The sequence below is a fragment of the Pagrus pagrus genome (genome assembly GCF_965226575.1).
Source record: "Pagrus pagrus genome assembly, chromosome: 1".
In the NCBI taxonomy this organism is placed as follows: Eukaryota; Metazoa; Chordata; class Actinopteri; order Spariformes; family Sparidae; genus Pagrus; species Pagrus pagrus.
Window position 1 is genome coordinate 19,866,011 of NC_140185.1, and position 72,089 is coordinate 19,938,099.

At 39.5% G+C, this 72,089-nt stretch overlaps 4 protein-coding genes across 6 annotated transcripts; 2 read left to right on the top strand and 2 right to left on the bottom strand.

The window, feature by feature from the left end:
* Window positions 1-7,071: 7,071 nt before the first annotated feature.
* Window positions 7,072-12,408, bottom strand: nsun3 (NOP2/Sun RNA methyltransferase 3). 2 transcript variants are annotated; one of them, XM_084347957.1, is made up of 6 exons: window positions 12,145-12,408; window positions 10,926-11,029; window positions 10,337-10,839; window positions 9,731-9,885; window positions 8,369-8,490; window positions 7,072-7,907 (listed from the first exon to the last, which is right to left on the bottom strand). In XM_084347957.1, the coding sequence occupies exons 1-6, from the start codon at window positions 12,316-12,318 to the stop codon at window positions 7,583-7,585; spliced, it is 1,383 nt and encodes a 460-aa protein (XP_084204083.1). In that variant the 5' UTR covers window positions 12,319-12,408; the 3' UTR covers window positions 7,072-7,582. The 2 variants fall into 2 exon arrangements, with proteins under 2 accessions (XP_084204083.1, XP_084204082.1); XM_084347956.1 differs by having other exon boundaries at window positions 10,926-11,044.
* Window positions 12,409-13,417: 1,009 nt separating this feature from the next.
* LOC311259018 (ATP synthase F(0) complex subunit C3, mitochondrial-like) lies at window positions 13,418-17,487 on the bottom strand. Of its 2 annotated transcripts, none has more exons than XM_084355808.1 (5): window positions 17,383-17,487; window positions 16,992-17,091; window positions 15,452-15,523; window positions 14,332-14,531; window positions 13,418-13,801 (listed from the first exon to the last, which is right to left on the bottom strand). In XM_084355808.1, the coding sequence occupies exons 2-5, from the start codon at window positions 17,028-17,030 to the stop codon at window positions 13,687-13,689; spliced, it is 426 nt and encodes a 141-aa protein (XP_084211934.1). In that variant the 5' UTR covers window positions 17,031-17,091; window positions 17,383-17,487; the 3' UTR covers window positions 13,418-13,686. The 2 variants fall into 2 exon arrangements, with proteins under 2 accessions (XP_084211934.1, XP_084211935.1); XM_084355809.1 differs by lacking the exon at window positions 17,383-17,487 and adding an exon at window positions 17,230-17,372.
* Window positions 17,488-21,292: 3,805 nt separating this feature from the next.
* rrad (Ras-related associated with diabetes) lies at window positions 21,293-24,274 on the top strand. Its single transcript, XM_084355942.1, has 5 exons — window positions 21,293-21,378; window positions 21,637-22,027; window positions 22,660-22,733; window positions 22,847-23,051; window positions 23,314-24,274. Exons 2-5 carry the CDS (start codon window positions 21,655-21,657, stop codon window positions 23,589-23,591), a joined length of 930 nt encoding a protein of 309 aa, XP_084212068.1. The 5' UTR covers window positions 21,293-21,378; window positions 21,637-21,654; the 3' UTR covers window positions 23,592-24,274.
* A 1,000-nt stretch (window positions 24,275-25,274) lies between these two features.
* On the top strand, window positions 25,275-56,415 carry cdh16 (cadherin 16, KSP-cadherin; the record flags this gene model as incomplete). Its single annotated transcript, XM_084372784.1, has 16 exons — window positions 25,275-25,319; window positions 28,538-28,672; window positions 28,801-28,930; window positions 29,323-29,481; window positions 31,683-31,879; window positions 37,482-37,607; window positions 39,675-39,825; window positions 40,489-40,701; window positions 41,681-41,757; window positions 45,344-45,535; window positions 50,482-50,723; window positions 50,821-50,951; window positions 51,294-51,533; window positions 53,761-53,877; window positions 54,555-54,671; window positions 54,909-56,415. The coding sequence occupies 16 exons, from the start codon at window positions 25,275-25,277 to the stop codon at window positions 55,007-55,009; spliced, it is 2,373 nt and encodes a 790-aa protein (XP_084228910.1). The 3' UTR covers window positions 55,010-56,415.
* Window positions 56,416-72,089: the final 15,674 nt, after the last annotated feature.

Consider the following 72,089-nt stretch of genomic DNA (forward strand, 5'->3'; position numbering starts at 1 on the left):
ATTATAGCGTGTGGTGTGGGGAAATGATGTCTCAGTAGACCTCCTGCAAAAGGCAGAGCAAGAGTTAAGACATTAATAGGCAGAGAAAAGCTTTACAGCATCACTGTCTACCTCTGTGCTAGGACTGGCAAGATCAAAGGCTGACTCTGAGAGGGAGAGAGGAGAGGAGAGGAGAGGAGAGGAGAGGAGAAGAGAGGAGAGGAGAGGAGGGGAGAGAAAGACAGCCAGATATACAGACACAGAGGAAGGGAGAGAAAAGTCATCCAGCGACAAGGAGACAGAGAGAATAGCAAGTTCTGAAAGCACAGAAGGGACAGGGAGGCAGGTAAAGAAAAAATCGACAGGGAGGATAAATAGAAGACATTTCCCTTCTGCCACCTGCCTTACTGCTGACTTCAGATTATGCGCTGCATTGGCCTCGGTGTCACCTTCTGTATGCTTTGTGAAACCCTTGAAACAAGGCAGCCGATGAACTTGTCTGGTCAGCACCCTGACTACTGAGTCATGCTAATTGGAAATAAGCCTGCAGTGAACATGTTTTCATCGAGAAATGACGCAGCAATGACTCATTTTTTAAACACATTGTTGGCTCGATTGAGGGTGATGTTACTCAGTTCCCTGCTTCGGTCCAAACAGAAATGTCTCAAAAGGTTTTGATAGATAACCATGGACTTTACTTCTGGCACCACCTGAAGGTTCACATTTGAGGTTTTAAGTGAAATGTCTTGTCAACTATGGGATGAACCCCTACGATCCATACTTGAATATCTCAACAGCTATAAGTAGATTCCCCACAGGATGAATTGTAAAAACTCTGGTGATAATATCTCTTTAAATCTAGCGTCACCACCAGGTCGACATTTCAATTTAGCCTGACTTCTGTCCATAAGAATACCAACAAACATGTTTTACCTTGGTTTCTGTCAAAGCGGTACTGTCAAAGCGGTACTGGTATCCATCCCAGTGTCAGACAGAATAGGGTAGTGAAAGCGAGGCTTATAGGGCACCAATGGATGTTGTCATTTTTCTATAGCCATTATACTCTGCAGTCAATATTTACTTCACAAACTTGTCTAATTGCACTTTAACTCAATGCACCATCGTGTGAGAGTGCAGCTTCATAGAACTGTCTGAAGCAAAATGTTTACATCTTTTTATAAGAAAGGACATGTAACGATCTTTGTCACTGTGATACCTCAAACTTGCAGCAGAATCAGTTTATAACTGTAGCACAGGCAGTCATTGTAATTTCATTAGTGCCAGATTTCAAAGGCAATCTGCCCGAGTTTTATCAAACACAGAAATAAATGGTGTGAAAAATGTGAGAGGAGTGAGCGCATCCTACAACACTTCACAGCTGCACACATTCCACTACGACCAGGTGAATATGAATTATAAATACGTTACGTGTAAGTGCTTGTGTGCTTACATAAAATGTGATGAATAGACTATTGAACATCCAATCTAAGCATTTTAAAGGTAGGCTCCAGGAGGGCTCCATTATTTCTGACTAACCTTAAACCACTCTGCGAATATGCTCTTAATTTGAGGAAGTGACATTTATTTGATCCTTTGAAAAACATCCCCCAGTAATGTTTTTATGAACTTTTAAACTTAAAGTATTGGTATGAAATCTATCAGTTTTAATCAGCCCCTTCATACCTCTCCCCCCTGACTTCCTTTCCCCTTTTTTCCCTTTGGGTGAATAATCTATTATTCATGCTTTTCCTTCACTCGGGGAGTGTCCACTTCAACAAGGTTTGAAGTCGAGAAGTTTAACAGAAGTGAAGTAAAAATTGAGATGAGGCAACTCAATCTGGGTGCACCTTTTCTGGATGGACATTTTATTCTTGGGCACGTGTACTGCAGGGATCCATGCAGGGGTCAAGTGAGTGTTAACACAGGGCTCCAGAGAGATTCTTCTGACGTGAACTGCAGCTATGGAGCCGGTTAACATGAGATAGATCAGAATGGGACAGAGAGGGTTTAATCGTCACAGGTAAAGAAGTAAGCACTTAACATTTAGCACATTTTATTTAGAAATTAAATCGTCTTTTGTTGTGGGTTTCAAATAAGGCTGCATTAGTTTGGCAGAGCTAATTTAAAGTCTTTGAGTCAGTGTCAAGTCTCTCAAGTCTGAATGCTGACAATTGTTTTTCTTTTATATCTGGGACCAATTATGGGACGTTATGCAATTTTTATCCCGCTGAAATCATCTACTCATGAACTCATACAATCCTCCAATTACATCACCTAAAATCGAATATTTTGAAGTCTGTTGAACATGAAAAGATTTTTTTTTGTCTTCTGAGTTGCAACACAAAGTGACACCTTTGCTTGAGTAACAACAATTGTTCAGGGAGTCAAGTATCCCAGAAGTCAATTGCAAGTCAAATCTCAAAGCCTACTTTCTTTACTTTTTAATTTTATTATAAAAGCCTGTCTGAAGTCCAATTGTGCATCTTTGCAGGTCTGTCATTCGTCCTTGTCTATCAGAATTTATTTGGATTGAATACTCTTGTGTGTCATTTTCTTTGTTGAATAAATAAACAATTTTATAAGATTGAATACTGTCTGTTGTGTGTACTGTCTGGCTGATTTTCCCTGAGGATAACAAAGTCGAAGTCTTTATTCTGTAAGCCTTACAAACACAAATGCAGTATATTTCACATAGGATAGTGGTGATAAATTAAGGACTCATTTATCAACTGTAAAATCTACAAAACAGCAGGAGTCGGTACCTCAAATATTTGCAATCATTATTATTTTATGTAATTCTGCCGTACACATTTTAGATCATCCTTACTTTTGAAGTTCACCATTCTGCCTCTGTGGCCACATACAGGGGTCACAAGTGGAAATGACTGAACCACTGCTGGAATAGTTACAATTTAGGATGCAAGTAGTCTAAACGCACATCCTGAATTGGCATAATTCATGGCCAGTTATACTGATCTGCTGTTCCAATTTGCATTTAATTTGTGGGAAAATGATGACTTGCAATGTAAAACTGAACCGGTAGTTCTCTCTCAAATTCAATTTCTCTGCAAGACTGTAGTTTTATATCTCCCGATCAATTCTGTCTTTTCCTCAAAGGATGAATGAGTGTCCGGGCCTGGGTAATATGTCCTGCCTTCAGTCTGTTAAGCCTGTACTTTGTCCTCTGGTGCAGCTGTTATGGATGTCTCTTTCCCTGCAGCTGCCGAGGCTCACAGAGGTCCACGGGAGGAACAACAACACCTCTCTTCTTGATATAGCTCATCAAGGGCCACACCAGTTAGTCTTGAAGTGCTCTTGATTTTCTTTCCTTTTCCACGAGTCCCTTTTGAATTAAAACTGTAGACAAGTTTTGTAGAAGTGGTAAACTTGTCTACAGTTTTATCCGAGTTCCGCTGCCTTCTAAGACACCTGTCACAACAACAACAACAACAAAAGAACACCTTGCTTTTACTTCTCTACGCTCTCGACTTTCTTTTGCATTAAGGAGTTTGTTTGCAGACAAACAGCAGATGAAAGGATAGAGATATCTGTGTTCCTCTCCTTTACCTTGAGGTACCCTCTCACATTCAGCCCTGTCCCACTCATTTTCCTCTGGCGTTGTCTGTCTGCGTTGACATTGATGGTACCTGATGTCGCCCCCGGCCGTGAAAAAAAAAAAAACACATGAGAGGAAACTTTGTTCTCAAGTAAAACCCCTCATTTCCTTCTGTTTTTTAGCGCATTTTGGTTGCATAAAAACCTACAATTAAGTTGTTCTGTCTTTCTCTGAAGTGTCACATCTGGTGGTTTCACTGCTGCTAGTTCATCATGTACCCATCTTGCCAGAAGAGGCAAAATGATGACTTGAGCATCTTTTTTTAGGCTAGCATCCCAGGTGTACGGTAGTCGGTATGCCCAGTCCTAATCTGTTATGTGGTTCTCCCTCTAAGGGATCCTTGACTGCCAACTTCAGGTTTTCTTGTTCATTCGTTGCAGGAGTGTGTTCTGTAGCATTATTCACAAAATTCATATTTTTGTGTGCACATTGACAGTTAGACTTGACCTCTATAAGGATTTATACTTTGCAGACTTTCCCCCCCTCAGAGATTAGCTGTGTAACAATCAATCAACAGCAGCAGTCCTGGTCACTCACTTCCACTGATGGAATATTGACAAATGATGACGTTTGAAATGAATGATGGATGCCCCAAACGGTATTAAATCTATAGACCCACTTGTTAACTGTCCGGCACAGTCAGTGTCAAACGCTTCGAGTCAGGCATTTTTCACAAGAGGGGAAATATCAGATTGACAGCGTGGTTGAATCTGATCGGATTCTAGCAGCACAAATAATGAAGAAGCTTTTCCAAGTCATAAGTGCTGTATTGTAGGCAACTGGACATATTTCAGTTTCTTGAAGATGTTTCACCTCTCACCAAAGAGGCTTCTTCAGTCCTAACTGGAGTGCAGTTGCAGGCTTTTAAACTCTGTGTGGGAGTGTCCTTACAGAGTCGTTAAGGACGAGTGTGAGCTCTGAGTTAGGGCTAGGGAGGGCTGACTTTCTGGTGATGTTCTGTAGCAAATCCATTCAATGGTGGCCTGTGGGCCGAATATGGCCCATTAAAAACCTCATTCTGGCCTTTTGGTCATTTTGCTTGGAGGCTAATTAGCCCAATTAATTAGTTACATCTGTTGGTAAAATGCTTTAATTTCATGAAAAAAGTTTCAACCAAAGCAGTTTAAAGTGGTAATATATACAAATTTGAGTGAAAAACATTCAAAAAGTAACTAAAATCATACAGACAGAATATGAAAAAATAACAGTTTTGACATTATGCCTTCAATTTATTGTGTTGTGGAGAAGTTAGCATGCTAACCAGCTAGCCCTACTACATCCCAGTTTAAAGCTCCTGTGCTAGCGGTGTAAAAACAAACACATCTGGTTCCCAACTTCCCAGTGCGGACCGCTAACTGCACGGCTAACTGAGCTAACTAGCTAACAGCAGCTACAGTTAGCGATTACTCTGGTGCTCCTTATTTGTATGGATTTGACTGGTGGCCAATTCTTACATATTGCATCTTTAAGCAGAGGGAATCAAACTGACACCCTTCTTAGATTAAAGATGAAAATAGTACATTCTTTTTTTCCCCCTGTATGTTTCTTTTTCAATTGTAAACTAATAAAAACAAAGCAGACAAAGAAAGGTGAATAGTTTTAATTTAACACATCTAAATTCTGAGTATGCAGGTCAGACATGGGGAATGTAAATGTCCAGCCTCTTAAATAGACCTGTTCGACAGTATCTTGCACATGAATATATCATAATGAGTTTTTACTCAAAAATTAACCCAGAAACATTACAAATTCAGTTAGTCGCTAAATGTGTCTGTCTGAGCTCGAGCACTGTGGGTTTGCAAACAGCTGCATGCTGCTGGGAACAAGGTTAATGAGAGCAGTGAGACTGAACCATGGAGAACATTTAACGGCTGTGAGCGAAGCACTGAAGCCTACACACGCTGCTAAATGGCTTTCAGTGTGACTGACATACATAGCCGCAGATAACTGTGGCTCTCTTGATGTGTTTACATCACTTTCTACACCACTGAAACCCTAAAGTACATATAAAATAAAGGGTTCTGAGAAGTAAGGATCAAATTCATGCGAACATGTCCAAACACAGAGTGATGGAGCTAAACGTTACCAGACTGAAAAAATGTCATTTTGGCTTAACAGAGCTCAGGCCAGATTAGCCTGCTTAGCTGTGGTTTCCTCCGGCATTCAGGACCATCCTATGCTCCGTATTTCTTTCTCATTCCATCCACTGTTCGACAATTCCTCCTCTATTTCCCCCTCTCCTCCTCCTTTATTGTCAATGACTGGAGTTTTAATGATTACATCTGGCGGTGGCACAAATTAATTCCTGCCTCTCTGGCAAAAAGCTGTTCCCCACCTGATTATGCAAAGCAGGCCTACATTCTCTCCCTTTGAAGTGGAGGAAAAGCTGCTTAGAGATTCTCCCCTTGAGGAAACACTGCAATATGGGGGAACATCAACAAACCAGAGTTCACACAAAGGTCAGGAACATGGTTAACCCCAATGAAGCCCCACTTCATCTACACATCTCGCCACTTTCAAGTTGATGATGCGGTGGCATAATGATGCACTCGTATCAGAGGCCGAAGCTACTTTTTCAAAGACACGCAGAAGTGGAGCGAAACTAGGACGGCCAATAAAAATAGCCATATAAATGCACCCGATAATGCTTGTGTCTATGGCAGAGTAGCTGGACGAAACAGGTGCAAGGCTCTTGTTTCTTTCCTATTTCCGCAATCATGTCCTTGACAGTGTCTGGCTCAGAACCACCAGCCGCATACATTTTGGAGGGATGATATAAGGGTTTCAACCATAACTGCCATCGCAACAGCCTACTTTGTCTGTCTGTTATGTTCAAAAAGGTCAAATTTATGTGAATACTTGTGTGTTATTGTCTACAGTTCCTTTTAAAACACCTCCGGCTTCTGCTCTGAGCAATCACAGCCTGATGAAAAGCTACAATGAAATAGTCGACTTTTCACTCAAGCATGACACAAGAACAGTCCACAAAGGTAATGAGCCACTAGAAGAGACGATACTGCCTTCTCAATCACACTGAAGAGGTGCTGTGATGACAGATGTTAAGACTGAGACTTACAGCACGACTTCATGAGGAAAAAAGAGAAGCGGTGTGTTAATTATATCGTCACTGCTCTTACTGGTTATTAAACTAATCTCTCAGATACCTGCCTCCTGTTGAGTGTGCCATGTCTGCAAACAATTTCACTAGTGTTATGGCACATTACATACATAGGCCAATAAACATAAATCCTGGGTGCTCAGATAGAGGCTTTTAAAAATTCAGTAATGGCTTAAGTCAAGAGGTCATCCAAATTTAATGAGTGCAACCTGATTTACTGGCCTCAGGCCCGGAAGATGGAGATTCTGAATGTGAGCGCCTGTGGTGCTAAGTCTTATGTCATCTCACTCTCTAACTACCTCTCAGAGTATTTAGAAAGGAAAACTTGCACAAACTGAAATAAAGCTCTCACCATAAGCACATTTTGTATGTATTTTTAATTGTACGTTCTCATAGAATATTGCTGTCTTATAGTATTATCAATTTTATTATACAACATGGACACAGTTTTATTCATGTGCAGCATGTAAAGGAATCAGTTGATACGATCTAATTGTTCATCTGCAGTGTCAGTAGTTTCCATAATTGTCATAAAAACATAAATAATACAATAAATTAAAAGAGGTTGCAGAAGTAAAAGAAAGCAATTAAACCTGTAATTACTGAGCAACAGAAAAAAGTTATGAACACAACATTGATATATTAGCAGCTTTTAAGTTGAAATAGTACATTCGCCAGTCGGGTCATCCCCTGCTGGCCATTAGAACGACTGCAGGTTTAAGAAACATCCGCAACCTCCCCACTTTTCAGATTGGCCAGTGATGTGAGTTTCTTCGGATACTAAAAAAGGTAACTAAAGTCTTCCCCAAAAAAATGTGAATGTTTAGCCATTTCTTTCCTCATATCTTTTCAGCACAGGAGGATACACGTTATTTCCTCCTTCTAATCCGGGACAAAAACATGGGTCCCCAGGTCTTGCCTGCTTGAGGAACCACTAAAATGCCGAGTGGGTGTCGGTAAGACACGTTGCCATTCTGTGACTTGTGAAGTGTCTGTCCTCTGTGACCAGGGTGAGCAGGACTAAATGCAAAGTATTTTGATAAAGGAACAGCAATCTCTTCCCACAGGTCTTCAGGTTCAGCCTCAGGACAGTCATTCAGCACCGTCTCAACCACAGTGTAGTTCTCGGAGCTGGACAATGTGCAAGTGGAATAGACCACGACGCCCCCCGGACGGACTGCTGACAGTGCAGACCTGTGTGGAGGAGACAAATATTGCACTCCATGATGAGGGCCTTAAATTACCCCTTCAAACACTGCTGCAAAGCTGGATAATCATTGCTACCCCACTAAATTATTTGTTATTTATTGCAATTCGACCACATAGTATACAGACTCCATGGAGCTCTTTGTTGTTTTGAAAATTAATTTATTCAATTAAAGAGCTGATTGCCAGACTTTTTTTTATTCCTGACAAATTACACTAATTGCCTGACAGTGTGTAATGTAATTCCACCTTATAGTACTGTTTGTAATTGAATATTAATTAAAGTCCTTTTTGATTTAGTGTTTACATTATTTTATGTGTCATTTAAAACACTTGGAAATATTTTATAATCCCCCCATGTGAACCAAAACAATGGTATTATTTTGTGAGGAATGATTTAAAAGTTTGGAGACACTGCAGACATTTCTTCATGTCGGGACACGGCTTACCTAAGCAGCTGAGCCTGGAGCGCAGGCAGCCTGGCCCTTTCTTGTAGTCTCTGTTCCCCCTGCTGGCTGCTGCAAGAATACAACCAGCTCCTGTCATTAGAACATGGAGCATCGACTAAAACCTGCAACAGAGAGGGCAAGACAGCCGAGTCAGTACAAGTATTTATATATAATATATAAGATTTTGTTCTTTATGCAACGATAACTGCCTGGAGGATGAATATCATGTTTTGTTTGAGTGTAAAAACAAAAGCATTGTTGATAACAGAAAGAAATATTTGCCAAAATACTAATCATCTGTTCATGTTTAAACTTATACTGTTATTGCAGACTGATAAACCAAAGGTCGTATGTAAACTAGGTGCAAATCTGAATCCGTATCAGAAAATGTCATGTCATGACAATTCTGTCAAACCTAAGTGCAATTCACAATATTCATCAAAAAATATTCTTATTGTGTTAGTCTTTAGTATTTTTTAGTAGTATTTACAGACATTCGATTTACTTGTGTTTGGTTGGGATACAATGTGCAAGCTGTGTCTTCAGCCGTGGTGACAGGCTTAGACAGGCTTTGCAATAATTTGCATGAAACTGTACATCAGTGAGCCAGACAGCTTTTTCAAGGCATTCATGCGAGGATATTCACTATTTTCTCGATTCACGACTATCCCAATATTGAAAAGTCACAACGATGAATCTTTTTAACGAGATACACAATAAAATCTTTTATTGTCCTTAGTAAACGCAGTGATGGACAGCAGTGGTTGAAGAAGTAGAGCAAACATGAAGTGACAACATTTAAATAGTTACTGAAGATAAAAGCAGATGAAAAGACAAGCTGGAGGTCTGTAACATAACCAAAGTACATGCTATATATTCCATATAGCAAAAGTCAAAAGACACATAATAGTTAGCACAGAAAATTAAAGAAACAATGACAGAGTCTGAACCTTAACACATCAGCTGAGAATCTTCCCACAAATCAGTCCTCTATGTAGATTTTACAAAGCCATATCATTGCCCAGACACAGCTTGAACCTGCGCAGTCCGTTTGCACTTCTGTATTACCTCTCCGTCTGTTCACACTGTTTTACTCTAAACACTTTCACTCTATGCCTTCCCTTTTTTTTGCTCCCTTATCAGTCACTTTGATTCCTCCCAGCCATTTCTCTGTCGCTTCTTGGCTCCTATTTTGAATAAACGGTTTTCTCTTTTCTTCGGGGCTTATTAGCTTTTGTTCAAAGGCTTGCTCTTCTCATTCATTTCTAAACATGGCCTTGAAAAAGAAGTGTGACACCTCAATTTGTTGAGACACTGCGGTAAAATTCATACACATACTGCAACAGACACGACTCTCCACACCTTGTCATACGTCCCTGCCTCACTTTGCCCAAAAGACCGTCCGTCCTGCGGAGACACAATCACTCTGCTGTTTAGTGAGTGAGGCAGAAAGGACTCCAGGGTTTTGGCTAGCCAGTCCCGTCTGTGAGCGTCTGGTTCATTACAGCAGAGAAGCGCTGGAAAACAACACAGGGCAGCATTACTAACAACCAGTATTCAATGCATATAGGCTATTCAGAGCAGACTGAAATATTCCTTAGATTCAGCAGCAACTTACATGCAAAGTATGCTTCTAATATTAATAACAAGATGCATTTTGTGAAAAGCTAGAATTTAGTCATTTATTTGGGATAATTTCAAATGAAGTATAGCCATTAATATTTATCAGCTTTAATGATTGATAAATAAACGTCAATATCAAAATGTGCAAAATTCCAACATTTCACATTTTATTGCAAATGTATAACATAACTATAAGTATGTATAACTATAAGTTTTTTTAAGCCTCCCTCTATCATCTATTGCCTTGTTTTAAAACCACACAATATCCACGATCGTACACCTCTTTGCATGATATAAATAAATCATAAAAAAGTTTGAAAAGTCAATTTAAAGAACTTGTTTTACCTGGGTTGGCACCCTGCATTATGGCTAAGGCTTTGCCCCCAGGAGCAGAGCAAAGATCCAAAACTTTCTCCCCATCTCTGACTTGCAGAGCCAGCACTGGAAGCAGGGAGGCTGCATTCAGGAGGTAGTACTGCTTCAGCTGGCCAGGCCTGTGGGCCTGAGAGGGAAACCGCAGAGGATGCGGGTGGATGTAGCATTGTAATGAAGGATGGGGTAAACTGAGTGAAGGCTCTGATTCAAGAGCCTGACCAAGTGCATGAGAGGTGGTGTCAGGTTGGAGATCGGAGTCATTACGGGGGCACTCGGACAAAGAGTCTTTTCCTTTTTGCCGTTTAGAATTTGAGACTGTTGAGCGGACACTACAAGCCAACGTGGACACATCTGATCGTGGCAGCAATGTTGAAAAGCCCTGTGACTGAAGAGTCTGTGTGATTTCTGTCACAGCGCTGAAGCGGTTGAGCATGACCCCATACTGCCAAGAGGGAGGGTCCAGGAGCACAGCTCTGCAGGGGAAAAGCAATCCCAATAAAATGAGGGTACAACCGCTCTTCATGTGTGAGCTGCATGAATTATTTCAGACACAATTTACCTTGCAGACGGCCACAAGTCTCCAAGTTCCCGACTGTACTGCTGGTCGAATCGATCCAGTACTGGTTGACATGAAGATCTTCCTTTTGTGTGCCTTTTAGTAACCTGTGAGGGAACAGTCTGTGGTAAAAATGTCATACTGTAAATCCTAGGGACGCATGATATTATGCGGCATGCTTTAAGTAACGTCTGACAACACTTTGGTTAGTTTTACAGGTGCATTTGCTGATTCAAATCTGCAAGTCCTATTCATGTAAAAAAAAAAAATGGACCTAAATATAAAAGGTAAACATCAGGCTGAATATTGACCTATTGACTTAAGTGTCACCTGCTGAATATTAAGATGTACATCCTAGTTTAAGGTGGACTTTCCCTTAAAGTTTCAGAACTCAGGCTGAAAAGCCGGCTGTCTGGTGTCTTGTACACTCACTACCCCTGGTGGATATGGAGTGTAAAATCCATCCTGTTAGGAATGACTGTTGATGTTGAAATTTTTAACTGTGATTTTGTTGTTCTGTTCTGTACATGTGACATCTACTGCATGTCTGTCCGTCCTGGGAGAGGGATCCCTCCTCTGTGGCTCTTCCTGAGGTTTCTTCCATCTTCTCTCCGCCCTGTCCTCTCAAATCGAGGAGGATGTTGTCCACTGTACAGATTGTAAAGCCCACCGGGCAATGTGATTGTGATTTTGGGCAATATAAATAAAATTCATTTGATTTTGATTTGGTAGATTTGGCTATAGAGCTTAAATGGCTGGATGTAAATGGTACCTCCATAAACCAATTCAGATTAAATGACCTACTAAGATGGTAAAATAGCTGTATTATACTATCCAAATTCTTCTTTATCAATTCAGCAAATACAATTGGAGTCAAAAACAAGTAAGTTAACCCTTAAATAACCCTAACACCCCATCTAGTGGGCAAATAAGTAGCTGCTTTGCCCCCCTGACGAGAAAAAAGGCCAAAATGGTATGTACTTATGAGGTTTTATCGAGCTAATATTCAACCCAAACAGTGAGTGCTAAGGTTCGTCTGAGAAAGCAATGACATACTGTTGAAAAGTGGAGGATTAACTACAGTAAACCACTAAACTAGATGTGGACTGTGTCATTTGACAGGAGGAGTGGCTGATAATAAAACCTGTCAACCGCTTTCGAAACCAGAATAAGACAATATACAAGCAACGCTTCCCTCCAGCAGCATCCCGTACTTGTTTACCTGCTTCCCGGAGGATCTACTTTGCTCGTTGAGTTGTAAAACATCCTCGGGTCCAGTGTGACAGTTACACGACCACAACCGCCACAGAGGAGTCGGCGCCAGCTTCTTAGTTTTAAAACAAACTATTCCCCACGTCAGACTGCGGCACTGATGTACCAACATGTATTTAGACATTTAGTTCTCTGTTTTAACGGATAACCTACATGTCCGAATATATATTTATATTATAACTGTTGAGTTTTACTAGCATGAAGCTAAGGGACGTGTACGTTTCTCAAATCCGTCCCCCCTGAACTCTGACCGTGTGCCTTTAGTTCCACTTGACAAACGGCTGATATTTTTTTTAATTTATTTTTTATAGCAGCGTTAATATTTAGATATTATTAATTTTTATTTTTATTTTAGATTTAATGGTTAATATACTATTCCCTGTACATTGAGAGCAAAATTAACCGGAGTCAAATTCCTTGTTTGTGTACACATACTTGGCCAATAAAGCTGATTCTGAAGCTTACATAAATTAAAAAAGGTTTAGTTAAACTGTAAAAACACATTTATGTAACTTAATGCTTAATAAAAATATAATTGTATAATAAAATGCATGGATAAAGGAATAATTATGTAGTTTAATGCTACTCAACATAAATTTAAAAAATCACAAATGAGACATTAAATATATGAATGTTAAATTAATTTATGTATTATATAAATGTTTACATATTAAGTTGTATATTTAATTTGTATATTGATTGATTGATTTATTTTTTCTATTTATAATTTATTTATATACTTTAATTTTGAGTGTAACTTGCTGCCAGAACATAAATGTCACTTTCATTAACCATTTCACTATTCAATTATATATTTATTCAACATTTAATTGTTTAATTATGTTTTTAAAGAATAAAATTCTTTATTCTTTAATTATTAGAAACTTGCTTACAATCCGGGTTTTGACCTAATTGCGGAGTAATTGACACATTGCTGTGGTCAGTAAAAACTGTCTAATTCTAATCCAGCGTTAGATTAGCTGGGATTTTGACACAGTCAAATGAACAAAATTTTTGACAAGAATTTTGGGTATACTTGAGCTGTCATGCAATAAATTAACTGGGACTTCTAAACCTAAATTTTTCTATATTTTGCCTAGTGTTATAATCATTTCAAGAGAAACACACTGTGCCACTGACTTATTGAAACAAACAAATCAAGACGCAGAAAAAACCCAAATGTAGAGGACCCCATCAGCATTTACAAACACAAAGACACAAGATGAATTTCACATTTTACTTCTGTAATTGGTTGCATGTTTGTTAACAAAAACATTTGATTAAATATACAATATAACCGCAAAACCATTTAAAATGATTTCTGCTTGCCAGAGTTTCATACATCAGCGAGTTCACAATCTTCTAAGAAACACCAATGAACAAGAACGAGCACCACGCTAAGCTGAAATCGTTGTACCATTCAAGGGCATCTCAAACTGCTAATTCCTGTTAACAAAGTGATGTGTCCCTTTACAGCAGGTGCCTAACTGGTTTACATGGCAAACAGAATAAGGAATGCAACCATCAAACAGAAGAGACCCATAGCTTCAGACAGAGCGAAGCCCAGGATGGCGTAAGAGAACAGCTGCTGCTTCAGAGAGGGGTTCCTGTTGAGAAAACAAGAGGCAGCTGAGACAGGTTGGAGGTACCAAGTGTTCAAAGTATAACTGCCAGACATTTCAGTGAGCAAACAACCACATTATCTGTCAAGGTTCCCACTTTTACGGACTTCATATATGTATCAAATAACTATTAATAACTTGAAGACATAAGACAGCACTTGACAATGTTGAATAATTCTCTCTCTCTATATATATATTAAAACCCAAATATATCATTCCTTTGACTTAAAACTTCAATTAAATGCATTTATTGACCATGAAAACATTTGGAATCTAGTATGCCTCTGTTAGTTATTATTCAGTTATTACTATTACAATACAAAAAAACAACCATCTAATGAAGAAGAGCCACTAAAAGCCAATTAGTTATACATCCTGCAAAAACCAGTCTGTCCAACTAATAAAACAGAAATTAATTGTAAGATTTTTCTGACAGTTCTGATCGTCACATGCAACATTCACTCCTTGGAGGATATTGACAAACATCCTAAAATGACTAGATGTGTTTAATTTACCTGGCATATCCAATAATGAGACTACCGAACACTGTTCCAATTCCAGCACCAGATCCAGCCACTCCCACAGTGGCGGCTCCAGCTCCGATAAACTTAGCAGCGGTGTCGATGTCACGGCTAACAGCGCTGGTCTGGAACGCCCGCACTGCCACCTGCTGCTGGGAGGCTGCGATACTCTGTGGTGCCAGGAGGGAAGCAGTCTGAAATACAATAATTAAACAAGGTTAGTACAAAACCAAACAGTACAGGATCACAAAGTGCACTAAACATTGTTTTCTGCTATATAAAGAATTTAAGAAGATTTCTGTCTCAAACTTATAGTAATATCCTGTATTCTATGTAAAGCACAAGGTGGTCCAATCACCTATTTTGGTTTACAGTCAGTTTGCACAAGCTTATTATAAAATATCAGCAGGAGTTTGCAAGAGCTTCTACTCAATGTCAGTTACCTCACTAGCTGTTGGGGTTTCATCTTCACACATGCAGGTCAGGCCTGCTCTATGCAACTATCTGGAATACTTAATAAACCTGCACTTGATTAAGGTTCTTAAAAAACTCTCCAAAAAGAGAGCATTAGTGCAGGTTTAAAGGAAACTTCACATACTGACGCAGAAAAGGCCCTGCAGTGGTGATGTGGAGCTAATGTTAGCCACAAAGAACAGATGTGAGACAAGCTGAAGTATATTGTTGATGCAAATGTCAGCATTGCCTCTGCTCACAATTTACAACCATCCACTGGCACTCTTCAGTAGGAAACTTTTAATGTAAAGCATGCTACATTTAACTTCTATTCCTATCCAATCACCCCACCAGTTTGTTTTTGTACTTGCTGGAGATTGTGGAATTTAGTAACTTTGTTGGTTAGCTGCATTCAACAATTTTAGCCTTGTTTCTTCAGTACTGTATAATCTATGGGTAGAATAACATCAATAAATTGATGCTAAATGACCCTGCATTAAAATGTATTGGTATTATTTGTCTAGTCACTGTGTATGTGAGAAACAAGGGGCAGAGAAAAACAGAGTGGATTAATGGATCTCTGGTAGCTTCAGAGTGCTATCCTCTGTGAACACTCAAGGTCGATAAATCAGTTATACGCATCAGTCAGATGGATACTTACATCTGCTTTCCTGGCATCTGAGACTACTGCTGCAGAGAGTGGTCTGTACAGAGCCCGAGATCCAGCACGGACCTGTATCAAAAAGGAAAGACAGTTAGTGAGACAGTCGAGCTCTGATACGATGGTTTACCACTATTTTACACTGAAATCTGTCTGTCTTTATATTTGCTTATCATCAAATCATCAACCCTGCTCAAGACTGCTGAAAGCATGAGGTTTCAACAAACAATGGCATTTGACTTGGTGTTAATATGCTAAACTTTTAGCTAACACACCAATACTGATAGTGTATATTGCTTACTCCACCAACTAACTCCACAAATTTTACACATTAAACCTGCTTTTACAGGTCTTGGAGTACCACTGCAAGTGTGAATAAAGTGGCGTGAGGTTAAAGCTGGGCAATATATGGATATATTTCTTTATTTTGATATTAAACGGTATACCATCTTAGATTTTGGATATTGTACCGTGATATGGCATAAGTGTTGTTCTGGTTTTAGAGGTTGTAATACAGTAAAGTGTTGTTATTTTTTTAACTAACCATACTGTTCTACTTCTTCTAATACTTGCCTTAACCCACTTGGTCATTATATTCTCATGAATGACGATTTTATCAAAAATGTCATTATGTTAATATTTGTCAAAGTACCAATATCATACCTACAATATTGTCACAATATTATTATCAAGGTATTTCGTCAAAAATACTTTTGTGATTCAATTTGATTTTGCCGGCCTAGCATTTATGAAGTGCTTCTGAGGTTTTAAAATATTGTGTATCCTTACATACCCACATATAAAGAAATGTCTTGATCTTATTCTAAGGCCATATAGCACAGCCCTCTGTAAAGCCTTTCGTGGCTCTAGAGGAAGCTGCATGTAATCTGATAAATTGCCTCCAGTGATGTACTCAGTGATTAAATTGTGTTGTGGGTTGCCAGGTTTGAAAACACAGTCCACTGGTGTAAACTTTACGCTTCTAAAACACTGTTGGACTCATTTTGGGGAGTTTGAAAACAAATTTTCTAATTCTATCCAACCTTTTTAAACACAACCCTCTTCCCTTTTAAAACCTTGTGGCTTCATTGCCCACAATGCAACTTAAACCCTGAGTAACATCTCTGGAGGCAATTCATCAGATTACATAGAGCTTTATACATAAAGCCTTTCACACATGCAGTACACAGTTTAATGTGGAAATTTGTGGAGTTACCCTTTAAATATGGCTGCTTCACTGTGATATCATACGATTTAAAATTAGATATTTTGATCTTTAAGGGGTATAAACTGTTTTACATGGTGATAAAATGGTTAGGCTGAGTTTTGCCCTGATAATGTTCAAAGCCAGGACGTCCTTGCAGGTGTGAACAGAGGCTGACTTTGGCAGAGGGTCAAAGACAGCTACACAGCCCAGTGCCTGTGTTAGCATGCTAGCTGTTCGTCCTGAACACAGACTGGCAGCTCTTTTGCAAACTATCACTCAGCTCACTGTCAAAACACATGTAACTGTCACCTCCATTCATTCATGCAGACTCACCAGAGAGGGCGTGGAGACGAACTTAGCACAGGCATACATTACGAAGGGACGTGGTGGTCAGGTCAACCAAAGGAGCTGGTGTGGATTTGGTGTGTACCGTCTGGAGAAAAGCATACATGAAACACAACAATAAACAAAAACAGTTAGCTGACTGTGTTACTAGTTGGCTGAATAAGAAAGTACAGAGTGTGCAAAGTTAAGTGGACACACACAAGTAAGGTCAAGATTAGCTACACACCGAACAATGTCGCTAAAACAAGCTAGCTGGAAAAGAAAAGGAGCTGTGCGGCGCTGTGGTCAACAGAGCTACAAAGATACAGAGTTACACAGAAGCGTAACAGTTATATATTTGATTCAGAGGCAGTTTGTGACAGAGGAGGTTAGCTCTCACCGGTTTGTAGTAGAGGTCGAAGACGCGAGGAGTAAGCGCATGCGCAGTGTCACGTTAAAGGGTTGACTTCCGGTGTCCTGATGGGGGAGCTACGTTTGCTACCAGCTGGTGGACCTTCATGCTACAGTCAGGACAGTATGTTCAAATGTTACTGTACACAAAAAGCTGCATGTTATTAACAACCCTCTACAGACAGTTTGGACAAAATGCTTGTAATGCTTACAACCTCATAGCTATAAATTAATCCACCACACTACTACAAATGAAAAAAATCACCAATTTATTTGTCTTTCAGAATCAGCAGCCTGAGTTATTAGCAATATTTAACTATATATTTATTTAAACTTTGTTAAATGACCAAATTTTTATCTAAGTCTATAGGCACTCAAGTCGTACTTGAGTTAAAGTAAATTGTCATGTAAAAATAGTGCTTAATGTATCTGTTATTAAATGTACTTAAGTATCAAACATATTTTTGTCAATAAATGTAGCCTTAAGTAAAAGATGTAGATATATTTACATACAGTGATGGATTGTAACTAAGTACAATTTTAAGGTACTTGTACTTCAACTCCACTACATTTTGGAGGCAAGTATTGTACTTTTTACTCACGACATTAAGAATCGTTACTAGTTACTTTTTAGATTACATACTGCATCAGAGACAAATGAGTGCATGTTTAAATTTGTTTTATGGATAATCAGATAAAAAAAAACACTGATTCCAATAATCAGAAAAATGCTGAATATCGGATCTGATAATTGGATCGACATAGTATAGTATAGTATATAGTATACAATATACTACGTTCATTTTTCCCCTGGAAAATTACTTTTGATACTTAAGTACATTCAATATCAGATATTTTAAGTCTTTTACCCAAGTGCTATTTGTATGAGTGACTTTCACTTTTCCCAAAGTAATATTTTAACACGATATCCTTACTTCTACTCAAGTATGACTTTTGGCCACTTTATACAACACTTTTTACAAATCTACTGTATAGTTTGGGTCAACTGATCGTCAGCCTGACTATTCAGCATTTTTTCTGATTGCCAGAATCAATGGGTTTCTTTTTATCTAATTGCTGATAAAACTTGGTGGAGTAAAAGTACAATATTTGCCTTCAAAATGTAGTGGAGTGGAAGTATAAAGTAGCAGAAAATGGAAATACTAATATAAAGTAAAAGTACCTCATAAATACACTTGAGTAAATAATATCATGATAAACTTTATTTATACCGCACCTTTAAAAACAGTTTACAAATTGCTTTGACAGACAAGCAAAATTAGGAAACTCAGGAAGACAAACGCTCCACAGTCAAGCCAAACAAGGAAGCCTAGACTGATTCCTCATTTGACCAGGGTGATAATCAGCTGATATTATTACAGATCTATTGTCATTGGTGTATATATCGGCCATTAAGTAATATGAAATTGTAGTACAGAAATGCCAAACTAGGTAATTAAGAGACAGTGGTCCCTTGACCTAGTTTCAGAGAGCACTGACAAGTTGATTTATCATCTGCAAAATGTCTCACTTGTATCTTGGTCACAATAAAAAAAATTTAAAAATCTGAGACATCTATCTCAAGATTGTTGTTTATGTTTTGTTTTTAATGTTAGTAAAAAATTATATACCTTTATATCATCATGAGATATTTTTAAACTCCTAAACATCTATTTAACTATCGTCCTCAAAAACCCAGTACTGGTCACATAATAATCTACAGTATATCCACTACATCGTATTTATCATGTTCATTAGGTAATTTCCCTTGAGGAATCAGTTACACTCTTGAATCTAACTGAATGTGAACATTATCAGCTGTAAAGGGGCTTAGCTATCACATTCTGGTTATTTCAAGTAAGGTAGAAGGGCTGTGTATGTACCTCTCAGATGTTTTATATATCATTGTACATGAAACTTGGCCCACATTAGATAGATACCTGTCTACACCAGGGCCCGGCAGTTCTTCTCCTGCTTCTTCCACTATCAGCTCGTCTTTCTGACATCCAATGAGAATGTTGTCTTGGCACCAGTTCTCAGGTGAGTCACTTCAGAGATCATCAGGCCCACCACCACTGTGTCATCGGCAAACTTGATGATGGTGGTCAAGTCACATGTAGCCACACAGTCATACAGTGGGGACATAAGCTATTTTTCCTTGTCACAGAAAATACCCTTTAAAGATTTATGATCTGTGGGGAAATCAAGTGATGTTTGGCCAGAATATGATCTAATGGTTGGCTGGATGTGTGTGATCACATTTGTCATACAGTGTGTAATATAATATTTACAAAGGTATTACTACAAGCTGTGCTGAGAGGGAGAGAGAGCAAAAGTCCCCACACTCCTTATGTGAATCTATAATGGGACTCCAGGAAGAAACAGCATGTGGAAGCTTTTCAAATACTGGATAAAAATTTAATTACACAGAAGTCAGAGATATGACCGTGGGATATATCTGCTATATATTTGCTGAGTTCATGTAGGCTGAATCTGACAGCAAATGTTCCTCATCTCTAAACACAAAGAAACCTATTTTTAAAAAAATCTGATTTTCACTTGATCAACATTTGCACCAAAAACTAGAACAAAAGAAACATTAAGTGAACTATGAGTTGTTGATTTGTGAGGAAAAAAGGGTAAATTTGAATTGTGATAAGCAGATTTAGAAAATGAATCTATCAAATGTCCTGATAATTATATGTCATAATATATATTTTTGTTATTTTATTGTTAATCTATTCATCTTTTCCCACACAGGGATGAAGCACAGGATGCATTAATATGTTAGACAGGTACAGTACAGGCAGAGTTCAAAAGGTTCAACTGTAATGTGAGATGTGGAGCCACAAGGGGGCAGCAACACATCACCCAGAGTCTCTGAGATAAACTGGAGAATGAAATTGTGCCTGAGCAGCACATCGTGATGTAGGTTAACTACATTGTGCGAGAAAAATGTGTCAAATATGCAAGAATTAACATAAAATCACACGCTGGAGTGAAACAAAGGAAACTAAAGTGAGTGCCTCTGAGCTCCATCAGGGCAGCATAACGACATATTAACGTGTTTCACAGCCTACACGTTTAAATTAATTTTGCACTATTCAAATCATGGATCAGAAACAGCAAACATGATGTGTGGAGGTCAGGCTTGTCAGCTGCGAAGAATTACAACTGCACATGCAAGAAATTCTGGTTTGGTGGCAGCAGGCTTTTCATCTTTCAGACAGTGAGGAGGCGGGTGGGAGGCGAGGGATGCATGAGGAATGAATGTCACCGTGTGTAGAATTTTTATGTGCTCATTTTCAGCATTCTCACTGCCAGATTTACACTTTCTTCGGCATAATTGCACAAAAATGATCAATAACATCAATAACAAATACCCTTGTCTATTATCCAGACTCCAGCTCCCTTACATTAAAATAGCACTCTCATGTTGGTGCATAACTGCAGCCTCCACCTTGCCATGAAGCTAAAAAAAGCAAACTGATGAGCAATTGAACCGAGACAAGCGATCACATTTCCATAAAAGCATCCATCTGAGCGATGCATTGCGCCCTAATACCCCTTAACATCTTGCATCATGTGGATATCATTTTACTATCTCTAAATTTATCTTCCTAAATGAATATTAAATATTTATGTCCCTCCGGGCAGCTTTGAGTGGGCTTCCCCTCTTCAAGGATTCATCCCTGGCCGCCCCCTCAGAGGTAAGCTCTCCATTTGGCGAGGCGGAAGGGAGATTCCTCAGCTCTTCCAGTCATAAGCCCCCTCCTCTGTATGATGTTACCGTTACGCACCACTATAATAAGCGGCGACGTGATGTTCTGGGGCGAATCCCTGCCGACGTCACTCCCGGTCTCATATAAATAGGCTGAGCAGCGACTGTCAACCAGACTCAAGCAAAACCGCGTTTTCGGCTCCAACAACTCTTCACACCAAGGTTTATTGGATTACCTCCGTTGGATTTAATCGCCAGCACCGAGTAAGTGTCTTTAATACTGTTTGGAAATGTTTGGCTTTAGTTTTATGTGCGTCTTTTTGAGCAGTTGTTGGACAAACATGTGTTCAGGATGAGATTTCAGAAAGTGAGCAGATGTTTAAACTTCACAGCATGACGTTAAAATATATCATTATCTTCCACTGCATCCGTAGACCAGATTTTTTAAACCTGTACTTGTAAAGCCTTTTGAATTGTGAGTGAATGAGAGCGCACATTTACGCATGTCACATCTACCCACAGCTCCTCGGTACAAGCACAATGACTCTGAACAAGGGTGACAAATTGCGGAACATGGACAAGAGAAGAGGAAGCATGCCTTTCCCCATGAATCTGCCCAACCTACACCGGAGAAGCATGCCCGTGGACGACCGGGACCTGCGCGCCACGATGCCCCAGACGGGACAAACCGACGAGCTCTCCAACCTCCTGCGCTGCACGTCCTACTCCCCGAGCGAGCAGCACCGAGGCAGCTGCGCGTCCGACTCCTCCGACTCCGTCATCTCCACCGGCAGCGAAGCCGAGTCCCAGGTGTACAAGGTGGTTCTCCTCGGGGAGCACGGAGTCGGCAAGTCCAGCCTGGCGCGCGTCTTTGGGGGAGTTGAGGATGCTGGTCACGACTGCGATGAAGCAGGTGAGTGGTGATGCTGGGGATGAGTCATCGAGCCGACCCACCCCCCCTTACACACACATTCAAGATGTCCATTGTCTGAGAAGATACATGTGATAATTAGGACTGTCAGGGGTTAATTTAATTCATTTAATTTAGTCCAAACAATACACATTACATTAATATCACCATGCTTGGAGATACAAGATTCAATGAATGAATTATGAAGCATCAACACTTTTGGACAAGAAACTCAAGCATGACAACACATTTAAGAATAATGAAAATGTGGATTTTTAAAATAAACTCTATAAATTCAGAATTACGTTTTGCTGTGAGGAAAGTCAAAAAGTTTAGCTGATAGAAAAGAGATAAAAAACAGGGTTTTTATTTCTGTACGCAGGGCTGTAGATGCATTGATTATTGCTATTTCCATCTGCAGCGAGGCACCAGCTCTGCCCTCAGTAGTACAGCTGTCAGACAATATAAAAGGCCAGTGATGGCTTGATCACAGGCTGTGATCAACTTTCTGCTTCAAAAGGGAAAAAAAGTGCTAAAACCAGTGTGAAGAAAAGCAAGAACACACACTGACAACAAACACGACTGCTCCTTTCTGTCAGCTTGTAACACGATATCTCTTTTTTCTCTCCCCTCAGGAAACACTTATGACAGATCTATCGTGGTGGACGAAGAAGAGGCATCCATCTTGTTGTATGACATCTGGGAACAGGTGAGTTATATATTATTTACGTTTTGCCCATTTGCATTGATTCATGGATGTTACATTAAGATGGGATCAGCCGTGTATGATGCTAATCTTGGTTTCTGTTTCTTCTCCTGAAGGATAACAGCCAGTGGCTAAAGGAGCAGTGCATGAGGATGGGAGACGCCTACATCATTGTGTATTCAGTGACAGACAAATCAAGCTTCGAGAAGGCGTCAGAGCTGCGGATTCAGCTGCGCCGAGCCAGACAGTCAGAGAACATTCCCATAATCCTTGTGGGCAACAAGAGCGACCTGGTGCGGTCCAGAGAGGTGTCTGTAGATGGTAAGTCAGTTAGATTAACTCACTTTTTGAACCTAAAATGTCATATTCATCATTCAAATCATGACCAAATTTGCCAGAACTGATTGAGCTTAGCTGTCATTGGTGAGGTCAGGCCACATTTCTCACTCAACTGCTCTGGTTCAGGCACTACCACAAACTAAAGCTACCTGCCAGAGTGTTAAAACTACCATCACTTGAGCTTCTACCTTAATGTCTTCTTAATGTACTAAATGTCCTCTCTCCTCCTGTTCCTTCATCGCAGAGGGAAGTGCCTGCGCAGTGGTCTTCGACTGCAAGTTCATCGAGACGTCCGCGTCCCTTCACCACAACGTGCAGGACCTCTTCGAAGGCATTGTCAGACAGATCCGCCTGAGGAAAGACAGCAAGGAGGAGAACGCACGACGCATGGCCAACTGCAGGCGTAGGGAGAGCATCGGCAAGAAGGCCAAACGGTTCCTGGGCCGCATGGTCGCACGCAAGAACAAGAAGATGGCTTTCAGGCAGAAGTCAAAGTCCTGCCACGACCTCACTGTTCTCTGAGGAGGACCAGATGGGACAGACGGACATTTTTTTCTTTGGCCTCTGAAGACCAGATGCTGTGTGTGTTTTAACACTAACCCTAAAGGACTAATAGAGCTGTACAGAAATATATTTTTATTTTTTAGACACCAACCAAAAGCAAAGAAGGGACTTGAATAATGAAAATGATATCATTATCACGATATTGGTGATAACCTGCATGAAGCTTTGCAAACATTTATTCTGTTTCATTTTCTTTTTTTTTTTTGTTTGCCTTAAACATGTTGCTGTCATAATATGATCAGTATGTATGAAAAATCCACAAAGGCTTGTTGTGTATTGAGTTGCAAAGATTGCCTTGTTGTTGGGTTAATGTGATGCTCCTTTACTGGAGGGGACTGATGTATATATTGAATGATGCTAAATGCAACATACATCTCATTATCCTAAAAGATACAGGATCACAGTTCTAGGTCATCTGGACTCACATTTACTTGAAACGTGGTACGCAGGTTCGTGCTTCGGCCAAGTTACTGAGGACAAAGAAAAGAGAAAACTTCTGTTATTCTATGTTGTTTCATGACATTGAATTCAGGTTGTGAATGTATGAGTAAAGCAATAAGTTATATTATTCTTGTGAACTTTGACATCATTTGGAAATTCTTTGTTTACGTTGATTTCCTTTTTTTAAATAAAATACAAAAGTCAAATCAGAAAATCCTCTCTGTCTTTCTCTCTAAAGCGTTCAGGTGAATGCAAGTAGATGTTTTATTTACATCCTCATGAATATTCACGCGATCGTATCGGTGGAGTGGAACCTCGCTGGCCATTGGTTTTAACAGGAAGGAAACAAGGTAGTTAAGCATGTTTATCTGAAGGTGTTAACCATTAATCCACCAGAGGAGTACAAGTACGCAATTTTTCCACCCAATTTAAACTCCTCTCACGGCTCTCAGAGGGAGCACACACACCATTTGGCCAAGGTAAGACACAAAACGTTCTTTGAAATGGTTTTGCTAGTTGACTCATGGCGCTCTTTTTCATCTTTTATAATAGGCGTCAAAGGTAATTGCTGAGTAACAGTTTATCCAAAGTTTGTTTTTGTGGTTTAGAGGCTTACATTGGTTTTAAGGAGTTTATTATGTTACTGATTTGGGTTTGACCAAAAAGCAGCTGCATCTTAAAGATACTTGACAAACGTTAAAGGAGCACTATGTAGCTTTGGGGAAGAAGTTTGCATTTTCATGACTGAACAAACAAACTGACCTTAAAGGACAACACAATTTCATATGCTTTTACTTTGTTTATATGTGGCGGACCCTGCCACATTTCTAGCTTCAAACAGTGTTCTGGGAACCTTATTTTCCTCTGAGATCAGCTTGTCTATTCAGTTACAGTTACAGATAAAATTTATGAGTTTGTATTAAATTCTGAGTTTGAATTTCTTGTCCAAAACTACATAGTCTTTCCATCTAACTCAGAAGTGTCACCTTTTGTGCTACAGACTGTAGTGATGTTGCTTTAAATGGCTTTGTTGGTGGTTATGCATTTAAACTCGGGCTCCGACAAGTAAAAACAGTGAAAATATGTGTGTATAAAGAGCTCCACAGTGGTGAATCAGTAACGAGACAGAAATTGTGTTGATTGTTGGGCTGAGGCCATGTGGTTTTAAGTGCTGTGAATGTGCCACATTTACAGGACCTCATGGCTGACAGAGGCGATACACCAATGCTCATCACAGCTCTCATTGTAAGATGTTGTCCTTTTCTTTTAAACTGCTGAGCTAAGTTTATGGACAGGCTGAATTTACAGCATGAACAATGCCACTAAGACACACTTAATGTCTCATTCACAGTTGGTGATACCTTACACATTTGCACCATGCTCTGGGGCAGATGTTTTAATTGGTGTCCCTGAAAACTACAATGGTATTTTTCCATGGTATCTGGCCAAGGTAAGGCTTTTCAGCTTACTTGAATTTACCAAATGAATGTTCTTCTTGTGCTCAGTAAAAAATAAATTGTATGTGTAATTCTTATAATCTTACACTGTTTTTTTGATGCAAACTAGTTTTTTATTGTCATCTGTCATATTCATGGATATAGTTATTTGATAGGTTGACAGTAGTGTTGTAAAAAGTACTGAATAGTCATACTTGAGTAAAAAGTAAAGATATCATTTGAAGTATTACTTTGGTAAAAGTGAAAGTCACCCATATACTAGGATCTGGCAAAGTGACTTAACTAAAAAGAAATTGAGGAAACCGATTACCTGAAAATAGTGAAGTAAGTTAAAGTGGACTATTAATTTGAAGTTGTTTAAATGTTTTAGCTCATAAAACTTAAATGTAATAGTCTACTTGGTAATTCTGAGGTAATCAGTTTCCTGACTCTTTTAAAGTAAAGTTTTAAAATATCTGACATTAAATGTACTTAAGTATATATGTTAATAAAACATATATTTACATGTATGTAAATACTGTAGAGGCTTTTAATTTGAAGTTATTAAAACTTTTTAGCTCATACAACTTTAATCTAATAATCTTCTTTACTTGGTAGTTCTGAGGTTATCAGTGTCCTGACTTTTTTAAGGTAAAGTTGACTTAAAATTTACAGTATATGGGTCGAAACCGACTTGACGATTATCAGATCTGGTATTTAGCATTTTTCTGATTATCAGAATGTTTGTTTGTTTTTTGTTTTTTTTTAAATCTGACTGCTGATAAAAAAATATTCAAATATCGTATGTAATCTGTAAAGTAGCTAGTAACTAAAGTTGTCAACTAAATGTCCTGAGTAAAAAGTACAATAATTGCCTTCAAATAGTGGAATGGAAGTATAAAGTAGCAGAGAATGGAAATACTCGAGTAGTGTACAAGTACCTCAAAATTGTTGGCTACTTAAGGACAGTACTTGAGTAAATGTACTTAGTTACATTCAATCACTGGTTGACAGCAACTCTATGGCAAAAAAAAATCAGAAACTGTTGACTAAAATCTATGCTCCATATTAAATTAGATTTGATGCAAAGTCCACTGAGGAGTTCTCAACACTGAATTACTACATTTTCCAAAGATTAAACCAGGTACATAAAAACATCTCCTGACAGCCTCTTGAACCTGTTCGTCTAAGGAAAATGGTGAAAAGACCATAATTGCTCTATAGGCAGAAAAAAAAAGGCAGATAATGAGCCAGTTTCCTTTTTTAGACCCTCTCCAATTCCACATATGATTGAAGACGTATGAACGAGCTGGCGTCATCTTTAGACAGATAATTGGAGTGTTCACAATGCTTTTTATGCATCAGCCTCTGCATTCAGTCCAGCTGGGAGGCAGGCGGGCTGTATTCATACACGCCACTCAGACGTCCTCTGGGTGCAACAGCATGAGTATCTGGCACTTTAATTGGTCATATTGTGACGTCAGCACACCTTGCATGACACACAGTCATACTTTCAGTCTTTGTGTTGAAATGAGTGCCATTAACACTCTCCAAACAGCCCGTTAATGGCCGGAATGGAGAAGTTGGATAATAACCCCACTTTGTGTTGTGAATGGAGGGGGCGTAATTATCGCTCCAGATTTGTTCAAGGTAAAAGCTCTTCATGAAAATCTGCTCATCAGAGAGGGCTGCACTTGTCAGTTCTTTGAGTGATCTACCTTGCAAATCTTACAAAGTACAAAAGCACTGCAACTGTTTTTAATCATCTTACAGAGAACTGTGAGTGACCCAGACACAGCGCTGCCTCTAAACGGAGACATCCTTTTTTGCAAAGTATTTCAAAATTGTATGATTGTTTTAACACTAATTTGGTCATTAGACAAGTTGATTGACAGGATACTTCTCAACTTCCATACACTCTCTGTGTGCCCCAAGCCCCTTTATTTCCACAGAACTAACCCTTTAAAAACAAGTCACAATTATATACATCATAAATTGCAGAATTATTTCCTTAAACAGCTGGGCACTGTGGTTTTTAGCAAACTTTATTTGAACTGCAATAAGTAGTGTATCTGTTGGGGACTATTTTCTGCAGTGGAATAATACACAGTTAGCCTGCTAGCAAGTATTTAAAGTCCCACTCCAGCCAGTGTTTCTTCCTGTCTAACGGTCAATGTTCTCTCTCAAACAGAGAATGGGGGTGTGACTAATAGTTGGACGTAATCAATTACCATCGCAACCAGACTGCTGTTCTAGCAAGATCAAGATCATTAGCATTGATAGCAATGGCATGGATATTAGCATGGAAACAAATAGCTTGGATATTAGCAGGGACAGCAATAGCTGTCACTCAAACATAAACTCTTGAGGAGCTGAACTGCACACCGCCCTCTTCTTAAGGGAGCCATGCTGCCCTCATAATGCCATGTAAGCCTGGAGGATGACCTTTGACTCAGTCATACGTCATTATTCTATTTTAGCAAAAGTTTAACTTTTTTTAAGTTTGAGCACAAAATTAAGTTATTTGTATAAATATATATTTTTTACAAATAATAATAATAGTTTTTAGAATAGTTTGGGGATCTAGACCTCCTTTAGCATACCAGACTTTAATTCATGGTTTTGGTCTTTTCACATGATTTATTGGCAGTAAGAAATATATGAAATATCACCAGACCTACCTGTTAAAGCATGTGGAGATCAGCTGCAGCTATGATGGGTGCATGTATTATTGTGTCTCTTGGTCAACATCTCAGCACACATAGTGTCATTTTAACTGAACATGTGACTTTTTAACAGAAAACTACAACCAAAGACAGCCCTAATCAGGCTTAATTTACTGTGATTAGTTCATGTTTCAAGTTATTTTGTCTCAAGTCTCAACCGGACGTCCTTTTAAAATACAGATTGAGATCAAATCACAGATGGCTGCAGAGACCGCCCTGCTGCTCCAATCCTCCACTTTATTGTTTGTGCACAACAGGAACACAAACTGATGTTTTATTCATTTTCTTCTGTTTTGTACAGCTCCAAAGCCTGCCAGTTAATTACAGTGACCTGGTGGTAACAGGGGACGATGAGGGGATATTCGGAGTCGATGCTCAGTTTCTGTATGCACTGAAACCACTGGACCGAGAGAAACAGCCATCTTACTCTTTGCAGGTAACGAATCACTTATAGCTTATTAAATAATTCAATACTCTCATTTGTTCATCATATAAGGTTTGTGTGCTTAGGTTCAATAGTGTAAGAAGAAGTAATCGCTCTTTGTATATGTGTGTGTGCTGTAGGTGTCCTTCAGAACATCAGTTCACCGGCAGAGCTTCACCGTCGAAGTGTGTGTCATCGACAAGAACGATAATGTGCCCACTTTCATAGAGGAGAGCATGAGAGGCAGCGTGCAGCTCGGGCTTCTCAAAGGTATGAGAACCTTGGCCGCTGATGTCACTGTGTTGCACAGCCATTCTCAGTCTTGGTCATATTTGTCCGCGCTGCTGAATGGCATAGAAAAACTCTTTTTTTGTCCAATGTGTCCCTGAAAACCAACCTCTGTATTAATAGAATAATGCTGTGGCAAACTGGATCAGGTATATTTTTGATTACACTAAAAAAAAAAGACTCAACGGTCAGTTTTACATATACAGAACCAAACACATAGGCTACCTCAAATGCTTCCTTAACTTTGGGCCTCCGGATTGGTCCAACCCATATTCTACCCTTTTCTGTATAAACTGATGAAGCCGTTTATGGCGGGGAAGAGAGACATCTGTGATACAGAGTAACCTTTTGGTTCTGCACCACCTGTGTCTCAGGGATCCCATTCATGCAGGTGGGGGCGCTGGATCGTGATGAACGCAACAGCCTCCATGCTGAGCTACGCTTCAGCCTGATGGAACAGACACCCAGGATTCCCTCCAGCCAGATGTTCTTCATCGACTCTATCACCGGAGAGGTTTCCCTCACTGAGGAAGGTCAGTCTCAGCTAGTGACTGTAGAGAGAGAAGCAAGTAAATGTTGTATTTTGTTGTTTTTTTAGTAGCTCACTATATGCAGGGTCAACGACAGGACGGCACCTCCTACACAAGAGCACACAGCGTGCTCCAGTTTGGGGTTAACTCCTATTACTATTCTTTTCATACACTGAATGCAACCAACAGCCCTGTTTTCATATCCCATTTGTTTCCACCAACATTGCCACAAATAATAAATTCCCTTCATTAGCGTTTTGCAGATACTGTATGTTGATCCAGTAAGCAACAAGAAGAAATTGCAGTACAGAAATGATATGTTTGTGGAAGTTTAGAATCAATGTTCCCATTTTATACAGTAGTTTGTCTTTAGAGAGCACTGATGAAAAAAATAAGAAGTCAAGTAAACGTTGATTGCACAGTGTAATAGCAATAGAAAAATGACACCATCTGCATTTAGATTTGCCCCCTATAAACCTTGCTTTCAGGACTACACTGCAGTTTTGTCGGCCCCTGGGCACAAAATCTCTGGGGAAAATGAAGGCTGGCAGCCTGTCCTATCTGCTTTCTCATCTCCATTATCTAACTATAAAGCAAGAAATCTCTGTACTGTCTGTACGTTTGGTAGCAAATCAAGAACCGTTCACCCGATCAGCACTTGGCAGGTTTGTTGCTGAGGACGTATGGAAGTGCAGTGTAGAAATTGGTGCAATTTGGACACACAGCACGTTCAATTTTGATCTTGACTGAACAATGAACACTGTGTGGCTTCAGCGCTCTGGGTTCATGGCACTGCAGTCTGAAGCTGCGCTCACATGTGATCCCTCTCACGTGATCTCATGGGGAAGCAGACATAAACAAATGGAGATAGCGTAGTGCAACGAGTGCAGTGAAATGAGTTTACATGAGTTGGGGGGACACAGGTTTTCTATTCCTCAGCGAGAACTGGAGGTGAGATTTTAAGTTTCTGTCAACACTAGCATGCTAGCTAACTTTAGCCTCAAGGGCTACTGGAATGTTTACCGTTGCTTGGCAGCACTGTCAGCTGCTCCTGGTTGACGCCGAACAGCAGGTTTTGAATGGGCACTTCACTAGAAGACTAAATGATTGAATTAAGTCACATTTTGTCCTGAGTTTTCGGTAGTTTTGAATGTGTGGAAAACAGTAACAATCCAGTTGTCTACATCAGCCGATATATCATTATTGAATTTCTTAAAATAAAAAACATGTCATAGCTATTTGCCTGAAAAATCCAGTAACTAATAACTTACTAGTAATTAATGACAAATAACCAAATTAGCTAATTTGGAACCAAGGTCTGGCTTGAATAAAGTTTTCCTTATGTGGCTGGTAGTCTCAAAGAGTAGCCACACAGATGAGAGCTTTAAAAGGTCTAGTACTTGTTGGTTGTACTTTGTCTTGTTTTCTATTGTTTATTGTATGGGAGTTGTTGAAATCTGATGAAAAGCCTGAATTTATGAAAACAAAAAAGGTTTAATATACACCCTGGAGAAATCAAGCATGAGATATTTCAAACCAACTTGATTTACTTGACATTCTGCCCTGCTGTATGGAATAAATACAAATAATGTATTAAGATATGTCACAGAAGTGAGGCATTATAGGCATACAGACATTCACATCCTGTACACTGACACACACATACTTATAGTAGACACAGTCCTGTATGCTGGTGCTATTTCTGTAGCTCTGTATTGCCCTTTGTTACGGCTCAGCAGGAGCTGGATGACTTTCATGCTTACCGGTCCCTTCCGGCCCACACCGCTGCTGCTGGTTTCCACAAGGCAGTGAAAATTGACAATTACCTCTTCGATTTTCTACTTTATTTTCAGGCTCGCTGTAACTGATGGCTATGATTACCTTTCTAGTGGGTTGTTTATGTCATTTCTTTTCTGTTTTAGCAAGAAGTTGAAAATTAAGTGATGATTACAGCACTCAGTAGGCCTAGGAAAGATAAATTTAGCAGTCATTGCCTGTAATGTCTTATCTGAGGGAAAATACAGTTCATTAGTTCATTATGTTCCATAAGCCATCACATAATTATGTTTTTATATTTTTTTCTTTTTTGTACGTCCTTGAATGTGTCATTTTCCCTTTGATATGACTTATTGCACACAAACAGTATCATGTCATAACACACAGAACAAACAATAATGTGTCATCTGTCCCTCTGTGACCACCAGGAGCGTCCGCTCTGGACCCAGAGATGTGCGGCCGTTACAAGCTCTCAGTGATGGTGAGGGACATGGCCGGGAAGGCGGACGCTTTCTTCACCACCGGCATCGTTACTGTTGAGGTGACTGGAAACACCTGGGCATCACCTGACCCTGTGCGACTTCAGGAGAACCTCCCAGGCCCCTATCCGATTCCCATCTCACAGGTGAGGCAGCACAGAAAAGGCACATAATTCTGTGACTTTGTGACATCACACCGCGTAGCCATGTCGCACATTTGCATATTTTATGCCCTTATTCAAGGTAGCTTTGAAGCTAACTGGAAACTGAAAACAGGACAGGGCCGATCAGAGACATGGTGAGAGACACTGGCTCAGGCATGTGTGAGCTGACCAATCAGAGCAGACTGGGTATTCTGGAGGGAGGGCCTTAAAGAGACAGGAGAGAAGAAACAGAGCGTTTCAGACAGAGGGGGCAGTATGAGAAAACTGATGTGTTTTTGGAGCTTTATTTAGATAGCATTATCTATCTATCTATCTATCTATCTATCTATCTAGCTAAGTGTTGACTTTATTGTTAAGTTCCAACTGTGAACAAATGTATCACATTACAATAAAACAAACTGTCAATAGCCCGGACTGAGTAAAGTGGCATTGTGTTGCCAGTTGCTGTTTTTAGTGCCTCTTGGGTCCTCCTAAGTGACCAAATACTGAATTATTGATGCTGTTCAAATGCCATGGATCCTTTCAGGCTACCTCCTGACTGAGTCACTTTAACTCCAATAATCACTCACTCTCCCACCCACCCACTACCCACCACCACCAGCCCACCTTGAAATACACGTCATGTACATTATTTTAATCATATTGTACTGCTCACGAAGAATATTTGAATATTTTTATGTCACAGAGGGAAAAGATACTTCACCAACTCAATAAAATCATTCTTTTTTTTATTAATTTAGTGTTTGTCTACTTAATATTTCAAATGTTATGTAACCTTGGAGACTGCTTTCACAAGTGCATTGATTAATCCATTGACAGGAAATTAATCTGCTGCTAATAATCTCTGGTTCCACCTTCTCAGTTGTGAGGATTGGCTGCTTTTCTTTGTCATACATCATTGAAAACTGGATCTCTTTTGGTTTTGAGCTATTTGATGGACAAAACAAGACATCCAAAGACATCAGTTTGTACTGTGGGAAACTGTGATAAGCATTTTTCACAAATTTCTGGCATTTTATAGACCAAATGAATAATCAATTAATCAAAAGAACAATTCGATTAGTTGATTATGACAAAGATTGTTAGTTGTCAGTAAGATTTGTTCCATCTGAAAATTGGAGCTGAAACTACAACTGTAACCATGGTGATTTCAGGAGGATATGGGCACCTTTTCAGAACCAAAGCTGGAAATCCTGCCTTCAGATTAAATTTTGGATGTAGTCGCTCCTTTGAAAACATCTATAAGCCCTCAGAATCAGTCACCAACTCCAAAAAGTTTCACTTGATAATATTTGATCTACAATCAATGCTCTGAGTTCAGGTTAAAAGAGACAGTTTTAATTAAGCTAACACGACTGTCCCACATTGCTGCATTCTCGTAACATATGACCGTGTCTGTCCCTGGACTCGTAGAATCTTTCAGTTGTTATAATATTAGCCATATCAGCTACATGTCTATAAATAACTCAAAAGCCCTCAGAGGTTTTGTGACACATGGAAAAATGTCAGCAGCAATGGCTCTTATCATTTATGAGGAAATTTTGTCTGCCTTCCATGGCAAAAAAAAGGAAAACTTTATTCATTCGCTGCTGAGAACTGTGGAAACAAAGAGGCTTACAGAGCTGATTCTGCCGCTGAATAAAACACACTGTGCAGGTTCTGAGAATCGCTGTGGCCAGTAGGTACATCACAATACCTCCCCCCTCCTCCTCTTTTCTCCCACCTCCCCCACACTCGCCCTCAGCCTCTCATCTCTCCTGTTCTAACAGCCCCTTCCACCCACTGAAAACGTGTGGTTCACAAGTGTAGGCACATTCGATTTTTTTTTTGTCATATTTTCAAAGGCCACTTCAGCTCTACCATAAAATCTTTTAGTCTTGTAGGTTTAACACCTAATAACCACTGCTATAATACACAGCTTGGCGACATTGAAAGGCTAATGTACATAATTTTCAACAAATAGCGTCTGTGCTTCTATATGTAAATGACTATATGACAACAATTCACTGAGCAGATTCCCTCAGTTTAATGAAAAATGTGTTATGTGGGTGAGAAATGAAGCCTCTATCACTGAACTGTTTGCATAAAAAAGCATTTAGGTACATTTTCCCATTCAGAATCTAAATCACACCAAACTGGATCAGTGTAACATGGATGTTTACTTTGGGGAAGCCTCATGTCTCCCACGCTGAGTGATTGTACTGCTGTTCTCAGTAGGTGGTGGGACTAACCGCTGTTATGATGACACATCCAGAGATAGTCATGTTTGAGGACTCACTCTGTGGATCTCACCTCCCCTGCTGTCTCAGATGAATGGAGCAGTCATGTCCACATCTAATCATCTGTAACAAATGTTGTCTCTTACAATGTCCACGGTGTGGAAACATTTTGAAAGGCTGAAATTGATCTGCCGCTTTGCATGCTTTATTCGTTTCTGCCATCATCTGTGTAAAAGTCAGTTATAAAACTAAGTCAAGATTATTGTTGCGATCAATTTGACTGATTCTGTAATCAGCTCTGGCTGTAATTTTGAATATGAAATCCAGGCATTTGTTATTACCGCTTCTGTGTCATCAGGGCGAGGGAGGTTAATTTCAATCTGTTATCTATTGCATGTTTCTGATTGCCTGCCTAAAACTTTGATTATGTAATGCAATCAGCAGAACTACTTGAGCTCAGAAATGCAATCTTTTGAGACTTTGGAGTAGAAGAGAGGCCTCACAGCTGCGAATGCGTGAGTCAAGGCTCTTAGCTGCATTGAGCTGTTAGTTTTCTCAGTCAAAGCAAATCTGATTATTTGTTGCAGAATTAGTTTGAGCCCCACTCGACCTTCGTCATAATCAGTGTTCAATATTACGAATGAATATAAATGTGGCGCCTCAGCTAACATGAGTCATCAGAAGTGATCTTATGTTGGTGTTAAAGCTGCTATAAGCAGTATATTAACTATTTAACAGAAACCCCCCAGAAATATTACCCCTGTTAATCGCCATCTTGACTTTATATGTTCATGTAAAATCATTTATTGCAGGCTTTATGTTTCCAACCCCAAACAAGCCAACTTCTCATTTGTCTCTGTCTTTCTAATATTTTTGTTCTGCTTTCCATCAAAAACAGACACTGTTATTGTGTCTGGCACCTGCTAAAGTCAACATCTTCTGTTATTTCTGGATTTGGATACGGATGATCTTATAAACCATAAGCATCTCTTGTCTCCCTACAGATATCCAATATTTACTATAACAATATCACGTATAACGTATCTGCATTTTAGAGGGATGCAACTAATGATTCCATAGCTTATCAATGAGTCTATTAACTGTTATTTTTAAGAGAAATGCCCATTATACAGAGAGAGTTCCCACGGCTCCTTAAAGTCCCTGAAAGTTTCTGAATCTGTGGGAAAGTTTTTGAAAATGGACTAATAGACACGGGTCATTAAAAATGCTTGAAGTTGAATTTTTTGTGCAAGCATAGAAATCAAAGTTCTTTTGATTAGTTTTTTCTTACTTAACATTAGTTAATAGGCTTTGTTCTGCTGTCTGCGTGTGTGTCTACTGCAGTTTTCTGCCTTCGCTGCAACACATTTTTGTGTATAATTTTTGTCTATGAGGTTCTGTAAAGCTTGCACGGTCTCATGATAAAATTCTCAGAGCACAGTTACTTGAAAATGGACTGAAATGATCAGTCTGTTATCAAAAAAGTTGCAGATTAATCTTCTGTCCATCAACAACTTGTTTCCGCTCTAGTAGATTCTGTATATCCAGCTTCTGGGTTTAGTGCAGGACATCGTACTCTTTCCTGTAAATCAGCCACTGATTACGCTCCAGTCCACAGTGTCTCGGAGAAAAGCACACGCAGACACGAGGCACTTGTGACGCAGCTCAAACACAACCTATCAGCGGAGACAGAACGTGCTCTGCTAACTCAAACACTGACAGAGGCAAAACAGATGACTTCATAAATGTTTTGTGTAGGACTTTATATAGAGCAGTCTATGATCATTAATCTGCTCCTTAAACATATCTCCTTAAAGCTCTGAGGTCTAGAAGCACACCATAACACTAAGAGGCAGCCAGCTGTGTGAAGTGGCTTTGTGTATACATGAGCATAGTGTTTGGGCAGCCATCTCCAAAACAAGGGAGGAGTGTGTGACATTGTGTTGAGGAGATGCACATGCCCTGGGTGTGCATCAGCTGTGCTGCGGCTGGGCCCCTCTCCTTGTTGGGTGCTGTTTGATGGCTACTAGGTACGTTTCAGCCTCACTGCACAGCCCCTCTGTCAAGGGCTGTAAAGCAGAGTGGAAAATCCCCTTCAGCCTGCACAGTTAGTTTTGGCTGTGCTCTCTGTTCCACATCATTGTCAGGGCTTTTGTAGCTCGTTATCATAAATAACTGGTTAGCTTTGTTCTTATACATCATGCAGGACCTGCTGAATAACTCTCTAGGTTCATGTGTGATACTTTTCCTGTTGCACCAAATAAAAAAAAAACATATTTGTATTGTTAAAGAAGTTAAGGCACTGATATGTTAGCCATGTTTTGGTTTAGCACATTTACTCAGTGTTGTACCCAAAAGTCATACTGAAATACTGAAAGTGACAGTAAAGAGCTTGTGTTAATATATTAATTTGGTAAAAGTGAACGTCAACCATGCAAAAGGTACTTAGTAAAAGTATCTGATATTAAATTTACTTAAGTATCAAAAGTTAATTTCTGGCAATAAATGTACTCTATTACATTCAAAAGTATAGGTAAAAGTTAAATTAAACATATATTTATATACATGTATTCATACTTTATACTATGTGTCAACTGATTATCAGATCTGATATTCAGATACTGATTATCTGAATTAGATGTTTTTTTTATCCGTTTACTGATAAATACATTAATTTAAAGGTGCATTGTTTTCCTAATACAGCATGCAGTCTGCAAAGTTATTTGTAACTAAAGTCACCAGATGAATGCAGTTGAGTAAAAGTACAGCATTTGCCTCTAAAATTTAGTGGAGAGGAAGTAAAGAAATGAAATCCTCATGTGAAGTACAAGTCCCTCAAAATTGTGCTTAAGTACATTATTTGAGTAAATGTACTTAATTACATTCCATCAGTGGTTATCAGAGCTAGAAAGACTTGACCGGGCAGATACATTAGCTGATATTAGCCTGCTGCAGATATATGTTGTTTGTTTTGAGTAAAAGTGGTATAAAGTAGCAGAACATGGATTATTCAAGTACAGTACAAATACCTCAAAATTGTAGTTAAGACAGTTCTTGAGTAAATGTATGATCACTGATGTTTTGTGTTTAAAACTCAAATATCTACATATCGATCTTAAAAACCCAGGACTCACTCTAATCTACAGTATGTCCATATTTTCTATTTACTGTAACTGAAAGTGACGGGGGTATAGATATTTCCACTCCCACTAATCTTTCCACTATCTGTGATGCTCACGCCAAAGACATTTTGTATTTAGAGAACTTTCTGTTGTGTGTGTGTGTGTGTGTGTGTGTGTGTGTGTGTGTGTGTGTGTGTGTGTGTGTGTGTGTGTGTGTGTGTGTGTTTGTGTGTGTTTACATAGGTCAAATGGAGTGGAAGTCAAGCAGAGTACAGTCTGGAGGGGGAGTTTCCAGAGATGCTCTTCACCATCAGCAGAGAAGGAGTAATTTATCTAAACGCCCCACTGGACAGAGAGACACAAGACCAGGTCTGTATAACTGCAAGCTAAACATCTCCAGCACCTAATAATAAATGTCAGTCTGTGACTGCAGCTTAAAGCGTCTACGCAGTAGGGCTGTAGATGCTACACTGTTCCTTCATGAAAACAGACAGCCCTCAGTATGTTTGTTTCACATGTGACAATAGATTAGTTTCTTATAAATCTTGCTCTGATTCAGAATCTCATTATGTTCTGAGACACTCTCTCTATTAAAACCACCAGGATGACACCTAATGAGATGTGGCACTAAACAAATGATCATGTTGTTCATTAAAAGAAAGCTGCAATTTTAATTGAAATTCAAAATATTACTCACGGCTTCATTATTTTTTAATTAAGGGAACCTCTTTACACATTATTGCAACACGGCTGAGCGCTGAGAATCTATTTTAAAACCGAACAGAGGTAAGGAAGCAAACCAAAACCTGAAAGGTGCAGCATGGTTTACAAATGAGCAAACATTTTGTTTGGAGTTTTGCACACAACTTCAGCTCCTGCAAGCTTCGAATGGCTCACCGAAAAGTTTATTCTGGCACAAACGCTCAAGTGGCCAAAGAACATCGCAGAAACACTGACGTGATTAGTGTTTAAACACGTGCTTCCAGCACTTTGCATTTGGAAGCCATAAGGGAGGGCCTGATGCATTACGCTTTTTGTTTAGTCTGTAGTTGACTGGAATAAGCGAGGGGATAACTTCAACTTCATGTCTGTATTGAAACACTGTTCAGAATATTTAAATGCATTGTTGTTTTTAAAGGCAGATTTTAAAATACGCTCAGAAGAAAAAGAGGTAAAGGTGGCTACCATAATACCCACTGTGATTGAAAGTGTGTAGATGCACACTAACCACCACTCCCAAAATGATTGATAATCTGTGGACATGTTAAAGAGCCACTAAATACCAAACATATCTTGTGTGAGTACAACTCCATCAATCAGTGTGTATACTTCATGGCTGATGGAGCCTTTTCACATTGTAAGCTTTGTGCCCCATCTACCAGAGGTGCAGAATGACAGACAGGAATCTCATTTCCATCCATCCATTCATCACGTGGTTACCAGTTTTACTGCAGGATTCTGTCCCATCACACCCTGCACTGGTCTACCTTGTTTGTTTGTATGTTTCCTTATGTCCATAAAAAAAAATATATACAATGTATAATAAGAAAGTATGTGAAGTAGTCTTAAAAGTATGAAATTGTCACAAATCAGACAAGGTCACACTCACACGTTGATTAATTTGTGGAGTATGCACAAAAACTTTTGTTAACGGACTGAGAACACACTCTTGTGATATGACTTAGGGATTAAAAAACAAGAAAGACAAAAACGACAAACAAGAAAGACACAAAAGAAAAACAAGAAAGACAAAAAAGAACACGTCACAAATAATCACACAAAAGGAAAACAAGCAATATTCATGAAGAGCCTGTAAACGTGATGTTGAGAGACATAGACTGGACCCAGTTTGTGTTGGCAAACCATAGGGAAAGTATTGGCTGGTATTTTTAACTGCCGTGAAGACAAATTTAAAAATGGGTCAGCGGTGAATTCCAAATTGTGGACACTCTGTAGATTAAACCAGTCCCCTGCAGGGCTAGATATACTGGCTCTGTCTGATATCACCCTGTTGGTGTTATTCCTAGAACACTGTGATTCATGTTCCTCTAGGATCGTCATTGCAACTGACCAATCGCATTGTCACACCGACGTCATAGCTTTGCGACCCATGTTGGTGTTGGTCCTGGAAAAGCACATACTTGGCTATGTTTAGGAAAACATAGTTTGGGTTAGAAAAGACCTTTCCAAAATGTTGAAGGTTTGTTCAAAAGGTTAACTTCTCGCATGTGCATATTTATTTGTCTTGTATCCCCCGAGTTGTTAAGCTATCACAGAACAAAAACATGATCGATCAGTTTCAATGATGGTCCTCAAGCAACATTTGTTATAATGTTCCAGGAACAACACCAACACGATGATATCATGCAGCTCTAACTGCTCTGTTTCATTATTGTTCTGGAGGCAAACATTGTGTTTCTCTTTTTGCCTCGTCAGTTCCAGATCAGCATTGTAGTTGAGCGTCCAGATGGCAGAGAGATCGCCAAGCCTGTGGAGCTGAGGGTGATGGTGGGTGACGCAAATGACAACAGACCCACCTTTCCACAGGCACAGTACCATACTGTGGTCAAGGAACTGGCTGCTCGAGGTAGCTGGCAGCTTTTCTATTTTTTTTTGTTTATTTCTTTTTGTTAAAAGCCAATATGAGTCCCAATTTTGCTACTCCAGCTATCCAAAACTGCCCCGACTACTCAGTTATAGTAAGATATAATTTTATTGCAGCACAGAGGTTATGTTAAAAGTTAAAAGACCTCTGGATGATCCTTTGCCAAACTGACACAATAATGGGAATATTATTATTCAACATTGTAGAGGAAAGGCTGGCTGTTGCAGCGATGAAAGGGATGAGAGTGCCAGATACCTTTTGTGAAAGCAGATTGGGATTTTTGCCAGGATACGAGGGGAAAGCACCCTCACTTCTACCTGTGTTAATAAAAAGCTCATGGTGTGTAGTGACACGGCATTAAAGCTTTTTTGTTGATGCTTTTAAAGCGTTTGATTCTGGGAAATGAATTAGAGGCAGACAATCTGTTAATCTAAATGGGATCACTGAGGGAGGATTAAATGAGAAAGCTATTGTTTTATCCTTCCTCCCTTTTATTTCTATTCAGTGTGCAATGTGAATTATTGCCAACAGGAAAAACAATTTGAGGTTGCTTTGCTTTGTTACAGAAACTCTGGTGGGCTTTGTTTGACATTCTGATTTAGAAATTAAGAAGAAAAGAAAATTTCTTGGTGTATCTTTCCCCAGGGACAGAAATCCTGACAGTGCAGGCAGCCGATAACGACGATCCCAAGACGGACAACGTTCGGATCTTCTACCGCTTAGTTGGACAAATTCCAGAGAGTCCTCGTGCACTTTTCAGAGTGGACCGTGACTCAGGGGTCATCTCTGTCCAGGCAGACAGTATGGAGGGCACGGCTCCTCAGTACACCCTCACCATCACTGCTGAGGATGCCAAAGGTGACTCCGGCCTTCCACATACTGTGATTATTTTCTTTTGCAAAGCCACTTAGTCTCACAAAAATACATAAATGCTATTTTTACTGTGACTCTCTTCTTTAAGGGGCATAAAGTGCTGGTTCTGGTATTTCCTGTGGCTGAACAAGAACATTACGTCAGGACGAAAATAATATTAGAGATAAAGATCATTTGATCAAATGACTGGAAGCTCAGGAGTGTTTATATTGATTTTTAGGAAGTAAAAGTCAATGGACTTTTGAGTATATAAAAGTATAAAAGAAAATGCTTCAGTTGGACGACGTCTTTGTACAGAAACAAAAAACAGCCTTATCTATAACAACTTATTTCTCCTGCTTTCTCCCACTGTGCTTAAATTATCAAGACAAATATACCCACATTCTGTAGACAGATACAGAAGCTGTGGTTTGGCTCTGCTGGTTCACTTTTGGAGCTAGAAAAATTAGAAAAATCTGATTTGTGGAAGAAAGCTAAATTAAGTTTTCCAGTATGAGAATAGTGCATCCCCAAAATAGGCTTAAGAGGGCCAGGTTTCCCATCACCAGCTCTGTTATTTAGCTGCCGATGTCGCAGACTACATGGCCCATCTCAGTCATTATGAGGAACTAGGTTACAATCAAGTTGCTGCAAGTCCATTATGTGAAGGTGCCATTCAAGATGGGAGCGAGAGAAAAGAAAGCTGTGATTAAAAATAACATTTATAAAGCAGTTACTGTGCCAGGACGGAGCATGTCATATTAGCTTTGTGTGCTAGTGCGTCATTAGCTTTGCTGCCACTTCAGCATTCGGGGGATGTATGTATGCTTGCCTCTGGGGGCGATAGATGATGTAGTCCACATGACTCAGGGATCAGGGTGTGATGGAGGCAAGATGAGGTACTCGCCATTCCTTCTGCATACTTTATTTGTGTGATGGGCTGACCCTGAGTCATTAACAGAAGCTGTCTTGATGTCCCTGGCAGGTCTGAACAGCTCCTGCACTGTGGTCGTGACGGTGCAGGATGAGAACAACAACCCACCAGTCTTCTCCCAACATGAGGTACGACAGCACATATATAAACGCACACACATACACTTCATGCGACAGTCTGCTCAGGTCATGATAAATAATATCTTTGGAAAAATGGCAGGCCAAACATCACAGGCCATCATCAGTGGCTATTGGACCGCGGACTGTGAATCCGCTCAGCAGGTCACTGATCTAATTTTCCTGGCGGGGAACTAGATACGCCCTCTAATCTCAGGCTTATAGCGATGGCACCATGTTACTGGAGGAGTTTGATTTAGGTCTTTGTACTCTAAGTGGACTGTGTTTTTAGAGTTTAATCTGATAAAGCTTTCTTTGGAGAGTAGTTTCCACTCATTTATTTAGAGTCAAATCTACATCGTGACCACACACTGATGCCATTAACGTGTTAGAAATGATGTAAGAATCAATGTCGTCATAGGTATTACAATTCCACACAGGTTTATTGTATCAGCAGGTTCTGTATTTCTAGCTGGTATGAACCTGTGACCCCTCATCCAAATGAATGTAAATATACACCCCTGCTTGAAAGGTGGCTGTGAGAAGTTTACAGTTTTCTTCTTTTGCTCGTGGCCTGTGGTAAAAGTGTACTCATGTAAGTTACACTAGAGTGCTGACAGCTTTTGACATCAAACAAAGGAAAGAAGTCAAAAAATCCACAGAAGCTTCTCTGTGAAAAAGAAATCAAACTTAACAGCAACAGAAATGTCTAAAATCTCTTCTTCTTATTTACACCAACATTGGAAGCTTACATAAGCTGAGTTTAAACTCCCGAAAATTATTTTGGGTGTTTAGGATAAGCAGTTGTGGGGTCTCTCAGTGGGTTATGGCCCAGTGTGACTTGTTTGCTTCTGGCCAGGGACCCGGAGCACCATTTCTCTCTTCCCTCATTTCCTGTCGTCGCACTGCTTCCAGATGTCTAAAAAAAAGTCATAAATGCACCAAATAAAAAAAAGATTAGCAGTGTTTTCCTTCTTTCCTGCAATAATGGCTATTTTAACTTTAAAATCCAGACATTAAATGTATTATTACCAGCTGCAACAGCATGAGCTGTTATTCTTTCTTTCTGTCTGTGGACAGATTTTTTTCAGCAGATAAGTCATAAGGCCAAAAGTAGCGGGTTCATTACTTCTTTACGTCCCTGGCCCATTTTTGAAGTCCTGGACTCACCTGTTGTAGCTATTGTGATAAAATACACAGCTTTATAGGGGATTTAATGATTGGTGATTTCTTATATTTTTACTAAATTGTTGCTCATGTATCTTTGTCTCTTTCTGCCCTTTCAGTCTGCTTGAACCATTGTACAGCATTCTGTTCTGTTGTTTTTTGCAGAGCATTGATACAAAAAACATTTATTTGTCAAGAGGACTCTACAAAGTTAAAGCTTTAAAGACCATTCAAAAGTAAAGAGTAGTCCTCTCAGTCATCTGACTATAAATCAAGCTTTTGTGGCCGGGGATTCCAAACGTTTGACCGGTCGTGTTCAATGTTCAGTAATACATGTTTGAACTTCCTCCAATATCGTTTCTTATCTTGTAGTGTTCCACTCGAGTGAGGTATCATCAATGCAACAGTTACAGCCTGAATTGTAACAGTGGTTTCCCCCATTTTGGCGTGGGTGCTGGTACGAGGGCTAAAGATAGGCTGTTACAGAAATTGTCCTCACTTTTCACCCACATGTGCCTGATAATAGAGGAGAGAAAAAAGCCAGGCGGGTTGGGGAGTTACGTGGGAGAGCCACCGTGCTGTGATAATGGGGAACCAGTCTCTGGCTGCACTCTCTGTAAAACCATAGTGACACTTAAAGACTACACGGACATTGTGAGCTGTGAAGGGACGTTTTATTTTGAGCTGGGAGAGAAGGTACTGTCTTTGAATTTAACAGCGGAAACTGGCCGTAGAGCTTTGTGATGAATATCCAGACAACAAGAGGAGACAGTTTTGTTGGATACAGACTGTAACGTACAAACGACCGTTTTTTTTATGTAACATCTGCCATCTTGGTTTTCTTTATCCTTGCTCACACTCATTTTGATGTGTCTTTTTTAAACATTGACAAATGCAGCTTTCAAGCTGTTACAAGCAAATGTGTGCAGATAATGCCCCCAACCCCCCACACACACACACACACTCACAACACACAGAGGTGGAAAATGCTCTTGAGCAGGTCACGCCTGAGTAGTGCAGCTTTTTCCATGGCGATGTGAAGGCAGAACTATAGGGGGTGATGTGGGAGGCGAGTGGTGACAGGGCTGGGTTCAGCGACCCTGTGGATGGGGCAGCCAGATCAGAGGCATGGCTGCTTCACTAGAGGACATCTGTGAGTGGCAGATTAAACGGCTGTCTAAACACACAGAGGTGTGTGAGTAAAGGTTAGCTAACACCGGGAGGGCAAGAGGGGGCATTTAACATACATTCACATTTACCCCTTTCACACTGTACAAAAAACCCACGAACACCTACTGACATCTGGCTTTTGTCTTCAATGTGACTGCGTGTAATCAGCATTTACTCCCATGTCAGTTTACTCTGCAGTAATCACCGGTATTTATCAGCTCCAGCTTTAATCAGCTGGGATGAAAACACAACACCAGGGTGGACACTAACATTCGCCCCTCTTCAGGTGCAATTGTAGATGTGTGTTGAAGTTGGCTTGTTAATACTTTTAAATCTGTCTTTGTTCAAGCAGCTCGAACGTCGTTCAATCAGCACAGAGTTTGAAAGAGAGAATAAAAGATATTTAAAAAGTTGTGAGTGGCTTCTGTGCATGTCAGGTGCCTGGTCAGTACTGCACATACAGTATGCAACTCTCAACAGAGATGAGAAAAAGTGAGATGTCTCATTCCTTAGCAACTTTCGTTATTAGCTCTGGAAAAAACAATGCGTCTAATACAGAACGTTATTGATTAGGACTTTGTAAAAGAAGTTTTATAATTCAATGCTTTCCCAACGTATTGGTGATGACAAACGTGACACACAAGGAAAAAAAAAACAGAAAGGCGGTCTTGCCTCCTGGCAGTGTGAAAAGGTCAAATGCCTATTTTTAGTGGGTTTACCCATGTTTAATATCATCCAGTATTGACCGTCATTAATAAAAGGTAAATTTATAGTTTGAGGTGCAATATTTAAGAATTTTAGTTGAAAACATTCAAAAATGTAATCATCAACAAAATGTGAAGAAATAACAGTACATTTTGGCATTATCTACTGAAGTAAACATGCTAACCAGCCAGCCCCGTCCTTTTCCGGTCTATAGCTCCTGTGCTAGATGTGTAAACACCAACACTAACCGGTGATTCGAGCTCCCAGTCTGCACTGCTAGCTGCACCGCTAACTGAGCTAACCACCTAATGGCATTTTATTTTATTGGCTTAATAATGACTATTAGTATGATAATGATTGATGATAATGAGTATTTTTTTCTTTTTTTCTGTTCGTGAGCTGAAATTACTTAAAAGATAGCTAATTAGAATTCATGTTATTATAATGTATTACTATGCTTGGGAAAACTTCAGTGTATTTTTACAAAGTTGTGTCATGTCAACTAATGTGCGCTTTCTACTGGGTAATCATACATTTTCCCTCTTCTCCCCGTCAGTACGGGCCCTTTCACATCCCAGAGAACGCTCTGGTCGGCACCACAGTAACAGCTGTGCTGGCAGGAGATGCAGATGTTCGAGGAGGGGACAGCTGGCAGGTGGACTACCGTTTGGAGTCTGGAAACGAGGAAGAGGTCTTTACATTAGTGACAGACAAGCAGACCAATGAGGTCACACTCGTTCTCTCAAAGGTAAACAACGCAAACCATCCTGCAACACACATTTGGTTATTGATTAGATTCAGATGAGAACATACCTGTCAAGTCCAAAAGACACTCACATGTTAATTGTGTAAATGTTTAGTGTGTGAGAGAGTACAAACACTTTTTGCCTCTCAGGATCACCGATATTAATGTCAAAGACAACTTTTGGCATGATGGGTTGTGTCTGTCCTTGGTGTTTGATCATTCAGTAGCTAGTCAAAACAACAGTCGCATGTAACTTAAGTCATTTTTACGAGGCCGTGATTTTAACACCACTGTGGAAATTTGAGGCACAGACAGAAACAGTGGAAAATAATATTCCAGTACATCAATACTTCAGTCCCACGTGAGTCAAACAAAAGAGAGTCCAGATGACAATGGAATGTTTTCGCCCAATAATCTCTCCTGTCCCCGGGGCGCATCACCCTTCGCCTGCCTCGTTTAATCCAGCAGGGGGTTTTAGGGATGCGTGGGGGAATGAATGTGTGTCTATGTGCGTGTGTGTATTTGTGAGTGTATTCTCTAATGGTCTGCTCTCTGTAAGTGGGCCAGGCAGGAGACAGTCTATTATTTTCAACCTCTCTGTGGGAGTTGATGAATGTGATTGAACTGTAGCTGCTCTGCTGAGACAAAGCAGGAGATGTCTAAAAGCTAAAAATGGATCTTGTATTAATTTAGATTAACACAAAAGGACTTCTGTTTTTTAGAAATCATATTTCATACTGTATATTAAATTCTTGCCTATTTGAGCAGCTATTTTTAAAGCTATTGTATTGATCTTGTGAGATAACGCTGTAACTAACTTTGTGTTGCTAGAAGGGAAGCTGTTGTTTATTTAGCTTACTTTGGTAAAAAAGTAAAAGCTTAAATCCTTCACAAGTAAAGCCCTGGTGGATTAAAATGCACTTGAGCAAATCCTCTAATTCAACGCGCTACAGTGTGAGGTCAGCGCCAGAAGGCAGACACATTTCATTATTAGAAATTACACAGTGCTCACAGCCCAAGTGAATAATTAGATTGTGTGAGCAGACATTAATGGCAGTTTACCACGCAGGCTAGAGGCTGCCGACTGAAGTAAATGTGTAATGAACAGGGGGAAGTGAGGGGAATCCAATCAGGATGAAGACAACAGGAGATGTTAGACATTACATCACATGTAAGAGCATTTTGTTAAGGAAAATAATTAGATGATATTACGAATTGGAGCTTGTTGTAACAGTTGGATTAAGCTCATTGATGTAATATTTAACATTAAATAATTCATTCAAAGTTATCAGAAAATAAATCCTTGATACATATTCTTCTATTACTGACTGAAAGTGTGAGTCACCAGTTTGAAGTGAATCACAGTGAATGATGTCAGAATGGTGTAACTTCACTTCAATCACATGAATGAGATATTTATTCTAAAGACATTTGTAATATGCTTATTATAATTGTTTTAAATATCCGTCATAATAATGCCGTGAGTGACGAAAACAGAAAAGTGACATTTATAATGGATGAGTCAGCATGACAGAACAAAATGTGTTTGTAAGAAGACACTAAGCAAAGATTCAACAAAAATTATCATTATTGATCATGATTGATCATCATGAATCTGCTCACCATAGAGAACAATAGCAAGGCTGGAGATATAAAAAATATATAGTAATAATATTATTCACTGTCATTAGGAGGCTGGTTTAGGAAATTGAAATGTAGAATGGTGCCTGTCAGTGTGAAATAATCTCATGGAACGATTGGACAGTTATTTAAAGCTATTTAAACTATAATTTATATCTGCTAAGGTTCGGCCAGACACAAATGCCAAGCAAGTGAAGAAATAAAAGGCAAGCTTTATTAACGAAGCTAGAATCCAAAAATCAAATGCAGGCAATAAAAGAGCTGGCAACAAAAAGACAAAAAACTAAGAATACAAAAGAAAAATCCAGATAACAATGGGGAACATAAGCTGGAACAAAGAGGACACACAAGGAGCAAGCACAGACACAGCAACTGCAGGCAAACAAACACCAGGAGAAAAACAGACAACCAGACAACGAGTGCTATCATGTGCCGTCTGAATTATTGGAAAAAGATTTTTCCAGATGCGAAAATTCAAATGATCGCCCTCTCAAGTCGGAACGACTTTCTTAGTTGCCGTCATATGACGCCAAAACATTTTTCCAAAGTCATGTATTGTATAGTCATTGTATTGTTTCCTTTGTGCGTCCTTGTCAATCAAATACGAGAAACAGCTGTCGTTTAGACGCTCTGGTGACGTTTTTGGTGTCCACGTTGCTCCCACATCATGACATCACGCACATGAACACACCAAAATCTGAAGAACGACTTTCCAACTCGGGAAATGAGACCATCCGAGGAGCACCTGAATGCAGCATAAGGGGAAAACACAAGCTTTAATACACAGGGGCTGATTAACTAACGAAATGCAGGTGTGCACAGAAAACAGGGGGAAAGAAGACAAAGATAGGAAGTAAAGCAAATATGAGACATGAGGAGAGAACCGACTCTGCAGTTGCCTTCTGCTTCACAGAGCGTTTTAGCATCTCTGGGGACATTATTTTGGTTTTCTTGCCAACATTTTTAATGTTTTGGCTCAGTCTCAGGGTTCTTAGTGCTGTTTTTGGCAGCATCAGGCATCTGTTTATTCAAAAAGAATTGTTTTATACCCTGTGTAAGCTATCTGCTCAGCACCAAACAGCTGATTGACAAAATTAGAAACTACCTGGTGAACACAGCACTTAGCAGCTAAAGAGCCAGATATTTCCCTTGGAGGTGGTGGAGACCAAAAATAGAGCTAAAACAGTTAATATTGGACTCAGTATTAACAGTGAAGGTGACAGTTATGTTTTAGGGATGTCAAATTCATATTTTAGGGCAAAAGACACAAGAATAAATCAAAAGTAGTACCCACATGTGATGACTATGTGTACTACAGAGGTTCATGTGACTACAGCCTCGAGATAGACCGTGCACATGTTCTGTCACGCTGATAACACAATGAGCAGTTTGATGCGTCACTTCCAGTCAGCAGCAGTACTTGTGCACCCACCAAGGTCTGCGTTTCCTCTCCCTGGCAACAGAGACGCACTCAGCCTGAGCAGCATGATGTCAAGCAACGCTGGTTTAATAATGTCTTGTTTCATGAGCAGACAGAACACGTTTAAGGTCAAACCTGACAGCAAATACATGTTCAGGGAAGGATTCAGAAGACTGCATTAAAAAAATATCCAATACATTAAAGATTAGGATGAAATAATATGATTAATTTGCCTTCAATTGGATTATTTTGCCTCTAAAATCTGTAAAATCTTTAAATGTGTGACGCCTTTAAATCACTGACTGCACAGTAAAATCTGTCATAACTACTGCTAATCTTTCCATGCCGTCACTGTGAAACTACATATTTAATTCTTCAGACAGGTCACTGTTACTATTTTTAGCGTCCAGATTACAGTAATCCTATCATTTAAAATCTGCTACTCTCAATTTTGCTGCTAAACTTTGGGCACAAATATAAATCATACTGTACCTCCCAGAGAAGAAGTAAAAATGTTTACTGATACATTTTTGTGTCTAACTGTGATTTTTACACTCTGTTACAATCAAGAATTTACATATTGAATACCAATGTCCACATAAGTTTTATGTTCTATGATCATAAATATCTGCTTAACTATGCTGCTCATACAGGGGTTTTTATTGCATCGTCACACAGCAGTTGCTCTCAGTCATCATCATGGAAAATGTTTCATTGGTGACACAGTGAATCAATTGGCTCTTTTCCCTGTGACCAGTGTCTGGTTCATTGCAAATAAAGCAAAACTCTGCCAGTAATTCTAGTTTCATTGGAAGTCAGATGAAGATATATGACGCAGGGGGACTTAACTGTGTCCCTCTCCTGCTGATAAAGACGGCATGCTATCTCTTTTTGACATGTGAGCGTTTCTATGCCGTGATCATCCCGTCAATGCAATGTTCTGCTGGGAAACCTGGGAAACTCCGTGAATCGGACTGCACATCCCATAAATGCTGGATAGGACTGGGATCTGGGGAATTTGGAGGCCAGGTTGACACGTGAGCTCTTTGTCATGTTCCTCAGGCCAGTCCTGAGCAGTTTTTGCGGTGTGGCAGGATGCATTGTCCTGCAGGGGGGGCCACTGGCATCGGGAAGTGTTGTTTGGTGGGATCTATATGAGCTCCAGGGCCCAAAGTTTTCCAGCAGAACACTGCATTGCAATGAGATGATGATCAATCTTACTCAGACCTTTTAGTTTGTTTAATATTGTGGCTAGTATAAATTAATGCATTGAAATTCAACTAATGTTCGTAGTTGAATTATTTCAATTACTGTAACTCTGAAAGATTCTATTGTTTTTAAATAATGACAATGTCTTTGTGCATTTGGTTGACACATTCATATTTTTTAGGTCCAGGTCCAAATCAAGAAAGAGTGATTTCCCACTGAACTTTAGTGGTATCGGGAAAAATGTAGATAGCTTGGTTTAATCACTTAGGGTGTTAAAAATGTGCGTAGGAAAAACTCAATTCAGTCAGAGTCAATTGGGAATTATTTTTTTTAGATATAGTAACTAAACAGAAGACATATCTGGAGAGGCACTCTGCAATTTAGGTATAAATGTAACTTTTATGTATACTGTATTGCTGTCTTAAAAATGTCAGCATAATGATGTCAGGGGTCGGGGAGAAAATGTAACCTGCAATTTGGGTGAACTAGCCCTTTATTGCAATTCCAGCCCATTGTTAGATTTGTTTTTATATATCGCACACTATTTACTAGATCAACAAAACTCTGTTAACACTGAAGGATGCTAACAATGATTACTGCTGACATGTCACCAATACCTATTAGTGTGTATACAGTATGAGAGTGCAACTTGTTATGTTGTATGCTATACTTTTCACAGGTCTTGGACTTTGAGCGTGAGAGTGAGTACATCCTCGTGCTCAGCGCTCAGAACCCAGTGGCTCTGGTCCGCGGCCGGTACGGACCTGCATCCACAGCCACAGTCTCCATCTACGTTGACGATGTGAACGAAGGTCCAATCCTGTCTCAAAGCCATTACGAGGTGACTGTAAGAGAGGGCGAGGAACCAGGACGGGTTATCGCCACCATCCGAGGCTACGACCCTGATTCTCACCCAATCAGGTGAGTCAATCAACTGAAGAATGATGTAGGAATAACTATCTACCTCATGATCATCACAGTTCTACCTCTACAGAGTTGCACGTGTTTTCTTCTGCAGATATTCCCTTCAGGGAGACACAAAGAAATACTTTTCAATAGGGAAGTATTCTGGTGAACTGAAGACTGTGCAGGCCTTGGACAGAGAAGAGAACAGCACGTACACAATGGAGGTCATTGCAGTGGATGGAAGTAAGAGTGCTTTCATTATTTGTTAAATATAAATCTATTCATAATATGATTTGATCTGTGGATTTCTATATATATTACCTTAAATGTGAACCCCTGAATAATCTTTATATAACTCCAAATCTCAAAGATTGCTTTGTACATCCTGTTCATAATTGACAAAAAGGGAAAAAGTGCACTTAAAACCTTACTGTTAGTCCATGCACGTCTATGCAAGCGAAGAAGGTCAGGCAAAGAAAATAAGTGTTTTTTTGTTTACTCACCATCCAGAAAAAACAACATTCAGATGTAAAGGAAATTGCAGCATCTCATCTCTATTTGTATTTGTCTCTGTGTCTCTCTTAGGAAACTCGTCCTTATCTGCGTCCACCCTGGTGACTGTCCAAATCCTGGATGTGAATGACAACAGTCCAGTGTTAGTTGGAGACTACTCCTGGAAGTACCTGTGTACGCCTCGCTGGGAGGACCAAGCTCTGGTGCTGGCCTCGCGGGACAGCGACGGTCCACAGCATGGAGGACGACTCAACTTCTCCCTGCGTAGTGACGCCACAGTCCGAAGGAACTGGAAGCTAACACCTATTAATGGTGAGGCGAACGCGGACTAGATGAAGTCAGTTGATCCACATCATACAATACTATGGTGGTTTTCCATACACATGTGTTGGCTTAGCTTGAGTCCGCCATCTCGAAGGCAGGATCAGCTCAAGTCCAAGAAGGTTCATCCAAGGCGTGGCTTGGCCCATGTCAGCGCGGTGAAACTGGTAAAGGAGAGGCAAATCAGTGTGGCTCAGTTTGACTTTGCCAGTGGAAAACCCCCATTAGTGTTATGATTCACAGTCGAAAGAGAGCACAGTGAAGCCACATTATTAGGGGAAGCTATCTTAGGCTTTTTCAACACTCATTAATTGTAGCCAGTGACAATCAAAACAACTGTTTTCATATATTTAAAATAAGGGTGGTTCAATTATCATGTCTTCAATCAATCAATGAATCATTGAAGTATCACTTATGCTTAAGTGCTTCATTTGTTCCTGGGCACCAACATGGTTTTCAAAGCCAGCCAGACATGTGTCAAATGAATGCAGCCATCCTCCCACAAATCCTGACCAAACCTGGCAACAACATACCGCGTGGGCCAGAGCTGGCCAACATATTCTGTCCTCAAATGCCAGAAAACAGCATCTTGTGCTGACATCTGACCTGTGTTACCTCTCATTAAAGCAACAGACTGTTTCTATTAGAATTACTGTATCATACACAGTATGTTTGATTTATCACTCTGATAGGGACAAATGTTTACGTTATCCTATAGTTTGAGATGGTTTGAAATGAAAATGTAAATGTTGTGTCTTCTACAGTGGACAGAGTAAACTGTCAAGTCCAGTTATTTGATAAGAATCAGCCTGCTTTTGAATAATGTAGACAGTAAGGAAGTTGATTTGATGTCTATGCAATGTGACATTACTTATTAATGGATTTTTAAATGCAGCGAGTGGACGTGACTTTGCCACAGTGTGCTCAACGTTTTGAGTCCCTTTGACAAGTATGAATTAAAAATGGCGATATGCCTTACGTGAGTACAGGTAGTCAAAGAACAGAGCGATCTGCCCCTGAGGCTGTGCAAATTGCCATGTTCTATTTTCTTCCTGCATAATTTCCTCAGTCCTGTCTGAGATGGGAGGTATAATTTAATTATCCTTTCTTTTTTTGCAATTGCGAACTGCGAGTGTTGGGCTCGCTTAATGCAAACAATTTTCTGCCATGACGTCTGTCGTTTAGTCATTCAAACAGTTCAACTGCTTCCCTCCCAGGTTTTTTTTTATCTCCCTCTTTCACTCCCCTGTTCCTGTCGGTATTGATTGAGCCCAGCTGTAATTATATCTTCTGTGTAATTTCTCTGGCGTCACCGCTGGGTTCCTGCCAGCTAATGGAGGCTAAAAAGAGAAGCTCCCAGAGTGCTTTGCACCTGGTCGCAGCCACTGATGCTCGTACCAATAATGTGTACTTGTGCCAATAATAATGTCGGCTGTAGAGTTGCACAGTTTGCGCGCCACAACGACAGCCTCTGCTGAAAAGAAGAACACTGTCGTGTGGATGTGTGTCTCTCAAATGTACCACATGACAGAAATTCAGTAAATGAGGCAGCACTCTCTTATTCACATATTTCTACTCTTAAGGGCTGTTCATAGCAGTAAGGAAAGAAATGCCATACATCCAGTCTTCCCTTAACACATTTAATAGCATTATAATGTTAAAAATACTTTTGCTATCGCAGGTATCCAAAATAGCTCTGAGAGGCAGGTGGCCGCAGATCCATCCTGCTAACATGTCACACCGGTGCCGATAGATGATAAAATACATTAACAACCTCTGAAGAAGTGCTACACAGCTCATGTGTCCCCGACATGAAGGGGAATGATGGTGAGGTGCAAGCGTGCAGTTGAAGACCTTCAGATAAGAGTTCAAACAACTTGATAAAACACTTCTCCTTGGAGGACAGGACTTTTACGTCATGCAGCCAGGCGTGTATTTTAGACTGATGTATAGAGATAAGATAAGAGTCACACACTGCAGACCTCCATACAGTGTTGTATAGCGGCACAGTTGTATGGCTATCTTTTGCCCGGCTTTTGTTCCTTTTGTCGTGGAAAACTGTAAAATATTGTAATGCTGCAGGTGATTGCACTTTCTTAGTAAATTAATGAGAACATGCTTTAGTCTAATGCGTAATTTCATACCAATAATGTAATAAACTGTAACTTTTTATGTGTCATTTTCTTAACCATCGAGCCCATGTTTTGTCCTTTGTCAGATACTCACACCAACCTGTCCTTAAACATCCCGTACCTGGCCCCTGAGGTCTACACTGTGCCCTTCACCATCTCTGACAGCAGCTCTCCTCCCAGGAGCACCTTCATAAACTTGCCAGGTAACGCCGACTCTCCTGCTGATGGGCTTCATTGAGCACGGGGAGGTTATGGAACGTGAGTGTAGGAACAATCAATAAAGATCAACCTCTGTGTGCCAGCTTGTCCTCGCACTGTTCTTGTTTGATAATGATGCAATGGGACTTCACAAATGATTTTTCCAGGCTTGTGATTACACAGCTCTCTTAAGACTGTTCTGCCCTGTACAGCCTGCTGACACCTTATATACAAAACACAGAGCTTCTTATACACAGGTTAGGATGAACTACTGTATATGGTCAAGGAGATATGGGGTGTACAGTAGGTGCTGTCCTTTGGCTTTCCCTGCCTGCAGTTTTGCAGTAAAGATAAACTTAGATATCAAATGTTGTACATTATAATATTTAAGAAAGTCATATGGAAAGATGGATAAAAGTTTGATTCCTTTAACGTCACTGTGCAGAGTTTGAATTATTCGCTGAACCCTCAAATTATTCTTCCATTAATTATAAGATGAGCAGTGTTTTTAGTTTGAATATCAGAGTGGTAACAACTGGGCCCCGAACATGAACCCTTAACATAACACAAATGATCCCACTCAGTTGCATTTTCCTGTTTAGTCAGAACTTCTCTGTTGTGTGATTTTTGAAAGGTCTGATCTGTGTGTTGTGTTTGTTTTCCCTTGTTCCTCCCCTGTTAGTGACAGTGTGTCCCTGCAACGTCAGAGGGAACTGCAAAATGGCTGCCAAGCAGCTGGAGGGCATGCCAACTATTCAGTCTGCAGTGGGCATTCTGCTTGGCACCTTTGCAGTCATAGGTGAGCAGCGTCAGATGAAAACAGTTTTAATGCCACTGCAACACCTTTGCGATTGAAAATGCTCCATTACAAGCTTTGCAGAAGTAGTATTTGGTCACTCAGGATTGTACTGGATGGCATTAGATTTGTCAAGGCTTCATGAATATGTGCCAATACACTATATTTTGCAAGAAAAATCAACAATAACAAAGTAATGTTGTTGAATATCTGTCTGTTTTGGGTTTTTTTTACTTGCAGGAACAATCCTCATCGTCATATTTGTGAGATTGTCCTACCAGAACCCCAAACGGCCGAGCAAGACTAACCAGGAGAGAGTTCCCCTGAAGATTTCAATCTAATAAGGATGATATTGTCAGTCAAGCTCACTGCTGTGGCCAACTGGACCAATGTAACACTTGTTGCTTGCAGGGCACTGAGTTCATTAAGTGACCATGAATGTCTAATAATAAATGTATATTTCAGTAATTGGATCAAAAGTTTAGATGTACGCTGACTTAGTTAAGATGCCTAATGTATGTTACGTGCTTGGGTCATGATGTTGACTTCTGTTTTAAGTTTGTCATTTTATATTGTTGCAGACCGGTTAATTAGTTTCAAAATGGTGCCTTTTTATTACAACAAGGTACTTAGGGCTGTCACAATGTCAGATTTTAACTTCACAATAACGATATTATTGCGATATGTATAGAATTTGGGGAAAAAATGCTAGCAATCAAACCTATCTTTAACTTTGTTTACTGTGTGTTTTGTCTCTTTTAAATTAAATAAATTACCCTCAAGATATGAGTGTAGCGAGGTGTAGAGGGAGGCTGTCACCATAACTGTAAAAAATAAGTGTTCAAAAAGAACAAATATACTCAAGTACTTGTGAAAAGGTAACCAGATGTACAAGGCTGAACATCTTCGCTGGATTATTCACAAAATATTAACATATTATTAACACAATTGCAGTACTAAGGTAATGGTTAGGAAATTTTGAGAAGTAAAATTATAATTTCAAGTCAGAATTTTTAAGTTAAGACAAAAATTGTGACTACAAAATTGTTTTTTAAACCTTTGCCCCAATACTGTGTTGTAATATACACTGCATGTACCTGTTATTAATTTATGTTAAACACATCTGCTGTGTGATGCTATGATTTCTGATTATGAGAAACTGTTTGGCTGAAGAAACCTGTAAATGCTAACATGTGATTTAATTAACACATCAAAATAATTCAAACATGTTGAAGCACTGCGACTGCATGATTGTATTTGAACATCCATTCAGGTGCAACTGTACATAAGCTATACTGTAGATCTGAGCCTGTCATACCTGTGGCTCATTTACTGCATGAAATCTTTTCTCTTCTAAGCTTCAACATTATGAACCCAAAAACTTTAAATCTAATGAGGCCTGAACTTGTCCCGTGTTTGTAATTGCATTAGCAGCACGCTCCGGTCTCTGTGATCAAGGCTTTATAAATGCTGACCCAGACGACCTAACAGGCAAGCAGAGTTATATTCAGACCAGTGTTTCTATGAATAGCTCCACAGTTGAAGGTCCACTGAATGACACTCACCCAGCAGCGAGCTAATCACATCTTATTCTTGAAAGAAAAAGCGTTTCAAAATTGATTAGAAATTACAAAATCATCCATTAGCTGCCGTGACAAAAGTTTAATTAATTTGGATGATTAATCGTCTCACAGACATCATATTTGAAGGTAGGTAGAGGCTAAAAGCTGCTATACTGTGATAAAAGATGGATAGATCATTTTGTCACCAATTGTTTGGCTTAAGAATTTAAATGAATCCAACATTTAAAATTAATAAAATCAATATTCTTTGTGAAATGTGTAGAAATGTAAAGATATAATATTTAACATTTCTTCATTAAAATGTCTAAAGACAACTTGACCTTTGATATATATTTCATGAAGTTTTGTACTTACATTAGCCCAGATGCCTCCAACAATGTTCAAACCCAGAGAAATCCATAATTTTATTCAAGGTAACAGTGTGTTTCATTTGTTAAGCTGTCGCTATAACTTCCAGATAAATGCCAGATGATACGTCAGAAAAGTGAGGAAGGAAGTCGGCGAACATGACCAAACATAACATACAACCTCAAGAAACTACCTTGTCTGTGCAACTGATTTCCGACTAATGTCAGATTTTAATTGGCAATGGTGGTTGTTTAACAATGACAAAAACTAAACAAAGTTAGCAACTAGCTAGTGTAGAAAGTCAAGCAAGTAGCCTGATTAAGACCGAGAGGTCCTAAAGCTAAAGCTAAAGGACGAGTGAATACCGGAAACATAACTACAATGGGATGATAATGTTGCTCCATGTCTTTTGCATGTAACTGTTGGCTCACACATTAGCTTTAACATCTTAATAAAATTATTTTATTACAGGGCAGTGTGTCTGTTACCTTTTTTGCCAGTCTGGTGGTGCCTTACAATCAAGCAATGCATGTTTAAAGGTGTAATTTTTAAGAAACAACAAGAATTTGACGGTAGCTCCAAAACTGTAGGGGGCAGCATAACTGCGTACTGCTGAGTTTTACCATGAGTTAACAAGGCAAATAAGCTTGTCTTGCTTCAGTAAGACAGAAACTTGAATTCATATGGTGTGCAGAAAAATAGGTGAAAAATATCTTTACTTTGTTTACTTATTAGACCAAGTAGACTATCAGACTATCGCCTATGCGGTAAAAATGTTTTTAGGGTTAGGGGCTAGCTGGTTAGCATGCTAACTTCAGCAGACATCTTAGTAACACAGTAGCTACATAGACGTATTTGATATCAGCACTAATATTCCTAAGTTCAATTCATTTTGACTTGGCATAGTAGGAAAAGCACATGTGTTACTAATAATACAGTGAGCCAGCATGCACACTACTAGTAGGACCTTGAAACTAAAGCAGCTAAATGGAACTCAGCCATCATTGATTTTATGATTCACAACAATTTCTTTCTACTGTGATATGTGAGTGTGTAATCCATAAAAAATGGCCTGCTTACTCAAACCAAATCCTAGAGACACTGTCACCTATTAAAACCACACTTTTTAGGTACACGTTGTACTATGAGTAATAGACTTATCAAAGTGTGCTCATGTTTTCTCTATAGCTCTCTCTATAGCACAGTATGGAGAAGTGAGACAAGAATAACAGATAGGAAATGATGACATGCAAATTTGCACAGGAGCAGGCCTCATCTGTGTGGAGATTAGCAGCTGTATTTTTTTTTATCTTCCAGGTTAGGGTTACTAGACTGTTATGAAGAAAACATCTTCAGCTGCTCATCATCGTGTACTGTTCCAGCATGCATGAAATGGAAGAACAAATACAGCAACAATGGAGCAGGAAAGAGATGACAAATCTAAAAATAACCACATTTACGTTCACTTTCACATGTGTGTAACGACTAGATGCTACCTCAACTGGACATTTCAATGTGCAGTGACTCACCAGATATAGACAATGCAGCTGATAGCCTACGCACACACTGCCCGTTTATATTAGGCTATTTATATCTGCAGCTAACTGCTCCAATCAAAGCACAACATAGCTCCAAGTCAAAGAAAAGTACACTGAAGAGGACCCTGAGGGAGATGAGAGCGCAGGAGGGAAGGGATAAGCTTGTGACACGGGGTCAGGCGTTACATTTGGGAGGTAATGAGCCTCCAACTTTAGCCTTGATGTGTCCCAACAGATCCTCAGAGGACAGGGATGGTTCAGCTGGCCAATTTGGGGTGCAAGGCCACATAGAGAAATGGGGGGGTGAGATTTCCAATCACATCTGGGAAATGAGCGATAAGCCACTGCACATGGACAGACACTTGGGGACAGGAACAGTGGAGCAGTGGTCTGTTTTCCTCAGGAGGCCAGCCGGTTTTCCATTGCTCGGTTACCGGCACTGACGAGTGTTTTTCCTAATCCCTCTGTTCTGAGTTTCCCCACAGCTTTGGCTATTTTAAGCTTGTTTTAAGATCCAGTAGTTTCACTTTGGCTCCAAATGTGACAGTTTCCCCATCTCTAGCTGTTTGAGACTTACTGCATGAAGCTTTCAGTACTGATGCAAGACATTTCCGCCAAGGTTTCCATTAATACAAATATGACACATAACTCCTCCCCAGCCAAAATACTTGTTTTTTGTTGTTTTTTTCCCCCTGAGGATCTGTTAACCATTTTATATCAACATGGATCACATCTAGTTATGTGAAAGGGGTTGCTCACACTGATACACCCACAAATTATCACCTCTGCAGTTCCACTCCACTCTGTGAAATGTTTGTGTCTTGGTTTTCTTGTCTGCAACTTTACTGTTTTGGTTCAGTCTTTTCACTCTCATTAGCATCATGTTTGACTGCAGCAGGCAGCCGTTTACAGTAAAAATATAAAAAAGATTAAAAACAACTAAACCTGCCCAGAAACAAAGTTTACAGACAAAGTTAGTAACTTAGCTGCCGGAGCTAGAGTGAGATTGAAAACATAGGACTCACATTCATGTCATGCAAACATAACTCCAAATGAATGCTAAATGTTAATAATAATATTAACATGCTTAATTACTGTCTTGCTGAGAGTTTGATAGTCTCGTTGTCGTGCAGTGGGTTAGCTTAGCTTACCTGAAAGATTGGAAACAAGGGGAAACAGCCAGCCTTGGTCTCTCCAAAGATAATGAAATGTGTTCATTGTTTTTTTTTAAATATCAAATTATACCTGTCACAGCCTCCAGCCACATAGATATTAGCGCATTTTATTGATTGCGCCATCCCAAAGGAGAATCAATTTGTTTAACTCAATTAAAAAATCTTATCTTCTGTTGCCAAATCACTTTGTAGACATGAAAATCGGCCTCCTTGGAAGGAGTTCACTGCCATCCATAAACACCTTCTATTTAAAGGCAACACTCACTTTAATAAGGCTGCAACATTTCAACTCCTCTTTGTTTTTGTTCATTAGTTTGAGCTCAACTGAAGGTTTCACAACAAAAACAGGCAAGACTTTATAATAAGGTGTAAAAAACATGTGAGTTATTACTAAGGGGTGAGTAGGGAATGAATTCGAGAACGACTTGACAGTTAATGGATCAAATGATTCCTGAATGACTGTGATTCGAGGATTATATGATAAATATATGACTTTAATTGAAAGTGCACTAAAAACATAACTCACGATTAATTAATTGGTATTTAATGAGTCACAACTAGTTTGTGCCACTCAGTGTCTGGTTCAGGTTTTATAAGGAGCAACTAATGCAGGAAGTGGTCAGTATGTCAATTCACAGATACTCAATCATCATTTACTAATTATTCATTAATATAGTATCTATAAGTCCGTTCTCAAGTAACTCATCATTTTTTTTTTTTCAAAAACAAAACTAAAAAAAGATTTCTAAATGTCGGAGTCTGACATATTTAATCAAATCAAGCATCTACATCTCTTGTGGGTTTGAGAGAGTTTCGGCACAAATCCAGTTTGTATTTGTTGTGATACAAATCTCCTCAGAGTCTGAGGTCTTTGTGAGAGACCAGTTCTTTGTTCATTTGGGTAATTTGCCATATTTCCCTACATTACAGAGATCTGGAGTTTAGGTACAGATTGATATACACTGCTCATTTGCATTTTGATTGCGATATGTTTGATTACATTTCTTATGGAGGCAAACACCTTTTCATCATCTTATTCAACACCACTGATTGCATTCAGAGCAAACAGACTTTCATCTGAATATCTGTGAGATAAAAGCTCCCACCAACGAAGCTTGCAGAACATGTAGGACATCTGCTTCCTGTTAATATTTTACTAATGGAAACTTAAATCTTGAAAGGTTAAAAACATGAACGTTCTCCCTTTGAAATGACCTCAAGAGACGTTGCATTAAATGACTTGCGGAGTGTGGGAATTAACTTGCTCTTAGTTGCTCCAGCATCTCTTGCTCTTTCAGTAAATTATGTTTGACTAATATAAATTGCCTGCAATTACTGGCAGTTGAGAAAGGTCATGGGCTATTAGGGTTTTCCATTTGCACGATGAATTGATTCACTGACAGGAATGGCGCTGCATAACAGCAACACAAATCACTGGTGCGTTATGTTGCTTCATTGTGACTGATGTGCTCCAGCTGTCCACTTTTACTGTCACCTCACTTTAACAGTCGATTTGGCAGAAACTTTGAGATTCACTGTGGACTTTTGTTTTTCTCTCCAAGGGAATCATTAAATAAAAACTGAAAAATAAACCATTTGTATGATCCAGCCTTTCTTTAACATTAAACCTGGGTCAAGTGAAGTTGACCTGTGATTGTTGGAGGCCCGAGGCTGTCTTGTTTCACTTAACACTGTCACTGGCAGCGTGAGAAGCTGTAAGTCCTGTTTGCTGCAGCTCCGCTCGAGCGGTCGTGGAATGTAAATAAATAAAAGTTTTGCCATTTTTTCAAACTAGTGCAGTGCTCCTTCAAAACATGCTGTTCAGCACAGATTATCTGGCAATGTAATATCAAACATTTTTTATATTTAAGATTTAAAAACGAGATGATCATCCCGAAACAGGGGATGGGGCTGCTTAGCAATGGTGAACATTCTAGCCCCGAGGGCTAATGTTAGCAAACATACTACTGTTGGCAGAAACTTAAAATCTCACCTTCACTTCTCACTGAAGAATAGAAAACAGTGTTGACCACATCTCCCCACTCATCCAGACTTGTTTAACCTTCTGCTTTTCTTGTATTCTCACTACAACGTGTTACTACAGCCACTTGTTGCACCACCACGCTAATCTCAATTTTGTTAATGTCTTATTCCCCATGAGATCACATGAGAGGGATCACGTTTGAGCCCAGCTTCAGTCTGCAAAGCCATGAAGCAGAGCACTGAAGCCACGTCCTTGCTGTGGTGTTCGCTGTTTATTCAAAACATATTAATATTGAACTAATTGTGTGTCTCAATAGCATCAAATTTCACACTGCACTTATGTGGGTCCTCAGCAAAAAACCCTCCAAGTGTGAAGTAGATTGGGTGAATGGTTCTTGAGATAAGCAAGGAACAGACAGACAGAGAGTCTGTCTTTATATTGTATATGCTTTATCAAAACATAGATTTACAAACAACAACGCAAGTCAGCCATGGCATTAACAACATGGGCATGTGTCTGAGTAATGGATTCAAAACACACAAACAAACAAACAGAAATCATAAGCAATTAAAAATGAAAATATAAACAGTACAACATAAATAATACAAAAAATAAAGTTAAAAGAAAACATAAATCGGTCTTCAACATTAATTATAACATATACTTTCAGGATTTATTAATTTGTAAAATTGTACACATTTAAAGTGATACCGAGGAACTTTTAAGTGTTTACTGTATGAAACAGTGATTCTTCATGATTCCTCTGATGACTATAAATGACCTGCAACCGCAAAGGAGACCATCAGCGAAAAGACTGCTATTTGTATATAGTTATTATTAATGCCTGTGCTCGGGTCCGATCACATATATCACATTTAAAATCACATATACATGACCTCATCACGATCCAGTCTGCGGTCTCTCTGTCACTTGCTTCCAAAACAAATGCTCGCCCTGCTGTTAGCTCTAGCAAAGATCTTTACGACAGCAGGCGCTGGTGTCGTACCGCTTTTGTCCAAAGGAGTCACTAGAATCAGCAAAAACTAAGGTTCCTTGTCACTTCAAGCTATTCTTTTGCATGAAATTTAATTCAGTGATTTACAATAAAACTCTGAAAAATAAAACTGTGTTAATCAACAGACTTCCTCATTTTTCTTTCATATCCATAACCTATCCTTTTTCCAATTACAAATATAGCAATTTTTAGTGTTTGACATTTATTTGATAGCTTGTGATCTTATGAAATATGACACATTCATATTAGATTAAAGATTGAACTACCCAACAATATATAATATAGTTCAAATTAACTTCACTTCAACCAGCTGTAAAATGCTACTTAAAAAATAATGCAATCAGTAATGATTCTCCAGTAATAAAAAATGGTTACACTCCCCGCTGCCATTTTACTGCATGGATATACTTCTTCCAGTGAGCTCCATCTTCTTTTAAACCAAAGCAGATGTTTGAGTAATTTATATTCCCGTAACAATCACCAAATAAAGAGGATTTTCGTGTGCAGCAGAGGACACATGAGAATTGAGATGTTTGGAGATACAGCCCTGAGAGAGAAAGGGTCATAGTTCTGTCTTCTATTTTCTATTATTCAGTCAATACAGTAATTTGATGTTCCTAACAGGAAAACAGTTCGGACTGCCTGTCACATGAAATGGACATTTGACAGAGTATGTGCGTCACTCCTGCTATTTATGGAATTCCAGAGACTGTAATCACTCTTATATTTCAGACTATCAAGACAGGAAGCCGGAAATCAACAATTTGATTCACAAAGCAGCTGGAATAGGCACATAAAAGCAGCCCAGACTCAACTACACTGCACTGTAAAAACGCTGCCCTTGAATATGTGGGGTTTCAAAATGTGCTCAGTGGTAGAGCAGCAGAGCTGTCAATTATTCCATGATTGCAAAATTGTTATTCATGCCTCGTGTGGCTACATTTCTTAATATGCTTCTTAAAGTCACGAGGAATCAGGCGTTCACACTGTCGTCAGTTTATAATTAAGATATGTCATTATGACCTGTTTAAATTCATCTTATTTCTTCCTCTTCATTTATTTTAAAGATGTAATGTAATTATTTCATTTGGTTAAAGCTGTTACAAGGAACTTTCATTTTTTGTTGATTTTAAAGACCCCTGTGGACAAAATTATGAGGAGCAAGTTTTTCGTGGTGCATTTAAACACAAGTTATTATTAACTGGAAAAGTCAGCCTCATCTGATCGTTTGGCAAAATGCCTCCCGTCCCCTATATCTACAATTATATATAGTTAACACCTTTGTTTGATTAGCAGAAGTCACCCAAACTGCAGCAAACCAGCTCAGACAACTTACATAACATGATAATAGAAAAACAGAAATGTTACTTTCTAATAAATACACAATGCTGCATTTATTGCTTCATCGATCACCAGAAATGACATATTGTATCATGGAGATAGACATCTTAAATTATAAATTAGTCATAAATATAAAGGTGCTGCTTTTTTCAAAAACCAAGACATGTTAGTTCATCTTTCAATTTCACTTTCTGACTTCTCCAGCCAGTCTGTGGGTTTCAGCCTTGAGAGTTTTTTTTTGTGGGATGCAAATAGAAACTTTTTATTTAAAAAAAACAACAACAAAAACAACTCAGTAATTTCCTAAAACAGCTGGCCATTGTAGTGAACTATTTCCAGCCCCAGATTTGGTGACCTAGAGAGTATTTACAGCAGGATGGTGTCTGTGGGATTGACCCAAAATAAACTACATGCCCATGTTCATTGTAATGAAGAAATATGTCACCCACTCCAACTTTGTAGCTCACTGATGTGTATTTGGGTGAAAATGGAGGTCTCTGGCATAGAGAATAAGCTGTATCAGGCTCTGGCTACACATTTTTTTTGTTGTTTTGTCATTTCATGGGATTTGTTGACAATAAGAATTAATATCACCAGGTGCGTCATCAAATACAACTCAATTCATCGAAACACATTATGTATGATTATCGCTTTGATATATTCCATGTAGCACTCGTGAAATAGCCACGTGAGAGTGATAGAGGCAGTGAGTAAAGTGTGCTGTACCACTGGAGAGCATCGTGAGAGAGAGGATCATAAAAGGTTCACATCAATAATCAGGACAACGTGTGCCAAATGGTACAATCTCCAGAGCGTGCTGATGAAGGCATCATGAAAAATATTCTGGAGCATTAAATACACTGTACATGTTCTTGTGAACAGCTGACATCATTAAGGAGTCTGACATGAGAAAAATAAAGGAGATGTCACTCAAAATGAGCTTTCTTATCATCAATTTTAATTCTTTATACGTTTATTTATTTCCCTTTGTTTTATTACCTAGTAAGCCAACAAAAAAGGCTTGTGTGTGTCTCATAACTTGGTCAGAACTGCATTCCACTTTGCAAGAGTTTAATATTACTTGGTGAATATTAAACAACATGTATAAGAAGTACTTTTTTTTTAATTTAAACTGAAAAAAATCAGCAAATCTGTTGTAGTTTTATAGCCGGCCACATTATCAGCATTAGCAGATTGAGTTTGCTTCGCTGCCTTGTGAGATATAGAAGAATCAAATCGATGAATGAATTGAATATCTTGAAAGATTTTTTTTGACATTTTCATAAATATCACAGATATTAAGATTAAAAAAAACATGCATAGTTGGCTTGTAGATTTGTTCATTTAAATTTAAATATACCTTCTACTGACTGCCATTCTAGTTCATTATGTATTTGTAAGAAGTAGGACAGCTGCTATAGAGCATCCACAGACCTACATCTTTAACAAGTGACAGCAGCAGAAACTGCAAATTAGCAGCAAAACAATGACAGTCTTCCAGTCATTCATTCCCAGACTCACCCATCCCACACACATCATCTGCAAGCACTGACACATCATCTTGGCACAGGCATTTTCATGATTGCACTCTTCAGACTCAACACAGATCAACGCAAGGTTCAATAATGGATTATAAATAGTAATGATGACCACCTTTTCACTGAGATGAAATGATTATTTCATGGAGACGCTGAAAGAGCAACAGGCGCTCGTACTTTAAGACATGGCAGCCCCCACGTTTGGAAGCTCCAAGGCTTTAGTGTAACAGTGGTGTAGTCTTAAGAGGAGAGTAACAAGCCCACACACACAGACACAGACGCAGACACACATACACACAGTCCACCTACACCAGCTCTGCTCACTGTGAATGCGGCCTCTGCCATCAGTCATGAACTGAAGCTTGAGTGGGATGAGACCTACTGTCATTGTGTGGGAATATATTCTCGACAAAACGCAGAAGAGAAGGGAGAGGGAAGAGAAAAGGTTGAGGAGGAGTAGTAGCACACTCAGTTTTTCCATGAAGGTCCTGTGACCGTCTCCTCAGAGTTCGATTAAATGTGAAGTGCAGCAGCCTGACAGATCACCCACTCGCAAAAGAGTTAGACTTTTAGCAGTTTTAATCTAGCATGTACAGTCACTGCTCAGAGTACTGGATCACAAGATCCTTCATTCACATTTAGATACTGTATATAGCATTTTTGCCTCTCTGTAGGGATACATGTAGACATAAAGCTCACAAAACCTTGTCTGTTTGACTCTGTGACAAAGGCTTGACACTGAAACTGAAGTTTCAAGAGAGGGCCATAGAAGTTTTTCTTGTGATTTTTATGCCTACAAGATAAAACTTCTGGGAAGCAAAATATAGATGTCAAACGAAGTATACTACACCTAGTGGCAATAAGACCCAAGGCATGTACCTATAATGCCAATGCCTAGATCAGGCCAAGGGTGTGATGGGATGGGATCCTGCAATAAACTCATAAATAAAACGATGGATGGGTGGACGGATGGATGGATGGATGGATTGATGGCTGGGTGGATGGATGGATGGATGGAACGATAAAAGGCATCCATCCATTTTGTAGCTTATCCTTTTCAAGGTCACAGGCAACTTGAGCCTATCCCAGCATGCATTGGGTGAGAGGGGAGATACATCCACAACCCGAGGCTGCAATAAATGCTCTGACAAGTAAATGAATAATTAAATATAACCTATTAACCAGAACATAATAATGTTTGTCACAAACGCCTCCATTCTTTCTTCTCCAGACACACAAAGACATCCATTCACATAGTCTGCAGAGCCACACATAATAGTGACCTTCATGTATTCCTTTGTGCTCACCCTATATTCATCTGTTTTTCATCTTTGTCGGTAATGATCCTGCATCATCTATTCCTCTATTCATGTCTCGTTAAGCAATAGAAACCCAGCTTTCCTATAATGCTGTCTGCTTCTTTGAACACCTGAATAAGATGTTATTCCAGTCTGCAAAGCACGAGGGACTGAGGCTGTCACTGACAGAGGTGAGGATGATTGTTCATAACCAATGAGTGAATAAGTCAAATAAAACACAGTAAAGTATGACCTACATTAGACAACTAAAAAGCCACAGATATGATTCTTTCTAATGTTACAGCTCTCCTGTAACAATAGCTCTCGTCATGTGACTGGTGTAATAATGCCAATCATCATTTCACAATAGTGGACATACTTATCTGTCATCAGCAGAGAGCTCCATAAACACTAAGTGGATGGAAAGAATCTGAGGGCAAGAATCATCAAGCCGTTAACTCAGCAGCTGTTAGGTGGTTTGTTTCTGTACGGGATGCAGGGTGAGCAGCACTGTGGGCCGACTGATTACCGTTTTTTACTCCATGGTGCTTTCCAACATCGGGCTGAGGGCTCGGCACACATGTGACCCATTGAACAGTGACTGGAAAGCTTTGCAAGTGGTGCTGTCAACACCAGGACATAAATAAAGCTAAAGATAGGGTGTTGTGGCTTCAGCCCAGGTTTCTGGTCAGCCAAAGGCTTTTAATAGAAACACTCTGATTTATAAAAGGCTAACAGGGACTATTTTTGACCCAGTGGACTTGGGGGATAGGGATCTTGGAAACTTGTGACGCTTCTGGGTGCATGACTGACCCCTCTGACTTGAATGTGTCAGTGGTGGTTGGTTGTGGGAGTTGTAGCAGATAGCAGATGCTGGATGGATCAAACCGGCCAAAGGCCTGTGATGTTGTTGGAGACAGTCCAGAGAGAGAGACAGGGAGGTGATCACATGGGTCTATCCCAGTCAGACCCATTAAGTTATCAGATCGCTGTTTAATTGGTCTGTCTAGGGATGAAGTTTAAATGAAGCGTTGATCCACTCTGCTTCACTTTAATTAAAATCTAACGTACTTCTTGTTCTGAATTTCAAAGACCAGGCACACACATATACCTGAGTTCAATCATCATTAACATCTATTATATTTAACCAGGATCATACAAGAAAGGATGCTCACATGTCCATGTCCAGTTTTTAATACATATACATTTAATACAATACTTTCTTTATAATATCACAGTAGTGTCACACATTTGTTCTTAGACACACTAGTAGCACGGCCCAGTTGATTGCAATGTTGGTCTGTCTCTTCCTCGCCTGGTCCAACACTTTTAGTCTAGTCTGAAATATCTAAAAAATTGTGCAACATTTTGCCAGACACTCATGGTCCCCAGAGGGTGAATCGTGCTACCTTTGCTGATCCTCTGACATTTCCTCTAGCACCACCATGAGGTTCACATTGTGGTTTTTAGTAAAATATTTTTACACCTATTGAATGGCTTGCCTTAATTTGGTAGAGACATTTATGTCCCCCTCAGGAGGACTTTGGTGATCCCTTAACTTTTCCTCTTTGGTTTATGACAAGGTACCTGAAAAGAATAAAGCCATTCTCATCAGTCTCAGTTGCCCTTTGTGTTCAGCGCATGATCCGCTTCGAGTCTGAGTTTCAACATTTGCAAGCTTGAAACCACAGGATGACTTTGACAAGGGACGATGGAGTTTTAAAATTTGTAGACGTGTCGCCACAGGATATTTTTAAGGAGATCTTGGGACAATATTCAGCTGTTATATATAAAACTGATATTCTTGACAGGAAGTCGGACCATCTCCAGTCATTTTAAGACAAAACATGATGTTTTCTCAAACGTAACCAGACCATAAGCACAGTATTGTGACAAGAGAAAAATGGAAAATCTAACCTAAGAAACATAAAGTAAAGACCTATCTGTGGTTTTGCCAAAACAAACTTTGCTAACATTTATTCTTGTGACTGGGTTGATGTCCAGCATCAAAGAGCTGCTGTAGTCACTGAGTAGTTCACACTCAAGAAAAGTCTAATGATCAACAGTTGTTCAAAACAGATGGTTACATTTTCTTGGACGCCTTATTAGCTCAGGAGATGAGGTTTACATGGAGTGTCAGCTTGATGGTGCTCCGTAAAAACATCTGCAACGGTGCCAAAAAGGATGCTTCTTAAATGTATCATGTCAATACTGGAAAATGGTTTAGTCTGTTAGCAACAAGGAAATGGCACCAATACAGCAAAAAACTGTCCAGCCAATATTAACTGATGTTTATTATAATAATGGGCTTCTGGTTTATATCATCTCTGCTCAACCCTGACTGAAATAGCCCTGACTGTAAATCTCAGATTTTTCTTTTTAACTCTACTAGAATTAGTTGTACATCTCTACCCAGCAGGACAAATGTATCTGACACTGATTTTAAACAGACGTGTATGAAATAAATAGGGGTTGACTGAGCCGTGATGCAGCACTGACTGTGTGTGTTGCTATAGACACCCTGTGCAAACAGTGGATCTTGGATTAACATTAGGGGTCACTGAGTGAAGTCAGTAGAGTTCCCTGAAGACCATGTAGGTGTCTGTTGCCCACTCAGAATATGTCATGTCTCAATGCTAGGTAACCCAACACTGTCTGGATCGGGTGTCAGGGGTCAGGGTGTGACTGTCACTGAGTGTCAGTGTCTCAATCAACATTTACTGTAGCTAACTGAGATATAAGCCTAAAAATCGAATACCAAGGCCAGAGGGAAGCTAGCAGATATTTTCTGGAAAATAGTCCATAGATCAAAGCCTTTATGGTATATGAGTTGACAGCCAAGTATAGAATTACAGATCATGACCTCTCTCCCCTGACAGCGAAGCTCTGTTTTCTTTAATTATCATAACAGACCACCAACAAAGAGCCCAAGAGAGGGAACCTCATCTCGTCTCCCCTGCTGTGATTTATAATCCACTCTGCGTACCAAGGCCACTGCCTGACAACCGTAATTTTATTTGGTGTGTGTACACAACCTGTAAAAGGTGTATATGGTTTGGCAAGTTGTTGTCATAGTTGGACGTCAAACCCGACCCTGAACCTGGGTGAAGGCCAGACATCGCCGTCCAGGAAAAGACAGGTGTATGTGTGGTTGGTTTGGCCGGAATGACTTGGAGATCACGGGCCTGTCCGCACAAAATAGACAACCTGCTGCTAAATAAAGCTCCCTAATGAATACAGAAACACACACATGTCACCAGAGAGGTCTTAGGGCAAAGAAGCGTCAGATATTTTTGCAGTATGGTTTTATTTTCTGACGGGGTGACGGCGATGGATCACTGGCTCGTAGACAAGTAGGGGAGATATGAGCTGGCCAAGCGTTTGTGTTATGGTCCATGTGCTGTTTGTATCCATGGCAACTGCAACGTGGCCGTGTCCCCTGATTACCAGATAGAGTCGCTGTCCTTGACAATATGGAGAAACTTAAAATGATTTATGAGTGAAGCATCCTGTTTTCGGTTTTACTGTGGAAATAGAAGAAGTGGCTCAGTCTGTATAGACTGTAGGGTCATAAAAAATCTGAGATTAGAGGGTTGGATACAGTAGTTTGGTTTAGATAAAGTGGTGATTGTGGTTTAGAGGCACATGTGGTTTAAGCCTTTGCAGCTTTGTGACTGTCAAAATATTAGGTTTTGTTGAAATTGATGTCATTTATCAACAAAAGTGTGTTGTAACCCTTTTACGAATTAAATCAGATAAAATTCACTTAAAAAGGCTCCACAGCAATTTAGCATGGTGCCCCCTTAATATTGGGGGATTCACAAGAGACAAATAAAAAACTTAATGGTCAAAATCAAGCAGCAGAGGCCAGGATATTCTGACTTTTAGTCTTTAGTGTGGGCTGATCTCCAAAAACACTGGCTCCTACATTTCCCATAATGCAAATCAGTAGCATCTTATATGAATCACCTTCTATCTGGTGGAACGTAGCCCAGAACATTGACTCAAGTGATGTTCTTAAGGACCATTCTGAAGTATTGGTACTTTTCGTAAGCATTTCCTTGTACTTGCTACTTGCTACCATGCTACTTTATTCTGTACGTCTCATCTAGTTCAGTTGCCAGAATAAAATGTTGTCATTGTATGTCTCTGCAATAGCTACATTTCTTCAATACATGTCACATAAATTCAGATTACATGTATACAAGCAGACTTTCATGTCGGAAGGCAAAGGGGATGATGGTGTGAGACAGAAAGGCGAGACCACTGTTCGACACAGCGTTTAAACATTTGTAAGTGGAAACCGCTGGATATGACGAGACACTGGGACAATTTCCAGCTGTTTGTAGTAACAGAACTAGAGGTAAGTAAGAGGATGTTCCCCTAACCCTTACCAAGTGTTTTTTGTGTGTACACTGCCAACATTTATTCTGGTAACTGGGTTGCAGACGGAAATATTGTACTTTTTACCCGTTACATTAATTTAACAGCTGCAGTTACCAATTACCACGCAGATAAAGTTATCAAATACAAAACTTTAGATAAGCTTAAAAAACACAATGCATTGATGTCAGTTAATCTACTTAACAGTGTAAAAAGTAAACTTAGCTCCTGCTGCAACTTAAAATGTTGCTTTCTCACTATTAATAATCCAAATACATTGATAATGATACAGCACTCTCATGAGCCGTTTTAGTACTTTTACTTATAATACTCGGAGTACATTTTGAGACTGTTTGCCACCTTGAATGCAGGGCTTTTACTTGTCATTTAAAATGAGTATGTTTACATTGTGAGCAATTCTCTCCACCTCAACAAAGCTCCTTCAGAGCCACAGAGACATTTAGTCCTCATTAACTTTGACATGTAAAATTAGTGAGTGACCCTTTAAAGGAATACATCATTTTAAAGAGATTATTTATACACACAAATTATTAGTAAATATCTAACAAACATGATGACAATTCAGCAATTCTCTCTCTCTCTCTCAAAAAAATCGTTCTGTCTGACCAGCAACTTTTTCTGCTGCTCGTTTGTCCTGCAGGTTTGTATTTCACAAGTTGCTCAGATGTTGCTGTGTCTGGGAAAAAAAATCACTACAACAAGCAAGTAGATCTCCTGATGCTAAAAATAACTGTGACTGACTCTATTTCTGAGGCCTGACTGTAATATCTGATTACATGGCACATCGATTGTGGCTGAGGATGATGTGCCCGCTCAGGTATTCTCTGTCTCAATAAATCTCCCTGATGCTATTTTGGAAACATTATTTGAGAATATGTGTTAAATATACTTCACACACACACACACACTTTCATTCTTTATTGATAGACCCGCAAACTGAATTTTCCACAGCCATCAGCAGTTACATGGAAACAAAACCAGGTGGGGGTAATGCAACCTCTTGATTCAAACACAGTTAGAAGGAGGACGAACAAAGGCAAGGTCAAGTGTTACTGATAGCAACACAGAAAATATGCTGTCTCCTTCAATGTAAAATATGTGTTCTGCTGTAATCAGCCATTATTTCATTTTCACATGGAGCCATGTCCCTGTATCAAAGATGTTGTCTGTGTTTTATTTTTACTTTATTAAATTCAG

Coding starts and splice junctions, on each gene's coding strand:
- nsun3 (XM_084347956.1), bottom strand. CDS start 12,318: ATGTCTAAATACATGTTGGTACATCAGTGCCGCAGTCTGACGTGGGGA. Junction 11,045..12,144: donor GTAGATCCTCCGGGAAGCAG/GTAAACAAGTAC, acceptor TTTTTACCACAG/ACTGTTCCCTCACAGGTTAC. Junction 8,491..9,730: donor AGGCAGGGACGTATGACAAG/GTGTGGAGAGTC, acceptor TCTCTGTTGCAG/GTTTTAGTCGATGCTCCATG.
- LOC311259018 (XM_084355808.1), bottom strand. CDS start 17,030: ATGTATGCCTGTGCTAAGTTCGTCTCCACGCCCTCTCTG. Junction 15,524..16,991: donor TCGTCTCCACGCCCTCTCTG/GTGAGTCTGCAT, acceptor TTTTTGATACAG/GTCCGTGCTGGATCTCGGGC. Junction 14,532..15,451: donor CAGATGCCAGGAAAGCAGAT/GTAAGTATCCAT, acceptor ATTGTATTTCAG/ACTGCTTCCCTCCTGGCACC.
- rrad (XM_084355942.1), top strand. CDS start 21,655: ATGACTCTGAACAAGGGTGACAAATTGCGGAACATGGACAAGAGAAGA. Junction 22,028..22,659: donor TCACGACTGCGATGAAGCAG/GTGAGTGGTGAT, acceptor CTCTCCCCTCAG/GAAACACTTATGACAGATCT. Junction 22,734..22,846: donor TGTATGACATCTGGGAACAG/GTGAGTTATATA, acceptor CTTCTCCTGAAG/GATAACAGCCAGTGGCTAAA.